Below are 72089 nucleotides of genomic sequence, written 5' to 3'. Positions count from 1 at the left end.
TCTCTCCACTGAATATGTTTCAAAGCAACATCAAATGAATGAATTCCCATTGAAGAGATAAATATGATAGACAATGACAAAATGAGTAAAAATAAATGACACCGCGTGTTTGTTCAGTGGGTTGTCTCTAATGAGACCAATGGGACCATGGACTGATTTAAACGTGGTTCCGACTGGTGTATATTAACTCTTCGAATCAGCACATTGGGACAATTCGTGCAACTGATCGCCGCTTCAGGAAGAAAATGGGATATTCCTCAATTTACAACGTTGTCAGAATATACTGCCCGGTGCTTGCAGCTCTCGGTGTTCCAGGTAATGTTAGATCTTTGTATTACGCTCGGGGATTCGTCGATAAACTGTATCTTGACGGCCAAGGTACATACACTGTCCCGTGCATTTTTTGTGTGTGTAATTGGCAAAGAAAATAAACTTCACCGCTAATCGCGTAATTTTAATGGTGCAATTTTATAAGTGTATATGATTGAGGCATTTGATATATTTATCTACATTACTATGATTTCAACCCAAGCATACATTACCAGATGGGAATATATTTGGCACAACTGTGCGCCAGAAATATTTAAATATCCTTACAAAACTCGCCGAAGTGAAAGTTCCACTTGCCCAACACCGGCGGAAGTCAGTAGGTCAGGAAGCATCTTTAAAAAAGAACTTGTATTCGACGTTTCGCGGTGACACTTCACGAGGACTTCATTAAGCACAGGTTACAAAGATACCACTTCACATAACATCCTGATCATGACAGCAATGGCTCAGCAGGCCCGGTCACCACTCTGTAACGTATTTTCTCTGACTGGCCTCCGCAGACCCACACATAATACAATAAATGTTTACGGTTAGAACGAGGAACCTTGATGCATTGTTTTAATCCCAACCTATTATCCTCTGTTTCAATGCCTCTACACCTTATTTAGCTTTTGCCTCTGCTGTGAGCACAAACGTACGGAGTTAAAAAAAAATTGTCTCTGTACTGTCCACGTGCTTTGTAGAAGTTGCAAATTAATACATAAACCTAACAGTGCTGTTTAGTGAAAGCAATAAATGGTAATACCAAATCACGCCGTTTGATAATTACATTTAAATTGCATAAAATGTGGCCAAACTTCCAATGTATCTGGGCTCTGAATATTTCAGATGAGTAACCTTGGTATCTGCCAGTTGATGTTCAATCAACAAACAGAACACATTCTGATGAGTCCCCCAGAATAACGGTGAAAATGCAGTCATACAAAACAAATATGATTTTAGGAGTAGTCTGTCTCTGAATTATCTAACTGTTTCACCAAACAAGGTGAAACAGCAAATAGGCTTTCCATCCAAACAGCGGCTGCGGCCTTTACTCCTTCCCTTCTGATATTTAACAGCTGGATGGGAAACTGACGAGGTCTGACTTGAACATTGTAAGGTAGAGTCAGTTTGACCGGGTCAACCGCATCCCATCTCGGTTAGTGTAAATGCGCTGTTATCCTGACATCGGAGAATTGTCCGAACGACTATAACTCACACTAGAGAAATTAAGTCACACGAATCATTCTGCGATAAATGACAGTAATTTATTTTCATTACTTATTTCAGTTAATTTAACGTCCATTGTGATCCTGTCCCGCGGCAAATGTGGTCTGTCCAAATGCATTACTCTCTACCTGGTGGCAATGGCGGTAGCCGATCTGATGTACGTCCTCGTTGTTATTATATTACAGAGGATAAATTACATCTATTTATATGCTAATTTCTTTCTCGTAACTCCGGCCTGTTCTGTCCAACTTGTTCTGTGTCTCGCAATCTGGGACTGTTCCGTTTGGTTGACGGTTGCTTTCACGTTCGACCGCTGCGTCGCCATTTGCTGTGAGAAGCTGCGGACACGGTATTGCACCGAGCGAACAGCGTCTGTGGTGATAGCAACCGTGTGTGTTGCGTGTTGTGCCACGGCCATTCCATTTTATTTTGCATTGGATCGATTGCGTTGTGTCGCGCTAGCAGAATACTTCACGTCACCCCTGTGGAGAGCCTATCAGGTATTTCACGGCATCACAACACCATTACTACCAATCTGTTTAATTATCCTATTTAATGTTTCAACAATCAAACGGATTATAGCGACAAGCAGAGTTCGCCAGGTACTTCGGAAAAGCAGCGACAGCCGTAATGACCCAGAATTGGCGAACCGGAAAAAGTCAATGATTCTGTTGTTCACTCTTTCAGCTAATTTTATATTACTTTGGATGCCCTCAGTCGTACATTCGATGAACTGGCAAGTCGAAAACTATTCGTACGCAGACAGATATTTTAGCAAACCGAGCTTCATTCTGCAGGTTTGTGGGTTCATGTTCTCTTCTCTCAGTACCTGCACCAACACGTGTATCTATGGACTGACCCAGAGAAAATTCAGGGAAGAGCTGAAAAATGGAGTGAAATACCTTTTTGTAGCAACGGGGGTGATTTGCAAGTAACTGCCAAATACAGTTATTCCTTCTTCAGACTTAAAAAAAGACAATTATTGGAAGAATTTTTAATGTGAGGAACAAGCGACCGCTATTTCGGAATGGCAATGCACAGCCGATTAGCAGGCATTATGAGATAGGGTTTAGGTTTTTCTTATCTTCACGAATACATTATAGACTGGGATACCATGAAGTTCCATCAACTATGGCAGATTACATGTTTTCTATGCATTTAAACGTGAATTAATCTGATTTGTTCAGCAATTGCAATGTTGATAAAATCTCTGTATCGAATTGAAAACATACACAGTACATTAAAATAAATAAGTGTATAATACGAAAATTATCATTTTTGCTTCCATTTTTAAGGGTGCTATTTCGTTTTGTCATACGAAATGATGGTAACACGAATATAAAAAATATAGAATGATTTAAAGTATCATGTCCCTTACAGTAACATGTCTGTACCAGAATGGTCGAGAGTAGACAAGTAGCAAGCATTCATTTACATTTACTAATCACGAATGTGATCACCTGGGGATTGATCATTACTCTTAGTTAATGTTGACGCTTTTGAAATAAATTAAGGGGTGCTCCCGAATGTTGTTATTTATTTTGCTAATAAACGCTAGAAATATGCTCCTGCGTACTGATTCATAATATCCTAACATCGAGGAACAGAAGTAGATTATTTTGCCCATCAAGCCTACTGCGCCATTACATCATGTCTGATCGAGTTATGTTGTCCAATCTTCAACCTTCTGACCGTGTCACTCATGCCCTTACCAATGAAGAATACAGAAAACCTTGCCTTAAGCATACATGTAGACGTAGCTTTGAGCTGCCTGTTGGCAAAATGTTCACATGTTCACCTCTATCTCACTAAATAAATTCCTCCTCAGTTCCAATCTGAAAGCAAGCCTCTCTGTGCTGAGGCAGTGTTCTCTGGTCATAAAAGTTACCATAATAGAAACATACTTTCCACATTCACTCTATCAGGTCCTTTCACCATCCGATAGGTTATCAGTTAGGTCACCTGTCATTGTTCTGAATTCCAGTCAATAGCGCCCCTGAAACATCAGACTTGTGTTTTAACCAACCACTGAAATCCTACTACCAGGCATATAGTTACCTTTCTTTCTTCTGCCCAACGTTCTTCCAGCAACTGGAATGACATTCGCAGTTTTACAGTTTCCGGGAACCATTGCAGAATCCAGTTATTTTTGAAGGAACATTACTTTTGCCTCAGCTATATCTTCATCCGCTTCTTTCAGAGCACTGTGTTGTACACTGAGTGGCTCAGTTAACTTATTTACCTTCTGTAATCCTCTTTTGCGGTGTGCACCAAGGAAGATAACATAAGGCTAATTAAGCAGCTGCCGAAGAGGCTGGAGTACGGGATCGCACGCAGCATTGTTGATTAACTGAAACCGACGCTTACCAGACAAACACTTCTTCCTCAACACGGTAACGTTCCTTTTCGATTTGTCCATTATTTGCGTAATGCACCAGCCGGTGGAAAGTCCCCCATTCTGCTCTCATAGTCTGTTAATGAGTAGGGTGTTAACCAACAGGATTTATTGTCTAAACAATTATGCAGGGAACGATTTCACAGTAATGGATCTGTGCAGTGTGATGGCGACTACAACCTCCCTCCGGATTCTTTTTCAAAGAACGGGTTTCCCTTCCGCCACCATTGATGTTGCACTCACTCACATCTCTTTAATTTCCCTGCCATGTACACTCACCGCAACTTCTCTCATCGTTAACAGGATACAGAGGCACAGCGCACGGCACAGCGCCCTGGTACGCAGGAGTTGTAATCTGCTGTAAATGGCTATATTTTATTGCAAATCCCCTCCTTCCTTCCAAATCAACATACAACGCAACCATTAGGAATACTGGACTTGGACTTGCACAGCCCCTTCACGACATTTTTTTTAATTTCTGAATTCGCTCGCAAGTAGAAAACAGTTTATGCAGTTACGTACCCATGGGTACCTTGTACCTGTCACGAGACAATGATGTAATTGAGGCTATGCTGGACATGAAGTAATGGTCTTCTCATGCTGGAGTGACGTCATTTTTCCGCCAGTGGGAGGTCATGCGATAGTTTTTTTTCAACAGGGTATAAAAGTAGGGTCCCTCCCTCCGATGGGGCAGTTCGTGATTAAATTCGCCAGTGACTCCCGTTTTGCTGCGTATTTTATGTTATGACGCAGTTTTGTTTTAAAATGGAGTTTTACTTTCTGCCTTAAGTCAAAGGTTATTGCCGGCAGTTTCGTTACAATACTAACAGTTAAAGTCCAGTGGAGAGTGAAGAGTTATCGACGTTCGGAAATCACGAAGGATCGGAAAAGTTAATGTCGATAGTGAAACAGATTTGACCTGTATTTAATCTTCTTACGCGGTATTAGTAACGAGTATCCATGATAACTCCTGTTTTGCCAGAAGAACAGAGAGCTGGATGCAAAGTTTCGCCAAGGAAAGGTCAGTGCCTTTAAGTCGTTTTATTTCCTTCAATCGTAAATCCCTCGGCAAAGCATGCTTCGGCTGGGATCAGCAGGTACGCCATGAAAGATAATTTAAATTGTTTCAAAGAAAGTCTCTCCTAAGCGATTGTGTAAATATTTGAACTGTCGCATTGCTACTTCTAAGAACTGTTTGTACATCATGGCTTTACGAACTGTTTTTGTATTATCGCTATAAGAACTGTTCAACCTGTTGGATAGCAGCCAACTTCCGGTTAAGTTAGTCATTTGTTTACTTCTGCTTTTTTTGGCAATGTTCAGTAAATGTTTTATTTGTTATAAAAAAACAGTGTCTCAATTATATATTCATTGTCGCTGGATTGTACATAATGGGGGCTCGTCCGGGATCTGAAACCATTTTGAGTTTAAATGCTTGTTCAATTTTTGATCGGTGTTTTGGAAAAAGGGAATACACGATTCTTTTCTTTGACAATGAATATTTATGACTTCCTGGCTTCGCCATATGCAGGATTATTAGCAAAGGCGAAAAAGAGTAATGTATTTGAGATTCCTAGCGGGTTGGAATTTAAAGATATTTCGAAAGAAACAACAAAGCCTGTAATTCAGAGAAAAATGGCGGAAAACTTTGTCGCGTCGGGTCTTTTCGATGTATCGATTTTAGTTCGGTTTCCTGGGAGTAAAGAAAAGACTCAGCTCCCTTTGGACAAGCAGCCTTAGAAAAGTTTAGAGTAGAAGCTGAATTAAAACAGAAGGAATAAAAAGCTGACCTGGAGTTAAGTCGCTTAGAAGCTGACAATAAAAAGAAACAGTTGGAAGCTGATTTGGAGCTTCGTAGATTAGAGGCTGAAAATAAACAGAGGGAATTTGAACTTAAGATGGAGGAATCAGTCTTCTGGTTCTAGAAATACGTTTGTCGTTGGTCAGAAAATTAAATTGGTCCCTCCGTTTAGTGAAACATAGGTAGAGAAATATTTTCAACATTTTGAAACGGTTGCTCTGATTTCAGGGTTGCAGAAAGAGAAATGGTGAGAGTTGTAACAAAGTGTAATTAAAGGCAAAGCACAACAAGTACTGGAGATTCACAATCACTAATATTAGACAGTGTGTTGAAGTTTAATGATGAGTCTGACATTGGTGAGGTAAATTATATACAAGGTGTTGGGAGTGTCCTTATGCTTGTAAAGTCAGGGTTAGTTACAGGACCAGATAAATTAGGACAAGCGCTTAGCTTAACTCTCAGGGATATTTCTTTATTGTTAGGTAATGACATAGCAGGTGGACAAGTTTTTCCTGAAGTGCATTTGACAATATAGTCAGAGGAACCACGGAAGGATCCTAACACAGATTCTTTCTGTGTTATAACTCGAACTATGGTTAAAAATCTTGAAGTGCAGAATGAGGTTGTTACCCATGATTGTTTAACTCATGATTCGAGATTTGAGGAAATGTCAGGAACTTTCGTATTGTCATTGTTTGAACAAGGTTCCTGGCGTAAGTCTGACCATGAAGAGTTGTCTCTGTCTCGGAAGGAGATGATAGCAAAGCAAAGCAGAGTAGAGATCCTGAGATTATAATTTTCTTTTGAAAACTATCACAACCAGAGAATGAAATTGAGAAGGTGCCAGGAGGATATTATTTTGAAAATGTCGTGTTGATGAGGAAGTGGCGACTGCCTACAATTGCTGCAAGCGATGAATGGAATATTTTTCCAGGTAGTCCTTCCATTAATTTAACAAAACAGCGCATTCAGTCATTCTATCAAATTTTGTGACTTTTTCTACCCTACCCTGCAGATTTTTTAATCTATACCCCAATCTGTCCCGTTTCCTCTGCAGACTTCCTGCTTCCTTAGCAGTACAAGCGTGCACCTATGATAACATCAACTTGATATAGTGAAATCAGCCTCGATGCAGTGACTGAATATAACCAAGCCTGATAACATTAGACTCTAGTAACACTGGATGTTATTGCTCCAATCCATCTGAAATTGATGCTAAGGAAGTGACCACTTATTAAGTGGGGCAGTAGGAAAGAGGAGTGGTAAGAGTGGGGAGGAGACAGAATGAGAACATTAGAAACAGCTGAAGTAAATGAGAGTGAAGTTTCAAAGGGAAGAAATTTTGTTCTGCATACTTACAAACCTGTAAATCAACAGGTCAGAAAACAAGCAGGTGTTTTGAAACAACATAGATTGGAATTCCAGAGACTCCTTCAATTAGATTTCCATCCTCACATGTGTACTGGTGTGGTGCAGGAGGATTGGAAGACTCCACAATGATGTCTTGCGACATAACAGTCACAATTACGGCGGCGATGGAATTACAATTCTGAAGGACATAGAATCATCACCACAAAGGCCACGTTCTTAGCTTTCAGAGGTGGCTTTGCCATTGAGCACAGAGAATATTGTTTCATTGGATATATTGTCTCTGGAGGTCTGTGCCTTGCATGAAGACAGGGTTGTGTGTAAGTCTGTCCTGACGGACGCTCGTGTACCGAAACGTCGACTGTTATATCTTTTTCAGATATGCTGCCTGTCCTTTTGCGCTCCTCCAGCATTTTGTGTGTGTTACCCTAGCCTACCAGCATCTTGGGATGTTCTCATGACTTGTGTAAGTCCAGGTTTCTACATGATGCAAAGCTTGGTGCATTATCGATTATTTAGAAAGGTTGCAGCTGGATATTTTTGCTTTGAAGATATGCTTAGACATTCACCAGATGTAGTTTATTCTGAACAAGTCCGTGTTATTGCATCTTTGAAGAACAAATCATACGACACATCACGCTGCGAATTATACGACCTTTAATAATTTGATGTACAGAGGAATCTTCGGATCCAAGTCTACAGTTTACAGAGAAAGGTTCCAAGATTGTTGCGGTCGTTGAGAGAGCGTATGCCATGACGGCTGCTGGTGCAGGGAAAGGTGAGGAGGACTCCTGATACCAGTTTGTAAGTCTATTAGAATCACAGACAGGGTACCGAGAATCTGTCATTTAACTAGAGCCAAAAGGTACAATATAAGAGGCGATATGTTTCAGCCCAAAGGGGCAATTTCAAAGAATTTTTTCGGGCCATTAATGGAGACTCAGGGACAGGCTCATAAACACAATACGGAAACGACACTGAAAACTCCTGCTATGTGTGTGTGCGACCAAGCATAGACAGATATATTGTCTCCATTCTTTGCTGCATTAAACGCCAGCACAATAACGGGTTGTAAGCCAGGTCTGTGAAGGGGCTGTACTAGATCACTCCTGAATGCCAATGCGTGACAGCACAATAAGCATGAAGACTGACAATGGAAGGACATAAATGCAAAATTGCAGCAAGACAAAACAGCGACTAAACTGGCCCTCCAAGAAAGTCTCATCGCAACTTCACCGATATTGAACTCACTTCATCTTTGACAAACCTGACATCGACACTGTTATAATTAATCGGTAGATGCACATTCTGCTTGTTTTCCAATAAATAGATGAAGAGTATAATGATAAAGTCTTCTCTGTTTCACAATTCAAGCATTGCAAAACAGAACTGCACAAACTCTCTCCACTGAATATGTATCGAAGCAACAACAAATGAATGAATTACCATTGAAGAGATAAATATGATAGACAATGGCACAATGAGTAAATATAAATAACACTGCGTGTTTGTTCAGTGGATTGTCTCTAATGAAACCAAGGGGACCACAAACTCAATTAATCCTGGTTCCGACTGGTGTATATTAACCCTTCGAATCAGCACATGCAGGCAATTGGGACAATTTGTGCAACTGATCGCAGCTTCTGGTAGAAAATGGGATATTCTGCAATTTACAACATTGTCAGTATTTTCTGCCCGGTGCTTGCGGCACCCGGTGTTCCAGGTAATGTTATGCCTTTGTTTTACGCTAGGAGCATCGAAAATAAAATTTATTTTGACGCCCAAGGTGCAAACTTGGTACAGTGCGTTTTTGTGCGTGTAATTGGACAAAGAAAATAAACTTCTGCTGCTAATATATATTATAATTGCAATTCGCGTAAGTTTAATGATTCAATTTTACATATGTATATGCCTGAGTTGTTTGATATATATATATATATATATATATATATATAACTATGATTTTCACCCAAGTAAACATCACAAGATGATAATATTGTTGACACAACTGTGCGCCAGAAATATTTCAATATCTTTACAAAAGGTGCAGAAATAACAATGCCACATGCACAATGCTTAACGAACCCAGACGGTCAGACAGCATCTTTGAAAAGGAACATATATTCGACGTTTCGCGTGGAGACCTTTCAAGATGACTGCATTAGAGCAGGTTACAAAGATACTGCTTCACGTAAGATCCTGAAAGTGAAAGCACAGCAGACGCATTCTCCACTGAGTCCGCTCTGTGCCGTTCTCTCTCTGTCTGGCCTCCGGCAGACCCAGCGTAACTCCACTCATAATGCAATGAATGTTTACTGTTAGAATGATAGAACTTGATACATCGCAGGAATTATTTAAATCCCAATGTATTATCCTCTGTTTCAATGCCTCTCCAGCTTCTAAAAATATATTGACTATATACCGTCCACGTGCTCTGTTTAAGTTGCAAATTAATACAAAAGCTCTGCATGCTGTTCAGTGAAAGCAAAAAATGGTAATACCAAATCACGCCGTTTGATAATTACATTTAAATTGCATAAAATGTGGCCAAACTTCCAAAGTATCCGGGCTCTGAATATGTCAGGTGAGTTGTCCTGGCATCTGCCATTTGATGTTCAATCAACGAACATGACACTTTCTCATGGGTCCCCAGAATAGCGGTGAAAATGCAATCATACAAAGGAAATGTGATTGTAGGGGGTAGTGTGTCTGTGAACTATCTACCTGTTTTTCCAAACAAGAATAGATTTACCATCCAACCAGCGGCTGCGGCCATTACTCCGTCCCTACTGATGTTTAAATGCTGGATGGGAAACTGACGAGATCTGATTTGTACATTGTCAGGTCGAATCAGTTTGACCGGGTCAACCGCATCCCATCTCGGTTAGTGTAAATGGACTGTTATCCTGACACCGGAGAATGGCCCGATCGACTACAACTCACACTAGAGAAAGAAAGTCACTTTAACCATTCTGCGGTAACTGACAGTAATTTATTTTCAATAACTTATTTCGGTTAATTTAACGACGATTGTGATCCTCTCCCGCGGCAAATGTGGTCTGTCCAAGTGCACCACTCTCTACCTGGTGGCAATGGCGGTAGCCGATTTGATGTACGTCCTCGTTGTTATTATATTACAGAGGATAAATTACATCTATTTGTATGCTAATTTCTTGCTCTTAACTCCGGCGTGTTCTGTCCATCTTGTTCTGTGTCTCGCAGCCTGGGACTGTTCCGTTTGGTTGACGGTTGCTTTCACTTTCGATCGCTGCATCGCCATCTGCTGTGAGAAGCTGCGGACCCGATATTGCACCGAGAGAACAGCGTCTGTGGTGATAGCAACAGTGAGTGCAGCGTGTTATGCCACGGCCATTCCAAGTTATTTTACAGTGGATCGATGGCATTGTGTCACAATAGCAGAAAACTACATGTCACCCCTGTAGAGAGCCTATCAGTTATTTCGCGACATTACAACACCGTTACTACCAATCTTTTTAATTGTGCTATTTAATGTTTCAGCAATCAAACGGATTCTAGCGACAAATAGAGTTCGCCAGGTACTTCGGAAAAGCGGCGAAAATCGTAATGATCCAGAGTTGGCAAACCGGAAAAAGTCAATGATTCTGTTGTTCGCTCTTTCAGCTAATTTTATATTACTTTGGATGCCCACAGTCGTACATACTATGAACTGGCAAGTCGAAAACTATACGTACTCAGACAGATATTTTAGCAAACCGAGCTTCATCCTGCAGGTTTGTGGGTTTATGTTCTCTTCTCTCAGTACCTGCACCAACACGTGTATCTATGGACTGACCCAGAGCAAATTCAGGGAAGAGCTGAAGAATGGAGTGAAATACCTCTTTATAGCAACGGGGGTGATTCGCAAGTAAAATACAAACACGCTATTCCCTGTTCTTGCTTCAAAACAATTACTTGAAGAGCATTTGATTCGAGCTGCAAGCGACCGCTATTTCGGGATGCGTATGTACAACCGAGCAGCGGGGTTTAGGAAGCATGGATTAGTTTGTTATTATCTTTGCAGATAGATTATAGACTGGGATATCATGAATTTCCAACAACTATGGGTGATTACAACATACCAATGCGTTTGAATAAGAATTAATCTGATTCGTTCAGCAATCGCAATGTTGACAAAATCTCTCCATACACAATACGCTAATATAAATCCACGTACAATCCCCAAATCATATTTTTTGCCTTTGTTTTATTTTACGTATTTTATTTCGTTTTTCATATGTGAACATCAGTATCTGACACTAACGCCGATATGATAAATGTAGAATGATTTAAAGTATCATGTCCTTACAGAAGCATGTCTGTATCAGAATGGTCGAGATTAGCCAAGTAGCAAGCGTTCCTTTATACTTACCAATCACGAATGTGAGTTGATCACCTGGGGATTGGTCATTGCTCTTAGGTAATGTTGACGCTTTTGAAATAAATTCATGCGAGCTCCCGAATGTTGATATGGTTAGTTAATAAACGTTAGAAATATACTCCATTGAACTGATTCATAAGACCATAAGATAGAAGAACAAAAGTAAGTTACTTTGCCCATTGAGTCTGCTGCGCCATTATGTCATGTCTGATCGAGTTATCCCGTCTGCCAAATCTTCACCCTTCTCACCGTGTCATTCATGCCCTTACCAATGAAGAATCCAGAAACCTCTTCCTTAAACACACGTGTAGACGTGGCCTCGAGCTCCCTGTTGGCAAAATGTTCACGTATTCGCCACTCTCACTAAGGAAATTCCTTCTCAGTTCCAAACGGCATTACCAGAAAGCAAGCAATGCCGTTTGGCCTTACGTTTGAAAACAAGCCTCTCTATTCTGAGTAAAAACACAAAATGCTGGCAGAACTCAGCAGGCCGGACAGCATCTATGGGAGGAGGTAGCGATGACGTTTCGGGCAGAAACCCTTCATCAGTGACTCCTGATGAGTGCCCACCAGTCGCCTGTATAATTTATCGCGACCAGAAAGGGAGGCCATGGAGAAATACCTGGGCGAGTCCCTCCCAGCTGGTCTCATCAGGCCCTCTTCCTTCCCTGTGGGGGCCGGGTTCTTCTTTGGGGAGAAGAAAGGTGGATCGTTTTGCCCCTGCATCGATTATCGAGGCTTAAACAATATCACCATTAGGAACAAGTACCCCTTATCTCTTCAGCCTTCGACCCGCTACACGGAATGACCATCTTTTCCAAGCTGGACCTACGGAATGCCTACCACCTAGTGAGGATACGAGAAGGGGATGAGTGGAAGACAGCCTTTAACACCCCTCTGGGCCATTTTGAATATCTGGTAATGCCGTTTGGCCTTACGAATGCCCCCGCCGTTTTCCAGGCCTTCGTCAACGTGTTCGTCTATCTAGACGACATTCTTATTTTGTTCCTGCATCCTGCAAGAACAGGTTCGTCATGTCCGTTGAGTCCTTCAGAGTCTGTGGGAAAACCGATTGTTTGTGAAGGCAGAGAAATGTGAGTTTCATGACCCTTCGGTCAGCTTCCTAGGATACATCATCGAAGGAGAGCAGGTGAGAGCGGACCCCGAGGAGATCCGTGCGGTGGAGGAATGGCCTAGGCCAACAACCCAAAAACAACTGCAATGGCTCTACAACTACAACGCAAACCTCTACTGCCGTTTTATCTGGGACTACAGTCAGGTGGCCGCCCCCCTCACCCGGCTTACCTCGCCGTCCAAACCCTTTTCGTGGGACGCCGAAGCGGAAGCGGTATTCAGTAACTTAAAGAGACGCTTCACCACCGCCCCCATCCTGATCCATCCGGACCCGTCCCGACAATTCATTGTGGAGCTGGACGCTTCATTTTCCGGGGTAGGAGCAGTCCTGTCCCTACGGTCGGGTACGGACGAAAAGGTTCACCCCTGTGCCTTTTTTCCCGCCGATTGTCCCCCGCGCAACGGAATTATGACGTGCGAAATCGAGAATTATTGGCGGTCAAACTGGCGTTGGAAGAATGGAGGCATTGGCTAGAGGGGGCAGAGCACCCATTCGTTGTCTGGATAGATCACAAAACCTGGCGTACATTCAAACCGCCAAACGCCTGAACTCCCACCAGGCACGTTGGGCATTATTCTTTGGGCGATGCAAGTTTACCATCACTTACCGCCCAGGGTCCAAGAACGGAAAGCCGGACGCGCTCTCCCGCCAAAGGTCTGCAGGAAGGACACCATCTGTCCAGAAACGATCATCCCCCCCATCCTGCGTGGTGGCCTCCCTCACATGGGAGATCGAGTCCATGGTCAAGGAAGCCCAATGGGATGACCAGGACACAGGTAAGGAACACAACGACCGCCTCTATGTGCCCGAACGCGTCCGATCTCAGGTCCTCCAGTGGGGGCATCCGTCTCGATTTGCCTGCCACCCCGGAAGTAATCGAATCCTCGCACTCCTAACAAGAAATTTTTGTTTGCCCTCCATTGAGGCAGACAGCCGCTACTACGTCGCAGCAAGCCCTACGTGCCCGGGGAAAGGCCTCGCATCGGCCGCCTGCGGATCTGTTTCGCCCCCTGCCTGTTTCTGGCCGGCATATCGCCCTGGACTTCGTTACGAGTCTGCCCAAATCACGCGGGAATACGACCATCCTCACCGTGATAGACAGATTTTCTGTGGCTGCATTTTGTAGGCCTACCTAAACTCCCCTCGGCCAAATAGACCGCTGACCTCCTTCTCCGCCACGTCTTCGGCCTCTACGGAATCCCCGCCGACATCGTCTCGACCCGAGGTCCCCAGTTCGTCTCTAAGGTATGGAGAGTATTCTGCCGAGCTTGGGTGCAGCAGTCAGCCTATCATCCTGTTTCCACCCACAGACTAATGGACAGACGGAGCGGGCTAACCAAGACCTGGAAGCAACGTTGCGTTGTGTGACCGAAAACAACCCAGCCACCTTGAGTGACCAACTCCCGTGGGTCGGGTATGTCCACAACTCCCTCGTGAGTTCAGCCATAGGAAAATCCCCGTTCGTGTGCTCACTGGGGTACCAGCCCCCAGTTGCTTCCCGCGCAGGAAGCAGAGATTGCTGTCCCATCCGTCAGCGATCATATTTACCGGTGCCGCAGGATTTGGGAGGAGACACGCCCGGCCCTAGCCCGTTCAGCAGATCGCTGCAAGGAGACAGCCGACCGACACCGGACCCCGGCACCGGAGTACCAACCTGGGCAGTTGGGATGGCTGTCATTCCGTTTAAGAATGAGCATAGAAAACTCGCTCTGCGCTTCCGACGTCCGTTTAGGATCGAACGGGTTAGGGTCCAGCGATCCGACTGAAGAAACCAAGTTCCCTACGCATCCACCCTACCTTCCATGTTTCCCAAGTTAAACCAGTCTGGGTCAGCCCCTTGTGTCCATTGCCAGATACTCCCACAACAGCCCGAATCATTGACAACCATCCAGTCTTCACCGTCCGACGACTATTGGATGTGCGCCGAAGAGACAGAGGGTTCCAGTACTTGGTGGATTGGGAAGGGTATGGGCCAGGGGAGCGTCCCTGAGTTCCCCACTCCTTTATCCTGGACCGGTCCCTCATCCAGGACTTTTATCGAGACCATCCCGGCAAGCCAGGGAAGTCGCCGAGTGGCTCCCTTTGAGGAGGGGGTAATATCATGGTTCTGGCTGGCATTTCCCACCTTTTCCCTTTCCTCCCTAATTGGTCCTTAATCCCCACACTTGATTCCCTGTCTTTCCTAATTCCACTCAATCACCAGCAACTGGTTTCCATTAGCTACCGGAGGATAACACCCCGACAGCTCCGGGCAGCCCTTGCCAGATTGTTGGTCGACTCTCAGAAAGAGTGAAACATTGTTCCAAGTCGTCAACCCGATATCTCTTCGTGAATCAAGCCTCCCTAGTCCTGACTCAGCCTGTTTTCGATTCTGCGCTCGCTACGGAGATTCTGCCTCCTGATCCTGCCTCCGTGTCAGAGTCCTGCACTTGGGTTCGTTCTTCCCGCCACATCCGTGTAACACACGGATACGTTCGGGGATCCCTTTCCAATTCGTCCATTCCTTGCTTAACACACTAGCCGAAGGAAAGTTGCCAATTCTGCTCTGATTGTCCAGTAATGAGTAGAAGATTGACCAACAGGAATTATTGTTTAAGCAATTATGCAGAGAACGATTTCACGGAAATGGATCCAGACAGTGTGTTGTTGATTTCAACCTCCAGCCGGATTCTGCTTCAAAGAAAGGGTTTCCTTTCCTCTAACATTGATGGTGCCCTCACTCACATCTGTTTAATTTCACGGCCATATGCATTCACCGTACCTTCCCTCATCGATAACAGGGACACAGTCCCTCTTGTTCTTACCACCTTACCAACAGTCCATAAGCATCCACATCCAGGATGTCAATCTCCATTATTTCCGTCCAACTTGCAACTGAAACTTTACCCCCTCTACCACGGACCGCTCTTAACTTTCTGCAGAGAGCACTGCTCCCGTGATTCCTTTGCCAAGTCGTCCTTGTACACCGAATTCCCTCTTGGAACTTATCCATGCAAGCGGAAGACTTACTACACCTTCTCCTTCACGTCCTCCCTCAGGCCACCAAGCAGTCATTTCAAGTTTGAGAACACTTCTTCCGAGAATCTGCCGGGATCATTGATTAATTGTTTTAGATAGCCCCTGCGCTGCCATATCTACATCGGTGTGATGCGACACAGTTTTGGGGACCGCTTTTTGGAGCTCCTTCGCTCTGTCCTTAATAAGCCGGATTTCGCACTGGTCACCACTGGAAGCCAAGTAAATAATGTTACTGTTATTCCTACTCTCTACCTCCTACCGATTAGCCAATACTCGAGCCATGCCACTAACTTTCCCGAAATACCATGTGCTCTGAACTTGGTAGTCAGCCTCCAGTGTGGCACTTTGTCATGGGAAATGACATTTGTCATAGAGATTTGCAATTTTCCGGAATCATTTCAGATTCCACTGATTCTTGATGGCGACACAATCTCTAGGGTGTAGTTTCATCTGGATGTGGTGACTTAGGTACCTTTAGGTCTTTGAACTCGTTTAAATCCTCTCGATTAGCACTAGCACCTCACAAGGGTTTTGGTCGCCCTGTAGTTTTTGTCGTAACCCGTCTCTCTTGTACAGTTCCCACCAGCCCCAGAAGATGTCCCAAATGATCCTGAAACCCTGCAGTAGTTACTCAGCCACGTGTTCATCCTTCATAGCATCCTGTTCTTACCCTCACTGGCACGTGGCATAGGTATCAATTCTGAGATTACCACCAGCGAAGTCCTGCTTTTCAACTTTTTACCAAGCTCTCTACACTCAGTCTGCAGGAGCTCTTCATTCTTTCTTCCTACGTCATTGGTCCCGTTGTGTACCATGACATGTAGCTGATCGCCATTCCACTTCACAATGCTGTGCGTGCGAACAGAAACATCCCGATCCTGGCACACGGGAGGCAACAAACCATCCGGGAGTCTCTGTCACGACCACCAAACCTCTTGTCTGTGCCTCTCTCTATCGAGTCACCTATCACTGCCGCTCTCCTCTTTTTCCACACTGCCTTCTGCACTGCTGAACCAGACTCACTGCCAGCGATCCGTCTGCGCAGCTTGTCCTGGGTCCCTCCCAAAGAGTATCCAAATCGGTATACTTGTTGCTGAGGGGAATGGCCACAGAGGAACCCTGCTCTGCCTGTCCTTTCCCCTTCCTTCGCCTGACGGTAACCCAATTACCAGTGTGCTGCTTCTTTAGCATAACTACCTCCCTGAAAACGCTAACTATAAACTCCTTATCCTTCCGATTGATCTGGAGGTCATCCAGCCCCTGCTCCTGTTCCCTAACGCTGTTTGTTAGGAGCTGCAGCTGGATGCACTTATTGTAGGTGTCGTTGTCAGGGAGACCGGAGGTCTGCAAGAGGGGCATTCTAACATCCTGCAAGAGGGGCATTCCTACATCCTGCCTGGCATTCTCTCTACTCTAAAGAAACAAAACAAAATGTACCGGAACCTACCCTCGCCTCTGACTGTTCACGTGGAAGCCTGTTGAGCCAAAGAAGTCCCACCCTGCTCCCTCACACTCCGGCGCCCGCTCTCAACGCTGCCTGCTGTATATGGTTATCTTTATCTCAACCTTTGGCGCTTACGTCACGCGCCTACGCAGTCTAGCCTCTTTTCCCCAAGCAGGTAAAAAAACCTTCTCTCCGAGATTCCTTTACTCCTTCACTCTCAGCCTCTTGCTTCGATTTAAAAGAAAAATTCTCTCCTTTTTAAACCTTTGGGACTCTATGTCACGTACCTACGCAGACTTGCCTCTTTTTCCCGAGTAGGTTAAAAAAAAGATTTCACTCGGAGATTTCTTTACTCCTTCACTCTCAGCCTCTTACTTCAATGTACTTACCGCTCATTGGCTAGCATCCCCCGTTGTCTCTAGTCATAACCCAAGCAATGCTGCTACAGAGAAGCCATTACCTCAGCAGTGGAACATTACAGAGAAGCCATTACATTAGCAGTGAAACCGTAGAGTGTGTTACACATGTGAAATTTGTTAGCAAAGGCACGTGTAGTCCCATCCATCTGGGAGAAAAGTCTGCCTTTTCTGGTAACACCCTCCCCATGAATGCCTCACCAGGCTATGAGAGACTGGCTCCTCTCCCTCTGGTCCCAACTAACTTGCAAGGTGCTGCTGTAGTTTTGCCCTGTCCTCAATAAGTTGTCCTATTTACAACGTATCTTCACATGGCCATGACGTCTTAACAAATTGTCAGTCATAGTTTCTTCCAGTGAAAGTAATTGCAGTTGCTTCATGTTCATCCCGCTGTCCTTCTCGCACTGATATCTGCCAATTCTCTCCCGTTCTGCTCCTTACTGCCCACTTTCTCTTGAGCCTATGCTTTAATAACTGCTACCTTGTCTACACTACTGCTAACAGCCCATGACTGCAGTTGCCCCAAACGCTTGGGAACTGCGAACATTGTGTCCGCTTTCAGAAATCTATAGGAAGCCGCACCGTCTCAATCTCAAGCAGGTGGGGATGATTTCTCGCTGCCTCGTTGCTTCACATATTGTACTGGCAATACAAATCGTCAGCACAATCTGGGACAGGGGCAGATTACTGACGACATCATTTCCACTAACATTTCACATTGCAGGTTCCTTAATAAACTACTTACGTACATCAGTCGATGACCACCACTGTCAATAAAGGCAGCCATCAGCGGTTTATCTGACCATATTGGTCCCATTCGGACAGTCGCTTTCTATGTCTTGTCTATTGAAGTGTCCGTTTCAGAGGATTTTATACACGCTGTGATATCTGATTCAGTCACCTCCTCTGGTAATACATCTTACTGTAAGATTACACCTCAATTGGAAGATCTAATTGAATTTTTAAAATCGGGTTATTAAAATAAACACCTCGGGCAGTCTGCAGGGTAGATATTTACATTTTTATGCTTCTCTGTCTAGATACTTGCACTTGGAAGACTAAAGGGTCGCAACAGCATCGTGTGCAGAAGTCACTGAACTGGACCCTTTGCATCTTCGATTTCTGAATTTGCTTCGTCTGTACAAACTAGATCACGATTTCATTCCTTCTATTAACTTGCATGACGTTACCTGCACTGCACTGCACTGCACTGTATTCTAACTGCAATTTTTTGTCTATTCTCCCTAAATGCCCCTGTACCTCTGCTTACTCAGCAGTACCAGGCTGCACCTATTTTTACATCGTCCACACGCTTTGGTTCAAAGCCATGAATTCCGTCAACTAAATGGCTGAAGTAAAACATAAAATGTAACTCTGTCTGCTGCCTGACCTGACTAATGCCGGTAAGGATTTATCTGCAATAGGGTGAGTTGCCCAAACAGACAGTTTATAAGTATAGAAGGTTAGCTGTGAGACCCAATAGAGGCATACAGAATTGGAAGAGTCATAAAAGAACGGCTGGGTGCTAGATGTTTTCCCCTGTTTAAGGATTCAGACACCAAGAGTCAAATTCTGTGGAAAGTTTGGTATTTAGGAGCCAGAGGAGAGGGACATTTTGTGATATTTAATCAGAATGTGGTTAATCTTGATGTTCTTCATTATGTTAGCGGCATTGGTTAGGTACCGTGGCTGAAATCAGTAGACCTCGGGATCACCGGATACTACTAGCATCAAGGTATCTGAGAGTAAACACAAAAACATAGAAACATAGAAATCCTATTGCACAATACAGGCCCTTCGGCCCACAAAGTTGTGCCAAACAAGCCTCTACCTTAGAAATTACTAAGCTTACCTATAGCCCCTTATTTTACTAAGCTCCATGTACCAATCTGAAAGTCTCTTAAAAGACCCTATCGTATCCGCCTCCGAGTAAAAAACTTACCCCTGACATTTCTCTGTACCTACACCCCAACACCTTAAACCTGCGTCCTCTTGCCGCAACAATTTCAGCCTTGGGAAAAAGCCTCTGACTATCCACACGATCAATCTCTCATCATCGTGTACAACTCTATCAGGTCACCCCTCATCCTCCGTCGCTCCAAGGAGAAAAAGCCGAGTTCACTCAACCTATTATCATAAGGCATGCTCCCCAATCCAGGCAACGTCCTTGTAAATCTCCTCTGCACCCTTTCTATGGCTTCCACATCCTTCCTGTAGTGAGGCGAACAGAACTGAGCACAGTACTCCAAGCGGGGTCTGACAAGGGTCCTATATAGCTGCAATATTACATCCCGGCTCCTAGATTCAATTCCGCGATCGATGAGGGCCAATACACCGTCCGCCTTCTCAACCACAGAGTCAACCTGCGCAGCTGCTTTGAGTGTCCAATAGACTCGGAACCCAAGATCCCTCTGATCCTCCACACTGCCAAGAGTATTGCCATTAATACTAAATTCTGCCATCATATTTGACCAACTAAAATGAGGCACTTCCCATTTATCTGCGTTGAATTCCAGCTGCTACTTCTCAGCCCTGTTTTGTATCGTATCAGTGCCCTGCTGTAACCTCTGACAGCCCTCCACAATATCCATAACACCCCCAACATCAGCAAACTTAGTAACACATCCCTCCACATTCTCATTCAGGTCATCTATAAAAATCATGACCAGTAAGAGTCCTGGAACAGATCCCCGAGGCACACCGCTTGTCACCGACCTCCATGCAGAATATGACTCGTCTTTAACTACACTTTGCCTTCTGTGGGCAAGCCAGTTCTGGAACCACATAGCAATGTCCACTTGCTTCTGTCCTCTGCCTTCTTACTTTCTTAATCAGTCTTACATGGGGTACCTTATCAAAGCCCTGCTGAAATCCATGTAAACTGCATCTACTGCTGTTCCTTTAGTCCCACCCTCAAAAACTTCAGACAGGCTCGTAAGGCACGACCTGCCCTTGATAAAGGCCTGCTGATAACTTCCTGGGCTATATCTACTCCCTTTCATAAATAAAGGAACAACATCCGCAAACCTGCAATCCTTCGGAACCTCTCCTGTCCCCATTGATGATGCAAAGATCATCGCCAGAGGCTCAGCAATCTCCTCCTCCCACCCTCCCACTGGAGCCTCGGATGCATTTCATTTGGCCCTGGCGACATATCCAACTCGATGCTTTCCAAAAGCTGCAGTACATCTTCTTTCTTAATATCTACATGCTGAAGCATTCATTTGGCTGCAAGTCATCACTATTATCACCAATATCTTTCCCATATTGAATACTGAAGTAAAGTATTTATTAAGTACCTCCGCTATTTCCTCCGGTTCCTTCCACACTTCCCCACTGTCACACTTGGTAGGTCCTATTCTTTCACTCCTTATCCTCTTGCTGGTCACATATTTGCAGAATGCTTTGGGGTTTTCTTTAATCCTGCTCACCAAAGCCTTCTCATGGTCCCTTCTGGCTCTCCGAATTTCCTTCTTAAGCTTCTTCCTATTAGCCTTATAATCTTCTCGATTTCTAACATTACCTAGCTCTCTGAATTCTGTAAGCCTTCCTTTTTTTCTTGACTAGATTTATTATAACCTTTGTACACCACGATTCCAGTGTCTTTGGAACGTACCTCTCTCCAATGAACCATAGATAGAACCTCAGAACACTACAGCACATTACAGCCCTCCATGTTGTGCCGACCCATATAATCCTTAAATAAAGTACTAAACCCACACTACCCCGTAACCCTTCATTTTTCTTTCATCCATGTGCCTGTTCAAGCGGTTCAAGTGCCCCTAATGTTACCACCATCCCAGGCAAGTCTTTCCAGGCCCTGACAACCTTCTGTGTTAAAAACGCACCCCTGAAGTCTCCCCTAAACTTCCCTCACTAAAATTTGTACATATGCCCTCTGGTGTTTGCTGTTGATGCCCTGGAAAACAGGTACTGAGTAACCACCCTATCTATGCCTCTCATAAACTCGTAGACCTCTATCAAGTCCCTTCTCACTCTTCTACGCTCCAAAGAGAAACGTCCCAGCTCTGCTAAAATTGCTTTATAAGACTTGTTCTTTACAATGTTTAGTTGTTGTTGTTTACAATGCTATTGTAAAGGGGACAGAATTATGTTCACTATCTCCAAAATGCTCTCCTACTGAGACATCTGACACCTGACCAGATTCATTTTCCAATACCAAATCAAGTACAGCCTCTCCTGTTGTTGGCCTATCTATATATTGTGTCAATAAACATTCCCGAATACACCTAACATACTCCAGCACATCTAAACCCCTTTCTCTGGGGCAGGGATCCCTTATTAGCTTTCCACAAGGGCCAAAATATGTCAAGCATTCCAAGCGAAGGGCCAAAACGACCAGGGTTTTTTTATTGTGCCAGTAAGTTGTATTATGGGCAGATGTTGTTGTTGCTGCTATTGCCATTATTATTATTTTTTTTTATTATTAGTAGTAGTAGCAGGAGTAGTAGTATTAGTAGTAATGGTAAAATAATAATTTAGGCCTGTGGATTCTTAAAGCCTGTGATGTGAGTCACAGAAGAAAAGAAATGCACCGTTGAAACAAAATAAGTCAAAAAAACCATTTAATTATGACTCTAGCTATCACAACTGTCAGCAATCACACTGACATCTCATCTGGGACAAACTCCATACACACACACACACACACACACACACACACACACACACACACACACACACACACACACACTGTAAATGTGGTAGTCTTCACGAGTTCTCTTCCACACAGAATGTTAGTAGTACTGCCTTTTCCACTGTTTCTGTTCTCTCATTAAATCTATTTGTTCTTATTAATTAAGCTATGCAGCATTTGAAGTACGAACTGTAGCTATAAATTAAATTATCCGTATTATTGTTGTTGTAATATTATTATACCACCATAAAATTGACAAATGGACAAAAATAAATTGATTCACTGTGAGAAGTGTTAGCCGACAATGCACCGTCTTTAATACCTTCACAAACGTTTTTATTTGTTTTCTCACCATGACTTAAAACTTCGAAAACCGTATCAATTGCACACGTTTTAATCAACTCGGCATCAGCGAATGGTTTTGGTAAGATTCCATGAATCATGCAGTGATGCAGCTGTTGCCCTCTCTTGTGCAGATGTTGACTTACAGATGGTAGAAACGGAGTGTTTGTATGATGTTATTATATTTGCAATTTTTTGTTTCCGTTGATCTGATTTTGCTGGGTAGTTGGCATTAAAACTGGCAGCATGCATAGTGTTGAAGTGCAGCTTTAGATTTTCTGATTTCCAGACAGCTACAGACTACATGCATATTAAGCATGTCGGTTTAGTATTAGCATTGCCCGGTAAAATGAAACAAAGACAAAAATGATCAGTCCAGTCAGATTTGAAGTGAAGGTTTTCCAAGTCGGCTTTGCGCTTTTGCGCGCAGGCCTGGGCAGTTCTTGGGTTAGAGTCTGTCACTTAAGGTTCGCTTAGATGACAGATTCGGTTCTAAGATGACAGCTAGTGTGTGCCGCTGTCTAGTCGAGGACCGTAGAGAGCGCGAAGTCGGTCCCGCGCTCTACGTGGGCGTAGCTCAAGTGTATGGTGCGGGATGAGGTTAAAATAAATTAGAGCAGCGCGCGCTTTACTTACATGTTACGACCGGTGCGGTCACGTAAGTGCCAATGGATCGGCGCGGTCCAGACATTTGGTTCTCCCGGTCCGCACCTGGCCCGCGGTCCGCCTTTTGGGGTTGGCTGGAATAGACTGACAGACTGAGGTACGACAGGCTTCCAAACTAAGAGCGTTGATGAAATTACTGATTTAATTCTGAAGGCTACTGGAATCGTCAGCACAAAGACTTCCGGTTCGAATTTTGGTTTCAGAAATTGCTGTTCCATTGAATACTGAGAATATTTTTTTTTTGGATTTTGACTTCCATGAAGACACAATGTGTCTGATTCTGTCCCGGCGAATGTTTTCTCCCGAAACTTCGCCTGTTTTCATGTTTCATGCTGTCTGGTCTGCTGATTTCCTCCCAGATTGTATGCGTGTGTTGGCTTGGAATTACAGCATTCATATATTTTCTCGTGTAGTGTGTGTCGGTGTCTTTCTGGGTTCGTGACCTTGCGGATAGTTTAGAAAGTATGGTGAGGATGTATATCATTTCGAGATGTGGACAGATATGACAGAGAATCGCCAGATGGCGGTTAATCTGTTGCACTTTATCAACTTTGGAGTACAGCCGACGGGGTTACAACCCTAATGATACGACAATTAACAGTTTGAACTACAGAAGAATCTTAAGGTCGAAGTATCTAGCTTCCTGAAAGTGGCTTCCCAGGATGTCATGACGGGTTTCTTAGTCAAGACACTGAGCTGAACAACAAGAAATTCACGCTGCAGGTTTACACATCTCTGGTTAGGTTGCATCTGCAAGATTCTAATAGATTCTGGTCGCCCCAATATGTCACAGATATGGAGGCTCTGGAGAGGGTGCTGTTATGGTTTTCCAGGATTCTGCGGATGAAATGGCATGCGCTCCTTTATTAAACTGGTTTATTATCGACACATATGCTGATGTATACTGAGGAAACATGACTTGTTTATCCTGGAGCATGGAAGACTGCGGGGCGGGGGGAACCTGATACCACTTTATAAACTATATGTTTCATGGATAGTGTAATTCTCCTGGAGCAGAATGTCATAATACCAGAGGCAATGTGCTTAAGGTCAGAGGGGAAAGTTCACAGGACGTGTGGGGCACTAATGGAGTCCAAGGGAAAATGAAAGTCGGCACTTCAGCTACTCTGTTGCCTTCAAGTCGTTCCCGACACTTCCAACATGCTTGTTCCACTATCTCTCGTTGGCATTGGGGAGGGCTCCAGTACAGCCCCATCACAGTCCTGACGTACTGCCCGTTCCGCCGCTGGAATTTAGTACTGCGAAGAAGGACGTTCCCTCTCCCTAAACTCAAGAGACTCAGTAGAGACCGGCACTAGGTTTGGACCATCCTGATGCAAAATATCGACTATTTATTCATCCTAAACTTGCAGTTACTCCAACATTTTCTGTGTGATCCGTTCCGTATTCCAGTCCTTGTCCTTAGAGTGCCACGTTGTTTGAACTTTCCAGCCTGCGCTCAGTGCCATGAATGAGCCCCGTTGCGCTCCGGAAATGCATCACTCTCCCTGAAAATTGTTTCCAACTCATTCTTTTCACTCGCTAGTAGGATTGCTTTCACACCACCCAAAGCTTCTCCAGGATTTATCTGTCTTTTTGTTTGTACCCCTACATCTACTACTCACGTTGAGCCTTGAGATATCGTGTCAGCATTTTACTCTTTCATGTCCCGGAAGTGCTGGGTTGTACTCGGTTGTAACAGTGGAGAGGAGTACTGGGTGCGTGCAGGTCAGATTGCTGACTGCACAGTACGTGTGCCATTGGTGCATGACTTCGTTTGTACAGTTAGTTAGCCTTACATATAACACCTGATTATTTATCTACAGTGTAGTGTGTCGGGGTATCTGTAGCGGCGCCGGGTTGCTGGTGTGGGGTTGGACCTAATACCAGATATTTATCTTCAACTTCCTACTTAAATGACGTTGCAGAAGATTCGGTCAGCGCAGGAACAAGTTTGGGTTTTACATGTCCACCTCCGTACACCATTGTGCTGAAACTGTACCGGACCGAATCCGTACAGTCCAGAAACTGATTTGCGAAGATCTATGTCCTCCTCCTGTTGAAAGAAGTTAGAGTAGAACTTCCATTTCACAATAGGATGAATGTGGTCTTTGTTGATTTGAGAGTTCACAGTGCAGAGTGAGTTCTCAATGTCTAATCTGCATAGCGGTGTGGTTGTTGTTGTAAATTCACTCTGTGCAGTATCGCTGCATAAATAAAAAAATAATTCTGTTCCCGTGTATTCAATTACGCCTCTACCATCCGCTGAATGGTATCTACAGGTCTATATCATTCCTTTCCAGCCACCTTGCCACACAATTTTAAACTCTCTCAATTTCTCTCAGCGAACGCACTTCACCTTCGCTGTACCCCGTTGTCATTGTACGATTCTCACCTGCCGGAGAAAGAGCCCAATGATTCTTATATCTGAAACTACCCCACTGGATCAACTCCGTAGCCACGGATTTAACTGAACTGCCTTCCTAGCTCTCAGCTCACTTGCACGTGGAACATGAAGCAGAGCTGGAATGAAAGCAATAAAAGACCTTCTTCTGAACTTTCACGTTAATCCCCGCTATTCTTTGCGTAGAGCCTCACCACCACCTGCCCCCATCCCCGCAATCCCTTTTCCTCTCTACATCTCCCTCCCTTTCTCGCTTCCTCTTTCTCTCTCGTTGCCTCTCTCTTTTCTCTCCCACGACATCTAGCTGCTCCTCCTACCTGTGTCTGCACGACGTCATGCTTACGACTGCACGAGTAAGGTAAGGCAACATCCCACAGTCTCACTGCTGGCCTCAGATAAAGCTATGCGCGCCCTTGTGTAACATCATTGCTCTCACCGAGGACACAGAGCGTTACAGCACATGAATACTACCTCGGCTCACGATGTCTGTGCTGAAGACAATGCAAGTAAAATAAAATGCTTCTGCTTGAGAGTGTTCCATGCTCTACGTTTCCTACGTGTGCCGAACTGAAAGATCTTAAGTTTCACTATAGTAAATCTTCAGTGCTCCCCATGACAAAGTATGTCAGGCTCCGAACACGCTCAACGTAGAGAAATAATCTCGCTCCACACATCAATAAAGTAACCCGTCCTGTCACCTGAAAGCCTTGAGCCTTTGTCTTGTGCTTGCGTAACCCGGGAAGAAAGATGCTGACTGTCTGCCCCATCTACACCTCCCATGCTCCAAAGAATTCTATCAGGCCTACCCTCAGCTCGCTGATCGCCGAGTAAAACAGTTCCCGCTCAACGAATCTTTCCTTCTAACTCAACCCTTTCAGTCCAGCAAAATCCATGCGGAAATAATGCACCATTCCGAGGTTAATTGCATCCCTCCTTCGGTTTGGTGATCTGAATTGCACACTGTGATCCAGAAGCAACTTACTTAATAATTTCTGGAACTACAACGCGATATGCAAACTGTTCCGATGGATCAATGATGAAAGCAAACATGTTCCGCATCATTTCACCATCTGGTTAACATTGCACCGAACAGAGCGACAGACAACACCAGAGAACAATGATGAGGAGGAATCTCTTCAGCCTGCGGATGGTGAAGGGCCCGCATTAGGGTTAGGGTTATGGGTTGGTTAATGCGGGGTTTCTTTTGTGGAGTTATTCTGCAGGAGCTCAGATCTGTAAGTCTTATTGAATCCATGAGATATTCATGAATGCAGCGAAATTTAAATTGCTGATATTTTCTATTGCTTGAAGCACAAAGGGTATTCCAGGAATTAAACTGTTCCCTTCTTGCAGGTCTCAGCCACATTGCACCCACTTTGAACGAGCTTCATCTTATTGCCCAAACTATTACTAACAATGTTAAAATTTATAACTAATTGAAGGGGTTTCCGTATGTTTTCAAAAATAAAAATGAAGAGTGTGTTTAACAATTCAAGCAACGCGAAAGAGAATTGTTCTCACCCACTCTGCTGAAAATGCTTCGAAGCAACATGAAATGAATGTGCCTCTGATTCTGCTTGAGCAGCTAAATATTAAAGACAATGACACAATAAGTAAAAATAGTTGACACTGAGCGTCTGTGCAGTAGATAGTGTCTAATGTGACCAATAGGGGCATTACCAGGTTTAACCGTCGTTCGGATTGGCATATAAGAACCCCCGATTATTGCATGTTGACAGTGGAGAGAAAATGGGATATTCCGCAATTTACAACGTCGTCAGAATTTACTGCCCTCTGCTCGCAGCAGTCGGTATTCCAGGCAATGTTATGTTATGTATTTGCATTATGTTCGGGGCATTGCAGATTAACTATATCTTGAAATTGAAGTTGCATATGCTATGCAGTGTAAATATAATGTGTGTATGTATGTATATATTCATGTAATATTAACATAATATATTACCACGCTGTACATTGTTAACTTAACCGCAACTGTATGGCATAAACATTTAACTACTTTACAGAACCACATACACAATGATGGTGAATCTCTGTAGCTCGGGCAGCATCTACGGAGAGGAATAAATTTGACAAGAAACCTTTCCGACGCAGCAGTCTGCTGTATGGAGGAGCATAATGCTTGTCCTAATCCGCTCGATGAGCCCGGGCTAATACGAGAGAATGAAGATCTTGTTAATCACTCCGAGATATAGAAGACACGTAACTGAGTGAAAGTTAAGAGAAGGAGGGAAATGCACAACCAGAGCAGAATACACCTGTGGCTAGTCTCCTCAATAATAATTATATAGCTTTGGATCCTACAGTCAGCCACAGAGACTGAATTTTTGTCACCGACTCCGATACCGCAGCGCAGAACAGCAGTGTGTTAAAGCGGACTGCCCTGTTGTTAGGATGATCCTTAGTTAGATGAACAGAGAGGAGATTCTGTGGATGTGATAGATACACGCCGGTGGTATTTTCCCTCCCTGATGCAAAGATCAGGGATGTCTCGGATCCCTTTCATGGCATTCTCAAGGGTGAGGCTGAGGAGCCATGAGTCCTGGTACATATTGGCTCCAATGACATAGGTAGATAAGGTGAGAAGGAAATCAAGAGAAATTTTAGCGAGCATTGTAGAAGGATGAGAAATTGAGTTCCATGGTAGCAATGTCCGAATTGCTACCTTTGCCATGTACCAGTTATGGTGTGATTAAGATTATTTGTAGGTGAATGCGTGGCTGAGGAATAGGTACGGGGTCAGAGGTTCGGATTCATGGAATTACGAGAACTCTTCTGGGTAGGGCATGATTTGTACTGAAAGGAACAGTTACACCTGAACCCGAAGAGGTCTACTATCATTGCTGGCACATTGGCTAGTGTTGTTCGGGAGGAATTAATTTAATCTTTTAGGTTGTTAGGAAACAGAGTGACAGTGCCCGAAGTAATTTGTAGTGAGACTGTTAGGAGGGAGAGGTTGATGCGTGCAAATTTGCACTCAAAATGATGGGTAGCAACATAAAAGTTGGGCACAATAGAAAAAAAATGAAAGTGTTATATTTGAATGCGCACAGCATACGGAATAAGGCTGGTGAACGTACAACACGTTTACAGATTGGCATGTATGATGTAGTCATCAGTGAATCATAGGGGAAAGAAGATTATATTTGGGAGCTTAATATCCAAGAATGCACTTTCCCTCGAAAGGACATGCAGGAAAGCAGGGCGAGTCGTCATTGCTCTGCAGGTAAAACTGAAATCAAGTCAGTAGAAGGAGGTGACATAGGATGTTGAATCATAGTGGATGGAGTAAAAAAAACAGTAAGAGCAAAATGATCCCGATGAGATTTGTCTCGGTACACCCAAACAAAAACATATAGTTGGTCTACAAATTACAAAGAGACTTATAAAATGCTTGGCCAAATGCTTACAGTAGTCAGGCAAGATTTCATTATGGATCTAATTAGGAACTCAGATTTCTGCTGCATTCCAAGAGGGGGGATTTCTAGAATGCCTTCAAGATAGCTTTTGAGAGGGAATCGCGGATGAGCCCACCAGAAGATCAACTAATCTCGATTGGATTTTGTGCAATGAATTTGAGTTGATCAGTGAGCATAAGGTAAAAGAAAAAATTGAGGAAAGTGACCACCAAATCTTGGAAGGAGAAATCAAAATCATATGTATCAGCATTGCAGTGGAATAAAGGGATTACAGAGGCTTGAGAGAGGAGTTCATCAGATTTGGCAGAACCGGCGGCAGAGCAGCGATGGCTGGAATTCCTCAAAGCAATTCGCAAGGCAGAGGATATGAAACATTCTGAAGGCAATATGACAGAGCCGTGGCTAACAGGAGATTTCAAAGTTAACATAAATACAAAGAGTAAGCATATAATACAGCAAACAATATTGAGAAGTTAGAGGTTTGGGAAGCTTTTCCAAACCAACAGACGGCAACTACAAAAGTCATTGCGAATGTAAAGGTGGAGTACAAAATTAAGCTAGCCATAATATTAGTGCATGCGAAGTTTCTTCAGACACACCAAGTGTAAAGGAGACAAGCATGGGACAATGCGATAATGGTGAGCTCCTAATGGGGAAAAGGAAATGGTGGTTGAACCGGAAGAGTGTATTGCATCCGTCTTAGTATGCCAAAGGTTCCAGGGTCCAGGGGTCATTACATTTGTAAAACCAATGTTAATAGGAATACGATTCTTGGGAAACTCAAAGGTCTGAAATTAGATCAGTCACCCGGACCAGACGGTGGACAAACCAGTGTGCTGAAACTAATGGAGGAAGAACAGAGTCATGTTCATTCAAGAAACAGTAGATTTTCTGATGGTTCCAGAAGACCGTAAAATTACAAGTGTCAATCCAATAAGAACGAATGGAAAAGAAAGAAAATCTTCGGTCAGTTAGTCTGACTTCAGTGGCTGGAAGATATTGGACTCGATGTTAAGGAAGCGTCCTCAGGGTAGATGGAGACACGTAATAATATCGGTCGTAGTTAGCATGGAATCCTTAAGGGAATCAATTACCTAACAAATAGAATTATTTGAAGAAATGACAAGCAGGACTTATGAGAGCAGGTTGATTTGTACTTGCATTTTCAGAAAGCCTTCGAAAGGCTGCTCAACAAGCTACCAGACCATAATATTGCACGAAAGACTCCAGCATGGATAAAACAGTGGCTGTTTGGCAAGAGGGAACGAGTAGTAGTAATTGGAGCCATTTAAGGTTGTCTGCCGGTTACAAGTGATATTCCCCAAGGATCTATGCTGTTTCACTTTAACGTATTTATGAATGAGCTATTTGATGTAATTGCTGGCCTTGTCGCAACATTACTGAAGATACAATGATAGGTGGAGGGGCAGGTGGTTCGAGAAATGTAGAGTCCACAGAAGAACATATACAAAAGAAGAACTAGATACAAGGGGGGAGGGGAACCAAAATGTAGGAACAGATGAATCGGAGAAGAAAGAAAAAGAAGATAGTAAAGTTGTTTGCACCCTTAGAGATAATCAGAGAGGAAGAGTTGGAGAAATTCTTAAATGCATTTATTTTAATGCTAGGAGCATAGTAAGAAAGGTGGATGAGCTTAGAGCATGGATTGATACCTGGAAATATGGTGTTTTAGCTATTAGTGAAACATGGTTACAGGAGGGGTGTGATTGGCAGCTAAATATTCCTGGATTTCGTTGCTTCAGGTGTGATAGAATCGGAGGTACAAGAGGGGGAGATGTTGGAGAAAATATTACAGCTGTGCTCTGGCAGGATAGATTAGAGGGCTTATCAACAGAGGCTATTTGAGTGGAATGAGGAATGCGAAAGGTGTAGCAACACTTATAGGGGTGTATTATAGACCACCTAATGTGGAGCGACAATGGGAGGAACAAATTTGTAAGGAGATAGTAGATATTTTGAGTAAGCACAGGGTTGTAATTGTGGGAGATTTTAATTTTCCACACATTGACTGGGAAGCCCATACTGTAAAATGGCTGGATGATTTGGAGTTTGGAAAATGTGTGCAGGATGTTTTTTTTTTTTTTGCAGCAATACATGGAGTTACCGACTAGAGAAGGGGGAGTGTTGTATCTCCTTTTAAGTAATGAGATAGGTCAGGTGGCGCAGGTATGTGTTGCAAAGCACTTCGGGTCCAGTGATCACAAAACCATTAGTTTAAATATAATTATGGAGAAGGATAGGAATGGACGTACGGTTGAGATTTTTGATTGGAGCAAGTCTAACTTTGAGAAGATGCGAAAAGATTTAGAAGGAGTGGATTGGGACAATTTGTTTTATGGGAAAGATGTAATAGAGAAATAGAGGTTATTTAGAGGTGAAATTTTGAGGGTACGGAATCTTTATGCTCCTGTAAGGTTGAAAGAAAATGTTAAACGTTTGAGAGAGCCATGGTTTTCAAGGAATATTGGAAACTTGGTTCGGAAAAAGAGTGGTATCTACAATAAATATAGACAGCATGAAGGAAATGAGGTGCTCCAGGAATATAAACAAAGTAAAACGAATATTAAGAAATAAATTAGAAAAGCTAAAAGAAGATAGGAGGTTGCATTGGCAAGTACATTGAAAATATATCCAAAGGGTTTCTAAGGTTATACTAACAACAAAAGGATAGTGAGTGATAAAATTGGTCCTTTAGAGAATCAGAGTAGACAGCTATGCGTGCAGTCAAAAGAGATGGGGGAGATTTTGAACAATTTCTGTTCTTTGGTATTCACTAAGGAGAAGGATAGTGAATTGTGTAAGGTAAGGGAAACAAGTAGGGAAGTTATCAAAACTATGACTATTAAAGAGGAGGAAGTAGTTGCGCTTTTAAAGAATATAAAAGTGGATAAATCTCCGGTTCCCGATAGGATATTAGACCTTGAGGGAAGTTAGCGTGGAAATAGCAGGTGCTCTGACAGAAATATTTGAAATGTCATTAGAAATGGGGATGGTGTCGGAGGATTGGCGTATTGCTCATGAGGTTCCATTGTTGAAAAAGTGTTCTAAGAGTAGACCTAGCAATTATAGGCCTGTCGGTTTGACGTCAGTGGTGGGTAAATTAATGGAAAATATTCTTAGTTCTGGTTTATATAATTATCTGGATAAACAGATTCTGATTAGGAATAGTCAACATGGATTTGTGCGTGGAAGCTCATGTTTGACAAATCTTACTGAATTTTTGGAATCCATAACATTCAGGAAGCATCCTTGATGTCTCCATTCTTCTGGACAGAGCGCACACCGTGTGAGATCTGACTTTAACTTGATGAACACTCTTCCAGTCACCAGTTAACTTTGAGAGCTGTTTCAAAATATATGAGGTCAGAAGGGTTTCCGCGCCATCGCACAAAATAAAAATTCAAAGAAAAATGCATTCGTGATATTTACTAAATAATTCCATTTCAAATCGAAGCGTATTATATTAATACTTTTCAACAAGTGTAATTAAATCATATCCGCAGTGATTAAAAACTATCTCTGCACTACCTGTATCGTCCTGCATAATAAACCATCCTGTTTGGGATAGATCTTGATAGATCTAATTCATGTATAATAGCGTAGAATCAGTCTGCAGGAAAATGTCACACAAATCATTCTGTGGTAACTCATTATTTATTTCAGTTAATTTAACTGCGATTGTGATCCTGTCCCGTGGGAAATGCGCACTGTCCAAATGCATCACTCTCTACCTGATGGCCATGGAGGTAGCCGATCTGATGGCGGTCATCGTAGTAATTATACTTGAGAAGATGAATTACATCTATACGTTTGCTAATTTCTTGCTCGTAGCTCCGGCTTGTGCGGTACTGCTTGCACTGAGTCTGGCAACCAGGGACTGTTCGGTATGGTTGACGGCTGCGTTCACATTCGATCGCCGCGTCGCAATCTGCTGTCAACAGCTGCGGAACCGATATTGCACCGAGAGAACAGCGACAGTGGTGGTCGCAACAGTCACTGTAGCGTGTTGTGCCAGGTTAATTCCATTTTACTTTGCAGTGGATCGACGGCGTTGTGTCCCAGTAGCTGAATACTTCACGTCACCCCTGTGGAAAGCCTACGAGATATTTGAAAGCATCACAACTCCTATATTACCAATCTGTTTAATTCTGTTCTTTAATGTTTCAACCGTCAACGTGATTATAGCGGCAAGTAAAATTCGCCAGCACCTTGGTAAAATTAACGAAAATCGTAATGACCCAGAGTTAGCAAACCGGAGAAAGTCAATAATTCTGTTGTTCGCTCTTTCAGCCAATTTTATATTACTTTGGATCCCTATCTCATACATTCTATGAACTGGCAAGTCGAAAACTATGTCTACAGAGACAGTATTTCAGCAAACCGACCTATATCCTCCAGCAATGTGGGTTTATGTTGTCTTTTCTCAGTACCTGCACCAACACGTGTATCTATGGACTGACACAGAGAAAATTCAGGGAGGAGCTGAAGAATGGCGTGGCATGCTTGTTCGTAGCAATGAACATTTGCAAATAAAATGTAAATGCAGTCATTCCATCCTGCATCATCAAGACAATTACTTGGAAAATTATTTCACTTGAGCTTCAAGCGACTGCTGTTTCACATCCTTCCTGTACAAGTAATCGGCGATAATCGGGAACATTATTGATTAGATTACGGAACAGGAATTAAATTATTATCTACACACAAGGATTAATGCCAAGTATATCATGAAATTTTATTCTACCGATGTTGATTACCAATATCGAAGCGTACGAATAGGAATTAGTGTGATTCGTTCAGTTCAAAAAAAGTGTTGCGAAACTTCCAATGTTGTAAAATATATATAATAATATATTATAAGAAAATAAAACATTGTACAATTCGAAACTTGTCATGTTTGCCTCTGAGTTCAGGATTCCTTCTTCATTTTATTATTTCTGCATGTTATAATTGGTCTGTAACGTTACCATAATATTTGTAGAATTATTTCGTCTTTATACCCTTCACAGTAGCAGCTCGGTGTCAGAATGGTCGGGATTGCGAAGCAGCAACGATTCCTTTATACTTACGCCCTTACGAATGTGATGTGCTCATCTAGGTCTTGGTCATTGTAAACTGGTAATGTGAACTGCACATCTGTTGTTATGCTTTCGTAAAAATAAACTAGAAATTTGCTCCACTAAATTTATCCACAAAACCACAGCATAGAGGAGTAGAATTTTGGCATTTGACCCATCGCTTCTGCTCCACCATTTCATAATGTCTGATCCAATTTTCCTCTCTGCCTCGATCTCTTGCCTTCCCCCAGTATCATGCCTGCCTTGCCAAATCAGGAATCTATCAACCTCCGCCTGAAATATACATAAGTTCCAGGCTTCCATACCTGTCCGTTCCAGAGAACTCCACAGAACTCCAGGCCATGATACCCATCACCATTTTAAATGGACACTCCTATATTCTGCTTCTTTGTTCTCTAGTCTTAGGTTTTAAAACCAGTGAAAACATTCTCTCTACATCCACTCTGTCAAGGCCTTTCACCATTCAATGAGTCAGCCCGCATTGTTCTGAATTCCTCTCAATACAGCCCCAGAATCTTTTATTTTCTGTATTTTCTCTCTATTTTGGAAAATAGTTAAAGCTTTCATTCCTTTTACTAACATTCATGACTATACACACCCGAGAGGGTAAAGCATCTGCCATTTATTTGCCCAGTCTCTTAATCCGTCTAATTCCTTCGGCAGCCTCTCTACGTCTTGAAAACTACCTGTCCCACCAGATAGCTTCAGCTCGTCTGCAGACTTTACAATAAACCCAGCAATTCCCTTATTCATTCAAATAATTGAGCCATAACGTGAAAACATCGGACTCAACTCAAAGACCGCTAGAGGCACACCACGCGTCACAGCCAGCATACCAGAGAAGGTTCCGTTTACTCCCACTCATCTTCCTGCAAACCAGCCACTGCTTTATCCATGTTGGAATCTTTTTCTTTAAGACATAGACTCATAGTGTGTTAAGTGGTCTCACGTATGGAGTCCCAGTCAAAGGATTTCTAAAAATCCAATTTCACAACATAAACCCATTCTCCTTTGTATTTACGGCTTGCTATTTCTTCAAAGAGCTTCAAAAGTTTTGTCAGGCATGATTTTCCCTTCAGGAACATTCTGACTACGGCCTAGGTTATTATGTGCCTCAAAGTACCCTGAGACCCTATCCGTCATAATCGCCTCCAACATCTTCCCCGTGGTTACACTAGGTCGCCTATACATTCCTTGCTTCTGCCTCTACCCCTTATTGGATTATGTTTACAGTTCTCTAGTATTCCGGAACAATTTAAGAATCTAGTGAATATTGAAAAACCATTACTTCTCCCTCTGCGATCTCTTCAGCCTCCACTTTCAGAAGGTTGGCTTGCCCTCCATCTGATCCATATGATAACTACTATCGCAGCTCTCTTTTGTTTCAGGCACCATCGAAGATAACACAAGACTCACGTGTCATGGTGGAATACAAATTACACTACGTAGCAGAAACCAAGGGGAGAGGGTGATCTATTAGTCAGATGTTTTTTTTTTTGTCAATTGGAACCAATCTCAAAAGGCATACACGTCTTACTTCATGAGCAGAGATATTCCACGATTCATTTTGATTCTCTTTCAATTCTTGCATGAAGCGCGAGGCGGAAGGAACCCTCGAATTCTGCCCTGATTGCCTAATAGTGAGAGAAACATTAATCTCCAAGACCTACTCTGAAAGATTGATCATCAGAGCGTTTTGTCGGACATGGACTTGGGCAGCATGTTGCTGACGTCAACCTCCTTCCGGATTGTTCTTCGAAGAATTAAGTGACCCTTCCTCTACCACTAATGCTGCTTTCACTCGTGTAGTGAACCTGTCTGGACAGGCCCCCCCACCCCCCGCTGACTGCTCCTGTGGCTCCTCCCACAGGCCCTGGTATAAAGGCGATTGAGGCCTGAGCCCTGCCCATAGTCTCCAAGATGTAACATGGTGGTCAATTGCTTTTTGTATTTCTTCCAGTCAATAAAAGCCGATATCTCGCCTCACGTCTCAGAGAATTATGGGTGGTGCATCAACTTGCAGCTACTCAATTGCACAGTTATCCGTACTCAGAACATCTGCAGACCTCTCTAACAACGATGCATTTCCTCTTGTCCTCACCTAGCTGTACATGAACCTCCGCACCAAGTACGTCATTCTGACGCATTCAACGGGATCCTACCACCAATCTCATCTTTACCTCTCCTGGCCACCGCCACCTTCCACTTTCTCCAGGGTCCAATCTCCTTGATTCCTTTGACAATTCCTTCCGACTCTCGGGTTTCCCTCCGAGCACTTATCCCTAATAACGGAGGAGGTAATACATCTGCCCAGTCACGTCTTCTCTCACGCAACTCAGGCTCCCAAACCGACCTTACCCGTAAGGAAACGCTTCATCCGCGAATCTGACTGGATCATCTATTGTATCGGTAGTCCCGGTGAGACGCTGTCTTCAACAGTAAGACCCTGCATGGATTAGTGAACAACTTTATCCATCTTAAACCATATAACTATATAACATTCACAGCACGGAAACAGGCCATCTCTGCCCTCCTGGTCCGTGCTGAACTCTTAATCTCACATAGTCCCACCTAAACGCACTCAGCCCATAACCCTCCACTCATTTCCTGTCCATATAATGACACAACTGAACTGGCCTCTACTACATCTACAGGAAGCTCATTCCACACAGAAATCTGTGTTCTGTGTTCTTCTCTCCATCTATCATGTGCATGATTCCCCATTGGTCATCTACTGTAGTTTAATTCCATTACCCATTCTCCTTCTTTCTTTCTCAATCTTGTTATTATTGTTATTAATATCAACAAAATAAAATTAATACAAATATAATGGGATTACAAACATACACATTTCGACTAAACATGAAAGAATACATAAGCAATGATTACAGTATTAATGAGTGCTCCCAAATCAAAAACGATACAATATACAAATAAACAGGTCAAACCAAGGTATATCATAGTATATATTAAAAAAAAACAGAAAAAAGAAAAAGAAAAAATATTCAAAAGAAAACTAATCTAATAATCTAATAACTAATAAAGAAAAAAAAAACAAAAAGAGGAAAAAGAGAAAAAGAAAAAAAATGGAAAAAAGGGCTGTTTATAATATCTCACAAAAACTACAAAATCATCAGTGTCGTCAACTCCGATTCTCTCAACATATATAAAATCGAAACTGGAAAATCTAATTGGCTTGGAACAGGGCCATATTACATCATATGAAAATATTGAATAAATGGTCTCCATATCTTTTCAAGTTTAATAGAAGTATAAAAAACACACTTGCAATTTTTTTCTAAATTTAGACTTAGCATCGTTTGAGAAAACGAATTAAATACGGTAGGAGGATTAATTTCTTTCCAATTCAACAAAATAGATCTTCTAGCCATTAATGTAAGAAATGCAATCATTCGATAAGCGGAAGAGGATAAATGGAGTGAGTCCATCATTGGTAAACCAAACATTGCAGTAATAGGATGTGCTTGTAAATCAATGCTCAATACCGCAGAAATAATATCAAAAATATCTTTCCAATATTTTTTCAAAAGCGGACACGACCAGAACATAATGGTTAAAGACGCTATCTCAGAATGACATCTGTCACAAATAGGATTTATATAGGAGAAAAATGAGCCAATTTATCCTTGGACATATAAGCCCTGTGCACAACTTTAAAATGTATTAATGAATGATTAGCACATATAGATGATATATTAACTAATTGAAGAATTTTATCCCAATTCTCAATAGGGATAGTAAGGTTAAGTTCTCTTTCCCAATCATTTTTAGTCTTATAAAAGGGCTCTGAACGTATCTTCATTATTATATTGTAAAGTTTTGATATTAGCCCTTTCTGAAAAGGATTTAGTTCTAACAAATTCTCCAAAATATCTGAAGACACAAAATTTGGAAAAGTAGGAAATACAGTATTTAAGAAATTCCTAATCTGTAAGTATTTTAAAAAGAATGAAATCTAGGCAAATAATACTTATTAGATATTTGCTCAAAAGACATAAAACAATTATTCAAAAATAAATCGGAAAATCGTATTAATCCTTTAGTCTTCCAAGCTGAATAAGCTTGGTCTATAATAGAAGGATGAAAAAAAGCAATTGGATACAATAGAATATGTAAATCAAACTGAGTCAAACCAAAAAAAAATCCGAAATTGAAACCATATACGTAAAGTATGTTTAACTATCGGGTTATCAATTCGTTTCGGCAATTTAGAGAGAGCAAAGGGAGGAGAAGTCCCTAAAATAGAACCCAATGCAAATCCTTGTACAGATGTAAGTTCCAGTTTAACCCAATGAGGGCTAAAAGATATATCCCAATCCTTCAACCAACATATCAAATATCGGATATTAGCTGCCCAATAATAATATTTAAAGTTAGGCAATGCCAATCCACCTTCCTTCCTTGCCTTCTGTAAATAAATTTTATCCAACCTGGGATTTTTATTCTGCTATTTATATGAGGAAATTTTTGAATCAACATTAGCAAAGAAAGATTTCGGAATAAAAATAGGTCCCCCTTGAACTATATATAAAAACTTGGGTAAAATAATCATCTTAATAGCATTAATCCGACCTATCAAAGATAAAGATAGTGGTGACCACTTAGTTAACAAACATTTAATCTGATCGATTAAGGGCAAAAAATTTACCTTAAATATGTCTTTATATTTCTATGTGATTTTAATCCCTAAATAAATTAAAGAGTCATTGACTAATTTAAAAGGTAAATTTCCATAAATTGGAACCTGTCTATTTAAAGGAAACAATTCACTCTTATTAAGATTTAATTTATACCCGGAAAAATCACTAAATTGAACCAACAATGATAAAACTGCAGGAATGGATTTCTCAGGATCAGAAATAAATAATAGTAAATCATCTGCATATAATGATAACTTATGTATATCAGTCCCACGATTAATGCCAAAAATGTTCTGTGATTCTCTGATAGCATTTGCCAGGGGTTCTAAAGCAAGATCAAATAATAATGGACTAAGAGGACAACCTTGTTCAGTACCCCGAAATAAACGAAAAAAGGGAGATTTTTTATTGTTAGTAAGCACCGAGGCTACTGGAGTATGGTGTATCAGTTTAATCCAGGAAATCAATCACGGACTAAAATTAAACTTCTCAAGCACATTAAATAAGTATGGCTATTCAACTCTATCAAATGCCTTCTCCGCATCTAATGAAATGACACATACTGTAGTGCTATGTGAAAGAGTAATAAACAATATTCAATAATTTCCTAACGTTGAAAAAAGAATAGCGATTTTTAATAAAACCGGTTTGATCTTCTGAAATAATTTGGGCTTAATCCTTGTCCAGCCTGGATGCCATTAACTTAGAAAAGATCTTGGAATCTACATTCAATAAAGATATTGGTCTATAGGATGCACAGTCAGTAGGGTCTTTATCTTTCTTCAATATTAAAGAAATGGAAGCTCTATAAAAAGGTTGTGGCAAATTGCCCAATCTAATCGCTTCTTCAAAAAACCCTGCATAACCACGGGAGAAAGAGTAGCAGAAAAACTTTAAAAAAGTTCTATTGTATACCCATCTGGACCTGGTGCTTTCCCAGAATTCATAGAGGAAATAACCCTTTAATTTCTGCATCCGTAATAGGAGTATCTAATATTGAAAGATCATCTGATGTTAATTTAGAAAAATCAATTTCCCAAGAAAATCACAAATGGTATTACAATCATGAGAGAGTTCGGAATGATACAGGGAGGTATACAAATCTTGAAATGATTTTTTTTATCTCATCATGGTTAACTGTCAGATCCCCATTCTGCTGACTGATCTTAGTAATTTGACGTTTAACCAAAGCATTCTTCAATTGACTAGCTAACAGTTCACCCGATTTATCACTATGTATATAAAAATCAGATCTGGTTTTCATTAATTGATTTTCAATCGAAGATGTATGTAATAAATTATGTCCCGTTTGATGTTCAACCCTTTGTTTGTAAAGCTCCTTACGAGGAGTAATCGAATATTTCCTGTCAATCTCTTTAATTTTATCAACCAACAAAAGAGTTTCCTGCTTGATGCATTTTCTCAGACCAACAGAGTAGGAGATAATCTGTCCACGTATACATACTTTAAAAGTGTCCCAAAGTGTTCCACAAGAAATATCATCCGTGGAATTAGTTGAAAAGAAGAAATTGATCTGTTACTTCATAAATTTAATAAAATCCGGATCTTGCAGTAAGGTAGAATCAAATCGCTATTGTCTAGCACTAGAAGCTGTATCCGTAAATTTAATAGAAAGTTTTAATGAAGCATGGTCAGAGATGGCTATAATATCATAATTACAAGGAATTACCGATGGAATAAAACAAGTCAATAAAGCATAATACAATTCTCGAGTAGGAATGATAAACGTGTGAAATATGAAAACGTTTGTCCTTAGAATGCCGAAATCTCCAAATATCAAAAAATCCATAATCAGTGAAAAACGAGTTAATACAACTGGCCGACCTATTGGGTAAAGTCTGAGTAAAACCCATTCTCAATACGCTATGTCAGTGCACTCCGTCCTCTAGTTCTAGGATGAAGCAAATCTCAGGTTGGAGTTTTCACACGGCATATTCCGTCTGAGAAGTCTTTAACCTGACGGAATAAACAAGCTTTTCCTTAACACGGTGATTTTCCCCTCCGTCTCGATATCTTTTCTCATTCCCTATTTTTGAAGCGCTCTTGTCTCCTCTCTTCTCATCGCAATCCTACCGCCTCTCTCGTCTCTTCCTCCTTCCCTTTCTCCATGGTGCGCTCTGCTCTCTAATCTTGATTCCTTCTCCTTGTACACTTTCTTCTCCACCTATCACCCAACAGCTTCATATTGCATTCCACTCTCCACTACACCATATTTAATCGCCCATCTTTTTCAGCATTCGCATTTTAGCGTGTACTCCTTCCACTCCATCCATCTTAATCCAACTTCCTTTCCTTTCCTGATAAAGGGTCTCCGCCTGAAACTTCAACACTTCATTGCTCTTGTCACGTACTCCGTGGCCAGGTACGGAACCAGCAGAAATGGAATGCACTTTGGAGTCTGCTATCACTGTAACTAATAGTGTTTATTGCTAAACTAAGTAATACAGTACTATAAAATGCAAATATATGAAACAGTTTAGCAATGATATATACAGAAGTAAGGAAATAGGAATCAAAACCAAGCTCTTTCAAAGTCTCGGGTAAATGGATAGTTTCACGATGGTGAAGAGTTCAGTTTGGTTTAGTTTAGGTCAAGGTAGGTGTTGGTGTACCGTTGGAGAGAGAGAGAGAGCGAGCGAAGGATGATGCCATTGCCGTCAATCTTCCCGTTGCCTTCCTGTTGCAGACACCGACTGTGACCATGCCAGGCACGACCGTTCTTCAGTGGTTGGCCTGTCACCCAGACAAGGGTGGACACGCAAAGAAGCCCCCGCCGGATGCACCTTCAGAGACTGTGTGCCTCTGACCGATTCCCAGAATCGATTCTCCAAACCTCCACCTTCACGTGGGTTCACAAAGCTCTTTCAGTGTCCCGTGGTGTGTCTCCGTGGTGTGACTGCTTGTGTCTTCGCAGAACATCACCTGGTCCCGCCTTGCTGTCTCAGCAAGAGTCCACACAAGCAGGCAAGGAAAGTGCCCTTGGAGCAAAGGTCAACAATCAGTCAAAGCCATAATATTGAATCATCTCTCTCTCTCTCTGTCTCTCTCTTCGTCTCTCTCTCTCTCTCTCTCTCTCCTCTGTCTCTCTCTCTCTCTGTCTCTCTCTCTCACTCTCTCTCTCTCTCTCTCTCTCTCTCTCTCTCTCTCTCTCTCTCTCTCTCTCTCTCTCTCTCTCTCTCTCTCTCTCTCTCTCTCTCTCTCTCTCTCTCTCTCTCTCTCTCTCTCTCTCTCTCTCTCTCTCTCTCTCTCTCTCTCTCTCTCTCTCTCTCTCGCATCGCATTCCAGGCATAAACCTTCCTCAGACTAAAAAACTCTCTCTCACATCCCGCTTGAACCTACTCACTCTCCCCTTTGATAACCATATAACCACATAACAACTACAGCACGGAAACAGGTAATCTTGGCCGTTCTAGTCCGTGCCAAACGCCTAGTCTCACCTAGTCCAACCGACCTGCATACAGCCCATAACCCTTCATTCCTTTTCTGCCCATATACCGATCCATTTTTTAACTGACCATATCGAACGTGCCTCTACAACTTCTACTGGAAGCTCGTTCCGCACAGCTACCACTGTCTGAGTAAAGAAGTTCCCCCTCGTGTTACCCTTAAACTTTTGACCCCCAACTCTCACCTCATGTCCTCTTGTTTGAATCTCCCCTAGTCTCAATGGAAAAAGCCTATCCACGTCAACTCTATCTATCACCCTCATTATTTAAATACCTTTATCAAGTCCCCCCTCAACCTTCTATGCTCCACAGAATAAAGGACTAACTTGTTCAACCTTTCTCTGTAATGTAGGTACTGAACCAGGTAACATTATTGTAAATCTCTTCTGTACCCTCTCCGTTTTGTTGACATTTTCCCTGTAATTCGGTGACCAAAACTGTACACAATTCTCCTAATTCGGCCTTACCAATGTCTTGTACAATTTTAAAATTACAACCCAACTCCTATACTCAATGCTCTGATTTATAAAGGCCAGCATACCAAAAGCTTTCTTCACCACCCTATCCACATGAGATTCCACCTTTAGGGAACTATGCACCATTATTCCTAGATCACTCTGTTCTACTGCAATCCTCAATGCCCTACCAATTACCATATATGTCCTATTTTGATCAGTTCTACCAAAATGTAGCACCTCACACTTATCAGCATTAAACTCCATATGCCATCTTTCAGCCCACTCTGCTAAATGGCCTAAGTATCTCTGCAAACTTTGTCAATCTAATTCATTATCCACAACGCCACCTGTCTTAGTATCATCTGTGTACTTACTAATCCAATTTACCACCCCATCATCTCGATCATTAATGTATATGACAAACAACATAGTACAACAAACGACCCAGTATAGATCCCTGAGGCACACCACTAGTCACCTGCCTCCGACCTGACAAACAGTTATCCCCCACTACTCTGTGAAATTTCCCTTCCAGCCACTTTTGAATTCATTTTACTACTTCAATATTGATACCTAACGATTGAACCTTCCTATCTAACCTTCTGTGTAAAACGCTGTCAAAGGCAGAACTGAAGTCCATATAGACAACATCCACTGCTTTACCCTCGTCAACTTTCCTCGTAACCTCTTCACAAAATTCGATAAGATTTGTCAAACATGACCTTCCACGCAGAAATCCATGTTGACTGTTCCGAATTAGACCCTGACAATCCAGATAATTTTATATACCGTCTCTAAGAATACATTCCATTAATTTACCCTCCATTGACGTCAAACCTACAGGCCGAAAATTGCTAGGTTTACTTTTAGAACTCTTTTTAAATAATGGAACCACATGAGCAATACGCCAGTCCTCCGGCACCATCTCCGGTTCTAATGACATTTGAAATATTTCTCTCAGAGCACCTGCTATTTATACAGTAACTTCCCTAAAGGTCCCAGGGAAAATTCTTTTAGGTGCCGGAGACTTATCCACTTGTATATTCTTTAAAAGAGCCAGTACTTCCGCTTATTTAATCATCATAGTTTCCATAACTGCCCTATTTGTTTCCCTTACCTTACACAATTCAATATCCTTCTCCTGATTGAATGCCGAAGAAAAGAAATTGTTCAAAATCTCCCCCATCTCTTTTGGTTCCACGCTTAGCTGTCCACTCTGATTCTTTAAGGAACCAATTTTATCCCTCACTATCATTTTGCTATTAATGTAATTGTAGAAACGCTTCGTATTTATTTTCACCTTGCTTGCCAAAGCAACTTCGTATCTTCCTTTAGCTTTTCTAATTTATTTCTTAAGATTCTTTTTACATTCTTTATATTCACCGAACACCTTATTTACTCCATGCTACCTATATTTATTGTAGATCTCTCTCTTTTTCCTAACCGTTTCCAATATCCCTTGAAAACCATGGCTCTCTCAAACTTTTAACCTTTCTTTTCAACATAACACGAACATAAAGATTCTGTACCCTCAAAATGTCGCCTTTAAATTACCTTCATTTATCTATTACATCCTTCAAATAAAACACATTGTCCCAGTCCAGTCCTTCTAAATCCTTTCGCATCTCCTCAAAGTTAGCATTTCTCCAATCAAAAATCCCAATCCTGGGTCCAGAACTATCCTTCTCCATAATTATATTGAAACTAACAGCATTGCGATCACTGGACCCGAAATGTTCCCCAACACATACCTCCGTCACCTGACCTATCTCATTCCCTAAAAGGAGATCGAACACTACCCCTTCTCTAGTTGGAACCTCTATGTATTGCTGTAAAAAATCTGTCCTGCATACATTTTACAAACTCCAAACCATCCAGCCCTTCCCAGTTAATGTGTAAAAAATTAAAATCTCCCACAATCACAACCTTGTGCTAACTACAAATATCGGCTATTTCCTTATAAATTTACTCCTCCAATTCTCGCTTGCATTAGGTGGTCTACAGTAAAACCCTATAATGTCACTACACCTTTCCCATTCCTCAGTTCCACACAAATAGCGTCCCTAGACAAGCCCTCTAATCTAACCTGCTGCAGCACCGCTGTAATATTTTCTCTGACAAGCAATGCAATACCTCCCCCTCTTGCCCCTCCGTTTCTATCACACCTGAAGCAACGAAATCCTGGAATAATTATTTGCCAATCACACCACTCCTGTAACCAAGTTTCACTAATTGCTACAACGGCATATTTCCAGGTATCAATCCTGAGATTACTACCTTTGCGGACCTTTGTCTCAACTCCCTTCCTAACTCCTTATATTCTCCTTTCAGGACTCCTTCCCTTTTCCTGCCATGTACCCAAACGTACCACGACCTCTGGCTCTTCACCCTCCCACTTCAGGATATAGAACACTACAGCACAGTACCGGGCCTTCACAGCCCTCCATGTTGTGCCGACTCATATAATCCTTAAAAAAAGTATTAATCCCACACTACCCCATAACCCTCTATTTTTCTTTCATCCATGTGCCTGTCCAAGAGGATCTTAAATGCCCCTAATGTTTTAGCCTCCACCACCATCTCTGGTAAGTCATTCCAGGCACTCACAACCCTCTGTGTAAAAAACGTAGCTCTGATGTCTCCCCTAAACTTCCCTCTCTTAATTTTGTACATATGCCCTCTTGTGCTATTGGTGCACTAGGAAGCAGGTACTGACGATCGATCCTATCTATGCATCTCGTAGACCTCTATCAAGTCCCCTCTCATTCTTTTATGCTCCAAAGAGAAAATTCCCTTCTCTGCTAACCTTGCTTCCTATGACTTGTTTTCCAAGCCAGGCAACATCCTGGTAAATCTCCTCTGCACCCTCTCTATAGACAATAGACAATAGACAATAGGTGCAGAAGTAGACCATTCGGCCCCTCGAGTCTGCACCGCCATTCTGAGATCATGGCTGATCATTCACTATCAATACCCAGTCCCTGCCTTGTCCCCATATCCCTTGATTCCCCTATCCATCAGATATCTATCCAGCTCCTTCTTGAAAGCATCCAGAGGATTGGCCTCCACCGTCTTCCGAGGCAGTGCATTCCACAAATAGCTTCCACATCCTTCCTAGAATGAGGTGACCAGAACTGAACACAATACTCTAAGTGCAGTTTCACCAGAGATTTGTAGAGTTGCAACATGACCTCTCTACTCTTGAGCTCAATCCCCTTGTTAATGACACCTAGCATCCCATAGGCCTTCTTAACTACCCTATGAATCTGTGCAGCGACCTAGAGGGAGGTATGGATTTGAACCCCAAGGGCTCTTTATTCATCCACACTCTTAAGTAACTGACCATTAATCATGTACGCAGTCTTCTGATCTTGGACACGATCGGATACATCCCGGACCCTCGCACCAGGGAGGCAAACTACCATCCGGGTTTCCTGACCACGTCCACAGAGTCGCCGATCTGACCCACTATCTATCGAGTCCGCTATTACTACTGCTTTATTCTTCCTTTCCCTACCCTTCTGAGATACAGAAGGTATGGCCGAAATTGTCAGTAATTTCAATTCTGGTAGATGGATATTCTCTTTCCACTACATCTTTTCCTCTTCTATAACATTAAACTATTGCAGATCTTCCCTAGACTTCGACACTCCAGAGATAACAACGTAATTTACCAAGCCTATCGTGGTAATACTTGGACTCTATACCAGGCAGAATCCTGGCGAACTATTTTTGGACCCTCTCCAAACCACAACAGCCTTGCTCATAGCGGGACGACCGGAAATGCACGCATTGCCCTAAATGTGGCCTAACCAGAGTTTTCAAATGCTGCTACATATCCTCCAGATTTTTGAACTCCACATCTCGGCTAATAATAGAAAGCATTCCGTAATCGTTCTTAAAGAGTTTGACCAATGCAGCAACTTTCGTGGGCCACGAACCTAGATACAAAGACCTCTCCGCTAAGCAATGCTGCTAATGTCTTTGCGCTTAAGTGTGAGCTGTTCAATTGCATTTTCCCTACAGAATTACAACATTTCGCAATTATTTGCGTTAAAGTCCATCTGCCATTTCTTAACCCATATCCGCAATTGATCCAAATCATGCTGTCATGCTGTATTCATTGCCAGTCTTCTACTTAAAACATAACTCCATCAAACTTGGCACCATCAGCAAATATAACATCCGACTCATTTACGTGGTCATCCACGTGATTTATATACATCACAAATAGCGGAGATCCCATCATGAAAGCTCACGGAAACAACGAAATGCAGTCCTCCAGTTTGAATAGAACTCTCTATCTTCTATATGCAAGCCATTTTTAATATAAACAAACGGTTTGTCGCAGAACCAATTGTCTTATTCTTCTGGATTAACCCCGGGACTTTGTCTAATACCTTTCCAAAATCCATGTATACAACATCCACTGCCCTGCTTTCATTAATCCATCTCATGACCTTGTGAAAAAAAAAAGTTGTTAAGTCATGCTGGCTCTCGCTAATTAGGCCAATTAGGCCAAATGCTCACATATTCGAATGGTAAACATTTTCTCCAGCGATTTGCCAACAACTGATATGAGACTCACTGGTCTATATCGTTCACGATTTTCCCTGCTTCCCTTCTTTAATAGACGTACAACATTAGCCATTTGCCACCCCCTAGGGACATTGTCTGTATCTAGAGTAGACATGGATATACTGGTCAATGGCCCCTTGAAGTCTTCTTCGCTAAAATCATCATCACTCTGGACATCCACGGTTCTCTTATCTTTCCAGCCTGTCTTTCTTGCAAACAGGATCATAGTTCTCCTGTACTCTGTGTAATTGATATTTAAACACCATCCACATGTGTGATGTAGACTTACCACAGAAAAGATGTTCTCAATTAACGCTTCTTGTGTTGTGCCAAATACATTCATAATTTCCCCTACTACAAATTAAAACTCCCACGATGAACATACCCATTATTATCTCGAGCTACCCTGAAAGCTACGCTCATTGTTCCCTAACTAGTCACCCACGCATGTGAAAGGTCAGTTATCTGGCTAGGCTCACTACCCAAAATCAGGTCTACTACGGTCCCTCCACACGATGGACCGTCACATACTTATTTAAGAAACGTTGCTAGTGTTACGATATGTCTCCGGCAACAATGAGTATAGAATTGAGTCAGGTTCATCATAAACAAATTAACATTTATAAAACTCTGCTCAATAAAATGAGAAGTAAACAAACGACTAACTTAACCGGAAGATAACTGCTATACGGCAACTCTGTAACAATTCTTAAAGTGGTAAATGTGAACACAGTCTTAAATTGGTAAACACGAAAGTCCAAGTGATTGATGCAGTCAATTAGAAGAGGATTTCCTGAAGTAACGAATTCCTCGACGACGTGACATTACTGCTGATCCCAGCCGAAATATACCGTGCCGGAATGATTCACGACGAAGGGAAAGGAAATAAGAATGGCTTAAAGAAACTGACATTTTTCTTGCCGACTGAACACTGCACAACCCTTTCTACTCTTACAGGTAGGGGTTATCTCAGATGCAGGTCACTATTTTCTAAACGAAGATCCAATAAGGTCAATCCTGTAGTAAACTGCCGACGACACCAAGTTTACTCGATCCTTCGGGTTCTCGTACCTCGGTAAACTCTTCACTCTCCAATACCTAGACATTAAAATTAAATGAATCAAAGATACATCAAACGTCAGACTTGCAGCGATTAGCAAAACTGCCAGCACAGCTATTTCTAATTAGAGTATCAAGTGTAACAGCTGAACTCCAGAGGAAGACATAAAACTTCTCCTTCCCGAAGAAAGTTTATATCAATTATCAGTTAAAGGGAGTTCGCTTTCGTCATTTAATAGTGTGAATATGCTGTGTCTACTGTTAAAAAGTTATACTTGCTTCAAGGACCACGTGGATAAAAAAAAACATTGAGTCAAAGAATTATTCTATTTCACCAACTCAAACGTTGTGTTATTCAGAATAAAATGTACAAAATTCGTATTTGAAAGGGTGAATAAACAAACTTATTTTTAATATTTATTTTGTGATCTCCTCACGGAGTGATGTTTATTGCGCGAGGATGTAATTATTTAAATGATTTACCGAAGTAATTGTTCAATGGACTGTCACTGATGTGACTAACTAGATGGAGTGATTAATTGTCAGAGTGCTCAACCCTGTTCTGTATAAGAGGCTCCAACACAATGCACAGTAGAAATTGGCAGCGGAACCATTTTGTACTGATCGCTGCTCCACGTCGAAAATGGGGTATCCAGCAATTTACTATATAGCGAGTGTTTACTATCCTGTCCTTGCCGCGATTGGTATCCCTGGTAAGTAAGTGGAGTTGTTTTTATATGTGCGCATTTTTCGTCGTGCTGCACCTGCTACAGTGCATCATATATGGCGTACAAGCCACTGTAGCTTGTTCCTCGTGTGACGGCTCCTTTTAGATTGTTCAGTTTTCAAGCAAATGGGTTTTGAGTTTGCTAATCGCTTGTAATGTTCTGTCATTTTTGTGATTTCAGCAAGTGAGTTAGCGTGAACATAGATATTGATCGCTCATTTTACCTTGGTCGATCTTCCAAAGCATTACCATGTCTGCGTGTGTATCAACACTGAAATGTTAGCATTTGTAGCAAAGAAGTGAAAACCTTCAGCATCACCATGGTTCTTCAGTAAAGTTACAATCTTATTAGCATAATGCGCGATATTTATGTAACATAATTGAACAAAAGCGAGTCGCTTAAGAATATATATGTTTGTCTAAGCGTCCTTTGTCACTAAAAATTATCCTGCCTATGTATCAGGCGCCGTCCTGGTCTTCTGTCGACATCTATCCACTGAATACTGATCACAGTACCACTCCCCACGCCATGCCCCTCTCATCCATGTACCAATCAAAACTTCCTTTTAATTTTGCGATTCAATATGTACCCAACACTTCGACTAGCCGTTCCATCGATACTCATATCACGCTCTGACTAAAGAGCTATCCCTCAGATTCCCTGTAAAGGTCCCACATTTCTCCTAACCCTATCACCTCCAGTTTCGAATCTGATGGAACTTGAGATAGTGTAGTATGCAAGCATTCAGTGGCTGTATATCCCCCTTATTCTTTGATAATTAATAGTATAAAGTATATTCTCATTCTTCCGTTATCCAGCGAATAAAGTTTTTTTTCCGTCTTTCCCCCACACGTTGGTATGCCTGATCGTGCAAAATCCTTTTAAATTTTCTTTGCCTTCCTTAACCGCATGTCGGAGATTATTTGGCCCGAGAAAATGGTCCGATTTTCCCCTTTAGCATCCATTTATCAGTTTAAGTTTAATTATGCGATTCTGCTAATCCAATATTTTAGGTCCGTAGACACAATGTATCTGAACTCATTTTATTCCCACTTGATGAGATCAGATTAGCATTTCTGATGAAAGATATATTCAAAGATTTGTTCCCAGTTCTTTTCTCTTTCAGCATGGAGGAGCAAATAAGTATTTTAATAAACCACCTTTGTATACATTGAAAATCATCTTCTTCTTCCATCTAAGCGTTTCCTTTCATCAGGTTCAAACTTTGTGTGAAGGAAGAGTCTTGTGGCTGAGAGGTCTGGACGCAGCAGTCTCTTATCACTGAAAAGAAAAACATCTTTTTTCAAAGTTACAAATTCATTCCCATTTTACACATTTCGTCCTGTTTAAACACGCCGGAGGTCCTTTACTTTTGCTGATACCCAGAGTTTGCTATCATCTCCGTTTACTATATCCTGCCCCCCCTACTGCAAAAAGGGGAATTTGGAATGTGAACCTGCTCCCCCTCCTCAATCGCAGGGAAGCTCTTCCTTCACCACCCGCTTCTTCCTCACGTTGCGAAGCCTAATCACAGGTGAAGCTTAGGACAAACGATAGCGGGTCCTGGTTTAGTACAACAATCCACTCCTGGTGGGAGTATCTCTCCAGTAATATCATAAACAGCATCGCACATATTTCAAAGGCAGCTATGTTGAGCTGAATCAGACGGGGTGACGGAGCAGAGACCGAGGGAAGCATTCACTGCATTTTGTATTTGTCATAATCTCCAACCGGAGAGGTTCTGCTGTCTAGATTTCTGTACCATAACGGCAGTCCCGTATTGAGACACCATGGTCTGGGCCTGGGCCACTGCTTCCTCTTCAGTAACGAATGCTCGCTGTTGTTCTTGGCTTCCGTGTAATAGTTGATAGTTTTTAAACGATTTTATTAGGGATTGTAGCAGGATATTTAGGTGTGATATATCCGTTTTTGATAGCCCAATACCGTTAAAAAAATATGCCTGATACGTATTGTGGAGGTAACAATTACAGCCATTTTATTTTGTGCCTTATCCGGTGTTACTGGATGTTCGACTGCTACATTATTTGAGGATTAACACCCAGCCGCTGTCCCTTGTGTGTCTGGGGTTTCAGCTGTGCCCCATTCCGTGGTCGTTTCAGAATGATGTCATCGATATTTTGGTCCTCGATAATTTCAGACGACAAAAAGTCCGTAAGGACGCTGAGAATATCATAATAATCGGTGGGGATTTAAAAATGAATGTGGATTGGGGAAACCAAGCTATTGATGGACCTCAGGATAGAGAATTTGTAGAATCTCAACCGTTGGCTTTTTAGAACAGCTTGTTGTTGAGCCCACTCAGGGATCGACTGTGCTGGGCGGGAGGTTGTGCAATGACCCGGAGGTGATAATAGAACTTAACGCTAAGGAAGCACTTTGGGAGCAGTGATCACAATATGATTGAGTTCACTTTGAAATTAGAGAAGGAGAAAATAAATTGCAATGTCTCTGTATTTCAGTGGAATAAAGGAAATTACAATAGCATGAGAGGAGAATTAGCTAAGGTTGAATGGAAACTGACACTAGAAGGATGGACAGCACAGCAGCAATGGATGGAGTTTTAGCGAAAAATGAGGGAAGTGCAGGACAGACATATTCCAAATAAGAAGAAATTGTCAAATGGAAGAAGACACTACAGTGGCTGACAAGTAAAGTCATAGCCCAAGAGAAAGCAAAAGAGGGGGCATAGAAGGAGGCTAAGGCGAGTGGGAAGATAGTGGATTGGGAAGCTTTTAAAGACGTACAAAAGGAAAGTAAGGTATATAGGAATTACGAAAGGAAGCTGGCGAATAACTTCAAAGAAGATACTATATTTTTAAAAATATATGAAAGGTAAAATCGATTCGAGGGTAAATATAGGACCAATACAAAATGAGTCTGGAGATATTGTAAAGAGAGTGGAAGCAATAGCAGTGGAATAGAACGAATATTTTGCATCGGTCTTCACGGTGGAAGACATGTGCAGCATTCCTGACATTCAAACGTGCCAGGTAACTGAAATTTATACAGTGAAAATTACGACTGCAAAGGTGCTCAGGAAGGTTAATAGTCTGATGGTGGATAACTCTACTGGACTTAATGGAATGAACCCTGGGGTTATGAAGGAAGTAGCTGAAAAAATTGCGGAAGCATTAACAATGATCTTTCAAGAATCGAAAAATTCTGACATTGTACCGGGTACCTGGAAAATTGCTATTATTCCTCTGGTATTTAAGAAAGGTCCGAGGCAGAAGAAAGGAAACTATAGACCTGTTAGTTACAAATCTGTGATTAGGAAGTTGTTGGAATCATTTGTAACCGATGAGAATACGGAACATAACTAAAAAGACCAAAGCACGGTTTCCTGAAAGGGAGATCCTGGCAGATTTACCAACAGTAATTTTTTAGAAACATAGAAACATGAAATACAGCACAATACAGGTCCTTCGGCCCACAAGTTTGTGCCGAACATGCCCCTACCCGAGAAATAACTAGGCTTACCTATAGCCCTCTATTTTACTAAGCTCCATGTACCTATCGAAAACTCTCTTAAAAAACCCTAGCGTATCCATCTCCACCATCATTGCTGGCAGCGCGTTCCACGCACTCGCCACTCTCTGAGTGAAAAAACTTAAACCTGATTCTCCCCAGCGCCTTAAACCTATGTCCTCTTGTGGCAACCATTTCAGACCTGGGAAAAAGCCTCTGACTTTCCACACGAATAACTCAACTCAACATCTTATACAGCTCTATCAGGTCACCGCTCGTCCTGCGTCGCTCTAAAGAGAAAAGACCGAGTTCACTCAACCTATCCTCATAGAGCATCTCCCCAATCCAGGCAACATCCTTTCTATGGCTTTCGCATACTTCCTGAGGTGTGGCGAACAAAACTGAGCACAGTTCTCAATCTGGGGTCTGACGAGAGTTCTATATAGCTGCAACATTACCTCTCGGCTCCTAAATTCAAATCCATAGTTGATGAAGGCCCAACACAATGTGAGCCTGCTTAACCACAAGGACAACCTCAGATTTACTCCAGGCGGATGGCAGAGACGAGCACATGCAGAACGCAAATCCCCTGTATGGATCGAAAGGAGCTTGCCCCGTCATAATATCAGAAGAAAAACGTACAAACACGAAGAAACAACACAACCTGGAGGAACTCAGCAGGTCGGGCAGCATTCGTGGAAACGAGCAGTCAACGTTTCGGGTCGAGACCCTTCATCAGGACTGAAGAGGTAGGGGGCAGGAGCCCTGTAAAAAGGTAGGGGTAAGGTGAGAAGGAGAAGGCTGGTAGATGCCAGGTGAAAAACCAGTAAGAGAAAAGATCAAGGGGTGGGGGCGGGGAAGCAGGGACGGGCTAGGCAAGAAAGGTGAAGAAGGAAATTAAGGGGAAAATACCATGGCAGTAGAAGAAGGCAGAATCATGAGAGAGGTGATAGGCAGCTGGAGGAGGAGGCAGAGAGAAAGTGGGATGGGGGGAAGGGAGAGGGAGGGAATTACCGGAAGTTGGAGAATTCAATGTTCATGCCAATGGGCTGGAGACTACTCAGATGGTATATGAGTTGTTGTTCCTCCAACCTGAGTTTGGCATCATCATGGCAGTAGAAGAGGTCATGTATGAACATATCCGAATCGGAATGTGAAGCAAAGTTGAAGTGGGTGGCAACCGGGAGATCCTGTCCATTGTGGCGGACTGAGCGGAGATGCTCGACTAAACGGTTGCCCAATCTGCATCGGGTCTCGGCGATGTAGAGGAGACTGCACCGGGAGCAACGGATGGCCTCGGCACCTCCCTCTTCAGTCCTGACGAAGGGTCTGTGCCCGAAACGCTGACTGTCGTTTCCACGGATGCTGCCCGACCTGCTGAGTTCCTCCAGCTTGTTGTACGTGTTGCTTGGACCCCAGCATCTGCACTGTACTTTGTGTTTATAATATCAAAAGAATTGGTTGTATTGAATCCAGCGCCGCGCATTTCTTTGCACACAAAGCAAGTAAAATGGATCAGTACCTCTGCGAATGAAACTAATCTTTTTTTTCTTTTTCCCCTTCCTTACAGTTAATTTAATGGCGATTGTAATCCTGTCTCGGAGTAAATGCGAACTCTCAGACTGCATAGTTCGTTACCTTTTGGCAATGGCAGCAACTGATTTAATGTGCACTATCATAACTGTTGTACTCGATCAGATTAATAATATTTATGTTTATTCCCCTTCATTACTCATTACTCCAATTTGCGCTGTGATATTTGTCCTGAGGCTCCTGACCATGGACTGTTCTGTTTGGCTCACTGTAGCGTTCACCTTGGATCGGTGCATTGCAATCTGTAGTCAAAGGGTCCGTGGACGATACTGCACTAAAAGGACAGCGACTGTAGTGATAGTAATTGTGGGTCTAGGGAGTTGTGCGAGGCGTGTTCCATTTTACTTTACGGTAGATCCTTACCTTATCATTGACAACGTTCCCTGGCGCTGCATTGCCAAAGCTGAGTACCTTAACTTACCAGTGTGGAAAGCGTACCAGTTGTTTAACAGTAACACCACAACTTTATTGCCAATCGGATTGATTCTATTATTCAACACTTTAACAATCAGACATATAATAGCGGCAAATAAAGTCCGCCGGGGTCTCAGGAACAACAGACTCAACAGGAAGGATCTGGAGATGGAAAACCGGCGAAAGTCAATGATTTTGTTGTTCGCTCTGTCAGCCAATTTCATATTGCTATGGATCCCTTTTATTGCGTATACTATCAACAGGCAAGTTCAAAATTACTTTTACATTGACCGATATCTGAATTCCCCGACATATATACTGCAGCAGATTGGGTTCATGTTGCAATTACTCTGTACCTGCACCAACACGTTTATCTACACCCTGTCACAAAGGAAATTCAGAGAAGAGCTGAAGAATGGAATGAAGAATATGGTCAGATTTACTGGGAAACTTGGTAAATAGTACCCAACGGATTTGCAAATATTCTGGTTTATCAGTTTGATTTCTGATTCATTCCTCATTCTGGTAAATACATTTTTCTGTGTTCGGTGTTCGAACCTTTGTAGCCTGACATAAGATGTCACAGTGGTGAAGAATCAAACTCCACTGATGTGATCTACGAATCGTAAAAATAAAATTTGAATTCAGTGGATTCTTAACAGTGTTTCAGACAACGAAAGGTGTGACGCTGGTATGATTTTCATGTAATTAGCATTCTTTTCCAATTCACTATGTTAACGATTCCTGGAACGCGAATCCTCTGTGTCAACCGGAGAAATGAAGCTGCATATGAAATGTGCGGAACACACCAGAAGCTATATACTTACACACTGAAACGGACTTCCGGGATGGCTCATAGGCAGATACATTGGGAAAATGTGTGGGACACTTAGACCTGGAGAAGAATAATAGGAAATGGAGAATAATCGTCCATCTGTGAAGGAAATGTTAAGTTGATCATGGAGAAAAAAAAACGTTAGCAGACGGGCACATCATGGTAGGCCGCAGGTTCCATGCTCCAAGTTTAATTTCAATGCATGCATATTTACCGCATTACACTGACTTTGCTCTTTGGCTATATTTTCTCTTCCGCACACTTTTCAGGTTTAGTATTGTGACCTGGAATCTTCTTCATTCGAAAGTATATGGAAAATTTAAATACATTGGAGACAACTTCCTGAATGTGAATTATTTGCTTGCCATCCGGGTTTGTTTACTTGTCCTGCACGTCCCAGAAATGAATGACTATCTCCAAACTCTCAAACACGTACATCGACACTTTGATAATTTGAATAAAGGACTGGACAAGTGGTTTATTCGCAAATCGTCTGGAGCGCTGTCGTTAGGGAGATGATTCAAGGGTTATTGAAGGGCACATATGATCCACGTTCTTATTTTTTGTGTACTTAAAATACAAAATGCAAAAACTGCAGTCAGACGCAGGGAGATGAACAGACCATAACAAAACTGGCGCAGAATTCGATCATTTGGCGAATAGATCCGAGAAACATAGAAAACCTACAGCTCAATACAAGCCCTACGGCCCACAAAGTTGTGCCAAACAAGTCCCAACCTTCGAAATCACTAGGCTTACCTATAGCCCACTGTTTTTCTAAGCTCCAAGTCTCTGAAAAGACCATATTGTATCCGCCTCTGCCACCGCTGCCGGCAACACTTTCCAAGCAATCATTTCTCTCTGATTAAAAAACTTGCCCCTCATATCTCCTCCGCATCTGTTTTCCGCACCTTAAACCTGTGTCCTTTTCTGTCAACCTTTTCAGCGCTGGAAAAAATGCCTTTTGACTATCCACACGATCAATGCCAATCATCGTTTTAGCACCTCGATCAGGTCACTTCTCATCCTCCGTCGCTCCAAGGAGAAAAGGCCCGAGTTCACTCAACTTATTCTCATATTGCATGCTCCCCAATTCAGGCAACATCCATGTAGATATCCTCTGCACCATTTCTATGGCTTCCACATCCTTCCTGTAGTGTGGCGACCAGAACTGAGCAGAGTACTCCAAGTGGGGTCTGAGCAGGTTTCTATACAGCTGCAACATTACACCCCGACTCTTAAATTCAGTTCCACGATTGATGAAGGCCGATACACCGTGGCCCTTCTGAACCATAGAGTTAACCTATGCAGCTGCTTTGTGCGTCCTAAGATCTCGGACCCCAAGATCCCTCGAATCCTCCACACTGCCAGGAGGTTTATCATTAATACTATATTCTGCCAGCATATTTGTCCTACCAAAATGAACCACTTCCCACTTGTCTGATTGAACTCCATCTGCCAATTTTCAGCCCAGTTTTGTATCAGTGTCCCGCTGAACCCTCTGACAGTCCTCCACACTATCCACACCTCCAACCTTTGTGTCATCAGCAGAATTATTAACCCATTCCTCCATTTCCTCATCCAGGACATTTATAAAAATCACGAGGAGCAAGTGTCCCAGAACAGATCCCAACTTATAACCATTTTATGCAGAACAGTCTGCCACTATGACTGCTGTCGTCAATAACAATGTGTCTGATCTCGCTGGGAATTTGGTTGCTATTCAATCTGAAGCTTATTTTAAACCGAACATTAATTCCGCCAGACTACCAAATTCGACAATTTGGGAAAATATTGATGCGAAGTTCGCTCATCGGCAGCCACAGCAGCGGCAGCAAACGATGCAGGTAATAGTGAAATTTAGGGATTTATTTCCATACGTTCCTAAAACAACTACAGTAGCCTCACATGATGTAGATGTTGGAAACGTCAAACCCATAAAACAACACCCATATGGAATGAACATGGAAAAATGTAGAATCTCTGTACAATATATATAACCTCTGTTAGAAAATGATATTATTAGAATCTTTACTTCGGATTTGAGTTCACCTTGTGTCATGGTGCTTAAATCAGGTAATCAGGTGGCAGTATTCAGTTTTGTACTGATTACGGGAAGGTGAATGCTGTAACAAACAGAGATGCGTATCCAATCCCTCGGATATTTGATTGTATGGACAACGTTGGAAAAGCTAAGTTTCTTACAAAAATCGATTTGTTAAAAGTACATTGGTGGGTTCCACTGACGGATAGAGGTAGAAAGGTTCTGCGTTTGTAAATCTGGATTAGATGAATACAGTGTTTTGCCATTCGGAATGAAGAATACTCCAGCAACTTTCCAGAGAATGATTATTTCTGTAATTCAAGGGATAAAACATACAGATGTCTCTATTGATGATTTACTCACAGGGTATGACACTTGGGAAGCACATGTCTCTGCAGTGGAAAGGCTATTTGAAGGGCTTTCAGAAACTAACAACTTTTAATTTAGCTAACAGTGAATTTGGCCATGCCACTCTGACCTATCTTGATCACGTTGTAGGTCTGGACTTGGTTAAGGAAAATGGATAAAAAGACTAATTAAACTCCAATTCAATAACAACGTTTAAATTTACAGGAATATGTTCTCTTAGTAGTTCGCATTAAAGGCAAAGAAAATGTCCTTGCCAACTGTCTGTCCAGAAGTTGAATTTGCAATGTAAATTTCTGTGGAGTGGAATTTTGATATTTGTGTATTCTGTCATATGTTATATTGGTTTGCAGGGTGCTGTATGATAGCTGTATGTATATTGTGAATTTTGTAAATTTTATACATTTGTATATTGTAAATTGTAGTTAAAAGCTTGCTCTTAATAGATCAAAATGTTCTTTTCTTGGGGGGGGGGGTGATACCTGTCCCGAGAGTTTCTCGTGAGCATGATGTAATTGCCTCGTGATTTTGGTGTGACGTAATTGTCTCGTGATATTGGCATGATGTAATTGTCTCCTAATAGTGGGGGGGGGGGTGTGATGTGATGTCACGTGATGGCATGTTCCAGCCGGTATAAAAGGGGAGGCCGAATTTAAAAACATAGAAACACAGAAAACCTACAGCACGATGCAGACCCATCGGCCCACAAAGTTGTGCCGTACATGTTTGTTGCTTTGTTGGGAGTCACAGTCAGAGGTTACGCAATCGAAGAAGAGCGTGAGTGAAGAATACCAGCTTCGTACGAACCCAAATATGTGGCTAGAAATTAACGTTGTTCTGTGTCTCTCGAAGTGATTGACGTGAATTGTGGCAAACACTTTTGGTTAACCCCTGCATGGTCTCGGCTATTGTGTGCTGACCACCTCTGGCGAAATGTTATTTACTTTGAGAAATCTTATTCTTCTGGATACCTTCAGAAAAGACATTTTTAGGCTGGGATCTGCGTCAACAGTTCCGTCTTTTCTTCAAAAACAGCTCATCGCTGGTTCGGGAAGTCTCTCCTCTCACTTACTTTATGAATCATATGGGCTTATCCAACTACCAGTTTAAGAATGTGCTTGGATAAGACTCGTGAAGAAATATCTTTAATTTCGACTGTTTGCTAACTATAAACGCAAAACACTGTTAACTTCCATTTAAGTTCATCGTTTGTTTACTTTTCGATGTTTTTGTGTAGAGGTTAATAAATTTCGCTGTTTATTTATATTAAAAATACTGGCCCAATTTCATCTCTATTTCTGCCGGTCCGTAACACACTGTAAATGGTTTAGATGATGGAATAGATGGCTTTGTTGTCAAGTTCGTAGATGATGCGGAGATTGGTGGAGGGGCAAGTAGTCTTGACGAATCAGGTAGGAAAGATAGACAATACAAAAGGGCAAGGAACTGCCAATAAAATATAATGTTGCAAAATGCTTGTTCATACAGTTTGGCAGCAGAAATAAATGTGCGGACAATTTTCTAAACGGGGAGAAAATCCAAAAGTCTGAGATACAGAGGATCTTGGGAGCCCCTGTGCAGAGTACCCTCAAGGTTAACTTGCAGTTTGAGTTGGTGGTGAGGAAAGCAAATACAATGTTAGCATTCATTTCAAGAGGGCTAGAATACAAGGGAAGGGTTGTGATGCTGAGGCTTTATAAGGCACTGGCGAGGCATCACCTTGAGTATTGTAAACAGTTTAGGCCTTCTAATCTTTGAGGAGATGTGGTGGAATTGGAGACGGTTCAATAGAGGTTTATTAGAATGATTCCAGGAATGACATTGTTATCATACAAAGAACGTTTGATGGCTCTGTGTATGTACTCACTGGAATTTAGAAGGATAACTCGGGATCTCATTGGAAACTTACGAATGTTGAATGGGCTTTACAGTGTAGATGTGCAAAGAATGTTTGTCATGGTGGGAGAGTCCAGGACAAGCCTCAATATAGAGGGTTGTCCATGCAAAACGGAGATGGGGACACATTTCGTTAGCCATCCATCTGCCCATTTTAAGTAATGCTTTTATTATTTAACCAGTCTGCCCATTACGTTGAAGATTGAAATATTTCTTCTCAATTTATTTTGACGTTTGACGGATTTGAGATGCCCACTAAAGACCGTCACATCAGCAACATCAACGGAAAGGAGCAGCAGAGTTTCTAATGTAGTCTCGGATTTCCAGCATCTGCAGATTTCCTCGTGTTGGTACACTAGCAACATGCTCATTTCATTGTCTCCATCTAGATCTCGGTCTTACTATTGAATCTAACTTCGAATCTGTGTTTGTGTGTTTTGAATTGTATTTACTTCATTACTGACATCCTTCATATACGTGAGGAGTTAAGCTCTTTATGTTACGTCTCTGTCAAAATGTGTAGTGTGCAATTCATAGTAGTTTATAATAAACAGCATGTACAACAGGACATTCAGAGTAACATAGAAATACAATTGTACCATTGTTCCTGTATGTTTGTTAGTTCGTGCGCGCGCATGTGTGTGTGTGTGTGTGTGTGTGTGTGTGTGTGTGTGTGTGTGTGTGTGTGTGTGTGTGTGTGTGTGTGTGTGTGTGTGTGTGTTTGTGTGTGTGTGTGTGTGTGTGTGTGTGTGTGAGTGTCACTAGGAAGAAGCTGAAGGGCAGAAGGACAGTTCAAACTGGGAAACTGCAAGGACAGAGGGAGGGATCAGTCAGTGTCTCCGGTTTTCGTTCGGAGATGAATAATTAGCCGACAAAAAAAAATCTGCAAATGCAGCTGCTCCGTTACAAAGCTCCTAATTCCACTTGAGATACTGCTGAGGTAATGCCAAATAGTTTTGATGTATTTGTCTCCAATTGCCACAATATTTGCATTAGCGAGAATGGTGTTTTTTGAATTAAAATGTTTGTTCAAGCAATGGAGATAAGGAAGTTAATAAGACGTACCTGTAGAAAAAGATCCTATGTATAAATCAGGGCCGCTTTGAATGCATCAGCTGACAATCGGAGCTGTGAATATAGAAGCAACAGAAATCACGGATTATATGAAATTGTATAGCTAGGCATCTGGCGGATATGTGACGTTTACTTTCCTTTTTTCTGACTTTAGAATTCTCGGGAAGTCGCTGTGTCAGCTGCCGTGAGTAGATGTTGAAGTCTAATACCAATGCTGTGCCGCATTCTGCCGGTGGTTCAAACTGTTATGTTCCAGTCCCGGCATTCCTCATTTGATAAATGGAGTGAAAATACCGGGACTACAGATGCAGGGATATGGATCTGAAGGCAAATCACTGCAGGAATTCAACGAACCGGAGGATCGATGTAGGGCTGAGCGGGTCAGGCAGCGTTCTTCAAGTGGGTTGTGATCAATAATAGGATGCTTGGTTCTCTTTAGGGTGCTTTTGGTCTTGTTGACACTGCATGAATTTGTAAATATTGTGCTTATTGCCTGGAGGTTATACCAATGGATTGTCTGCATTTGCATGTGAGCGGTTTCTGAGTTAGATGCAACAATCAAAGCATGGACTGGAAGTGACACATTATCAAATGTGAGGAGTTTCGTGTTGTAACACAAGTGTGTTATGGATTTTTAACAAATGTCTGCGCTATGACTGAATGTCGAACAGAAAGACTTCCTTGCCGGCCCAATTAATACAAATGACATATTTGTACGTCATAGTTGTCAATTCAGTGAAATGTATTGCATTATATCGACATCTGCCACCGTTGCAGACAGCTGACTACGGCAACGAGTTTGCTGCCAGACGTTGAATTCCTCTCCCCTGTTTCCCTGTGATAGATTCAGTCGGAGGCGTCATGTCTGCCTGTGAGGTTGTGTCAGACTCTACTGTATCTGTTGGAATCAGTCAACGTTCTATTGTAAAGTCAGTGAGGTGGCAAATGCTGGAATAAGAAACAATCTCGGGGAAAGCTAGAATCACAAAGCCCCAAGTAGATTGCATGGAAAGAGAAACTAGTTAACACTCGTCTGAGGAGAGATACTTTAACTGTTTTTCCACATATTCTGTTTTGACAGGATGAGTGTTTCCAACATTTCCTGATTCTGTTCCGTCCTTCGACTGTTATGTCGCTGACACGGATCGCCATGGAAGTTGATCATTGTCCAATGGATGAATCCCGCCATCAGCGTCCGGATTTATTCAATTCATCCAGCCGAGACGCGAAAGGCGTCAGGAGAAAATGTTTCATTCAGTATTGACTTTGAGAATGTAGCTACGCTATTTTAGCTTTCCGCTGCCACTGCACATTTCGGTCATAAGTAACGAATCCGTATTCTGATCATATTGACATTTTGTTGCCGTGTAAACCCCTTCTCTGTCTCCGCCAGCTCTGCGCCCTCTTTCGACCCTCCCACCACTCAGTGCATCAATAAAGTGGAAACATTACAGGATAACTTCAAACTGCTGCATTGGCCTCTGCTCAGTAGTTTCTCAACTTGCTGTTCCCGGTCTCTCTTCCAGCGAACTCGATGGCGATAGTGATCCTGTTCCGGGGAAAGTGCGGTCTCTACAAATGAGTCACTCGCTAACTGGTGGAAATGGCAGCGGCCGATCTCCTCGTCGTTATCTCGGATCCGCTGTTGTGGTGGTAGATCTGATATATTTTCCCCGATCGTTCCTGTTCATTACTCCCTGTGCAGACTCGGTGAATGGTTGATTTCTGCTAGCACTTCGGCCTCAGACTGGCTGACAGTCGCATTTACCGTCGATCGATTTATGGCTATTTGCTACAAGAAGCTGAAAACAAAATATTGCACCGAGAGAACGGTGGCTGTGGTCAATCGGACAGTGAGTGTGCTAGCATGGGGCCTTGTACACGAGCCTATGAAAATATTTGATGCTGTTCCCTGGTATTGTATTCCTACACAGAGCTTCAGAAACTCTCCCTCGTGGTCGGCATTTGAGATGTATGACTAGGACCGGGAGATGGAGAACCGACGCAAATCTATCGTGTTGCTCTTCAGGATAACCGGCAGTTACATATTATTATGGGGAAAATACGTCGTATTTTTCTTCTACGTAGACTGGATTCATTGAGTTTTATTGATCCTGATAACATCACAGACCACACATCGGAAATGCTGCAGATTCTGAGTTCCTGCACCAACACGGATATTTACGCCCTGACTCAGAGCAAATTCCGAGAGGAACTAAAGAATGCGGTGAAATACCGACTGAATCTGACTTTGAAACTCATTCAACTTTAGAAATAAATGCTGTAAAGGATTTCCATTCAGTTGCCTTCATGCTCCCTATTCAAACAACCACTTGTGGGTAAATGGAAACAATATGATGAACAGATTTTCAAAGCAAATGTAGGAAAATCTGCAAATGCCCGAAATGCAAAACAACACACACAAAATCAGATTCCGATGTGGGGTCTTAGACCGATATGTCGACTCTTCACTCTTTTCCACGAACATAATGCTGGAGGAACTCAGCAGGCCAGGCAGCCTCTATGCAAAAGTGTAAACTATCGACGTTTCGGGACGGGACCCTTCGTCAGAGACCTGCCTACTGTTTATTCTTTTCCATTTTGTGTGAATTGCCTTGGAATTACAGAACCAAAGTTTACAGCTGATCCCGACGGCGTCACTTGTCTCACCGTCCCAGAGTAATTCCCTCTGCATCTCACATCCGGCCCTGTTAAATAGAAGTTTGAGTCGTACCTATTACCGCTTCTTCCCGGTTCTGACAAAACTGCCTAATCTAGTAGTATATTTTCGTCTGTTTCAGCAACTCCTGCTCCCGTCATAACCCATCCGTTCCTTCGCTTCTTTTTTTCCCTCTTTCTCTACCTGTAAGTTCATCTTCTCATTGCCACCTTAAACTAAATTCCTCTAAGGGAATTTAACTTTTTTACAATTGAAGGAAAAGTACCGTTACTTTCACTTGTACCTCTGTGTGAGATATAGAGATAGAGAAAGTGGGCGCGAGCAGCAGACTGTCCAAGGAGCTTAATTAATGGGGCTTAATCGTCGGCACCTGATTCTCGTCTTAGGGTCGGGAATATAAGTGGCCTTGGGTTCGAGGATGGTTGCTGGTTCGTTTTGTCTGTATCCTGTCCTTGTCTCTGTGGGGTTTGTCTCGTCAGTACCCTGTCCTTGCGTCTGTTTGGGTTCGTCCCGTTGGTATCCTGTCCTCGCCTCCGTGGGTAAGTCAAGCCGTTCTTGCCGATGCCCTAATGTGGGATCTGTCCCTCCCGGTCCTTACCTCCGATGGGTAAGTCAGGCGGTCATTGCCGTTACCCTGAGGTAGATCGTTCCCTTCCGTCCCTCTGAAACCCTGCCGACTAGCCACGCACGAAGCCCTGTCATGTGACCTGTGTCTGGAGCCTTCTCCTGCATCCTGTGTCTGCGACCTCACCTTGCCTCTGCCTGGATTCTTGCCTCGCTTCTTCTTGCCTCTCCCTAGAGCGTTGCCTCTCCTTGCCTCTGCCTGGATCCTTGCCTCGCCTTGACTCACCTTGCCTCTGCCCGGAGCTTTGCCTCGCCTCGCCTTGCCTCTGCTTAGAAGCTCGCCCTGTTTGGAACTGTTTGACTGTGTCCACGCCTTCGTTAGGTAGGTTCGGCCATTTTGCCGCTACCTAACGTTGGGAACTGTCTCGTCTTGTTCAGCGTTCTGTGTAATGAGTCCCGGCCCTACGTCCTGTACCCAAGGAGGGTTCCCGGCTCGCTGTTCCATGTCCCTGTCTCTCTCTCTCGACTCTAGGCTCTGTGTTCCGCGTTCCTGTTCTCCCCCGACCAAGGCACTGTGTTCTCGTCTTGTCCTTGTACCTCGCCCAGCCCAGGAGTTCCTTACCCAGCCCGGTGCTGGGGTTCCCTAGTCCTGTGCTGGGGTTCCCTTGTCCTGTCCATGAGTCTCACGTCCATTCCTGTTGCCTCTCCTCGTCCTGTAGCCATGTCTTGTCCTTGCCTGATTCTGGAGTCCCAGCCCGAGTCAAGACCCAGGTTCAAGACCTTTGTCCAGTTTCTAGCTCGGAGTCCAAGCCCAGGTTACTAGTTCCCAGTACCATGTCCTGATTCCACTATCCTCGTCAAGTCCTTGCCCGGGCCCGGAGTCCTTGTCTCGTCCGGAGCCTATATCGTGTCCAGTGTCCTTTCTTCCTTTCATCCGATGCTTCCTTCTCACGTCTAGTCCTGTTCCTGGTAGATCTGTGTCTGTGTCTTGCTTTTGGGTCCACTGCCAACGCCCCCATTATGACATCGTGGACATTACGGAAAATTGGATGTCCCAGGGGCCGGAATGCTTACATCAATTAGTAGGCTTTAGGTGTTTCAGAAAGGTCCGGGAGGGAGGCAAAAGTGCAGGGGGCGTGGCATTGTTAATCAGATGTAGTGGCATGGATGATGAAAAAGAGGAAGTCATGGACCGATTCTCTACGGAGACTCGGTGGGTTGAAGTAGGGACTGGAAGGGGTCAATAACAGTACTGGGAGTTTTTATAGACCACCCATAGCAACAGGGACATCGAGGAGCAGATACGGAAAATTGGCATCTTCCTGGAGCAAAGGTTTCAGAGCGAAATATTTTGGTCGAGTTTGTTAGGCGTCTTCCGGAATGTTTCTTGACAGAGTCTGTAGATTAGCCTACAAGAGAAGTGGCTGTACTTGATCTGGTATCGGGGAATAAAACTGGTCCCGTGTCAGATCTCTCAGTGGGAGAGCATTCTGGAGAGAGTAATCACAATTCTATGTCCTTTACGATAGCATTGGAGAGGGATAGGAACTGCCAAATTTTATTGGAGCAAGGGGAAATATGAGGCAATCAGGCAGGAACTTGGAAGTATAAATTGAAAACGAGATGTTTTCGGGGAAATATTCGTAAGAAATGTTCAGGGTACGATCCAATGAAACAGGGAAAGGGTAGTAGAGTACAGGAACCATGCTGTAAAAAGGCTGCGGACAAAGCACATCAAAGGTTTAGTCAAAAGGCTGCCATATACAGAGGCCGCCGTCGGAGTGGACTGAGTCAGAGTGAGATGGCTTTGGATCAACAGGCTTCGGCGTGAACAGGCAGAGCCTAGGGTAGCTTCCAGTAAGTTTTGTTTCGTTTATTTGGAGCAGAGATATTGCCAGGCAAGATGTTGGAATGCTCCCCTTGCAGGATGTAGGAAGGCAGGGAGACCTCCAATGTCTCTGATAACGACAGCTCCAAGAAGTGCATCCAGCTGCAGCTCCTATCAAACCGCGTTAGGGAACTGGAGCTGGATCCGGATGACCTGTTGTTCATTCGGGAGAATGAGGAGTTTTTAGATAGTAACTTCAAGGAGGAAGTTACGCCAAAGGAGCAGCGCACAGGTAATTGGGTTACCACCAGGCGAGGGAAAGAAAAAAGGGAACAAAGAGCAGGGCTCCTCTGTGGCCATTCCCCTCAACAACAAGTATACCTATCTGGATACTGTTGGGGGGATGATTGACTTGGGACAAGCTGCGGCAGCCGGATCTCTGGCACTGAATCTGGTTCTGCAGTGCAGAAAGGAGGGAGGATTAAGAGGAGAGCGGTGTTAATAGGGAGCTCGACAGTTAGAGGTACAGTGAGGAGGTTCTGTGGTCGTGACAGAGACTCCAGGATGGTTTGTTGCCTCCCGGGTACCAGGGTCAGGGATGTCTCTGATCGGGTGCACAGCATTCTGAAGTGGGAGGGTGATCAGCCAGGTGACATGGTACACATCGGTACCAATGATGTAGGAAGAAAGAGTGAGGAGGTCCTGAAGGCGAGTATAGATAGCTTGATAGGAAGTCAAAAAGCAGGACTTCGAGGGTGGTAATATCAGGATTGCTACCTGTGCCACGTGCCAGTGAGGGTAAGAATAGAATGCTCTGGAGGATGAACACGTGGCTGAGTAACTGGCGTAGGGGGCAGGGTTTCAGATTTATAGATCATTATGACCTCTTCTGGGGCAGGTGGGACCAGCACAAGAGAGACGGGTTACAATTGAACTAGAAAGGGTCCAATATCCTTGAGGGAAGTTTGTTGGTGCTATTGGGAGGTGGGGGGATGTTTTAACTAGATTTGCAGGGAGATGGGTACCAGAGTGCCAGAGCAGATCGTAGAGCGGTGGTGAAAATAAATGATGTTAAAGGTTCATTCGAAGTCTGAAATAGAAGGATTATGTGTGGTGGTAATAATCTTCTGAGGTGTGTCCATTTCAATGCGAGGAGTATTGTGGGGAAGGCTGACGACCTCAGGGCGTGGATTGACACATGGAATTATGACATTGTATACATTAGTGAAACTTGGCTTCAGGAGAGGCAGGATTGGCAGCTTAATGTTTCAGGGTTCCGATGTTTCCGACGTGATAGAGGCAGAGGGATGAAGGGTGGGGGGGGGGGTGGCTTTGCTAGTCAGGGAAAATGTTATAGTAGTGCTTAGGCAGGACAGATTAGAGGGCTTGCCTACCGAGGCCTTATGGGTGGAGCTGAGAAACAGGAAAGGTATGACCACATTAATGGGGTTGTATTTTTGACCACCCAATCGTCAGAGAGAATTGGAGGAGCAAATATGCAGAGAGATAGCAGACAACTGCAGGAAACAGAATTATGTAATAGTAGGAGATTTTAATCTTCCACATATTGATTGGGACTCCCATACTGTTAAAGGTCTAGGGTTAGAGTTTGTAAAATGTGTCCAGGAAAGCTTTCGAAATCAATATATAGAGGCACCGACTAGAGAGGATGCAATATTAGATGTCCTATTAGGAAACGAGTTAGGACAGGTGACAGAAGTGTGTGTAGGAGAACACTTTGGTTCCAGTGATCATAGCACCATCAGTTTCAACTTGGTCATGGATAAAGATTGATCTGGTTCTGGTTGAAGTTCTAAACCGGAAAAAGGCCAACTTTGAAGAAACGAGATAGGATCTAAAAGGAGTGGATTGGGACAGGATTTTCTCTGGGAAGGATGTTATTGGTAAGTGGGAGACATTCAAAGGAGAAAATCTGAGACTGCAAAGTTTGTATGTTTCTGTCGGGATTGAAGGCAAAGTGATTAAGAATAAAGAACTTTCGTTCTTTAGGGATATTGGAGCTCTGATAAAGAAGAAGAGGGAGATGTATGATATGTGTAGGAAACAGGGAGCAAATAAGGTGCTTGAGGAGTATAAAAAGTTCAAAAATACTTGACAGAAATCAGGAGGGCTAAGAAAAGACACGAGGTAGCTTTGGCAGTCAAGATGAAGAATAATCCAAAGAGCTTCTGCAGGTATATTAAGAACAAAAGGATAGTAAGGGATAGAATTGGTACTTTTTAAGATCAGAGTCGTCGGCTATGTATGGAACCAAAGGAAATGGGGGAGATCTTAATTTTTTTTTGTCTGTATTTACTAAGGAAACTGGCATGGAGTCATAAGAATTAAGACAAACAAATAGTGAGGCCATGGAACCTATACTGATTGATGAGGAGGAGGAGGTACTTGCTACCTTGAGACAAATCTGAGTAGTGCTGAAATTGCAGGGCCCCTGCCAGATATATTTAAAGTGTCGGTATCTACGAGTGAGGTGCTGGAGGATTGCAGGGTTGCTCATATTCTTCCATTGTTTAAAAAACGGTTCTAAAAGTAATCCGGGAATTCATATTCCGGTAAATCTGACGTCGGTAGTAGGTAAATTATTGGAAGCAGTACGAAAAGATAGAATCTACAAGTATTTAGAAAAACAGGGAATTATTTGGGAGAATTAACACGGCTTTGTGCGTGGCAGGTCATGTTTAACAAATCTGTTAGATGTTTACGAGGAGGTTGCCAGGAAAGTGGATGAAGTGAAGTCAATGGATGTTGTCCAGATGGACTTCAGTAAGGCATTTAACAAAGACCCGCATGGAAGGTTACTTAAGAAGGTTCAGTCGCTAGGTACACATGGTGAGGTAGTAAATTGGATTAGACATTGGCTCAATGGGAGGAGCAGAGAGTGGTAGTGGAGTACTGCTTCTCTGAGTGGAGGCCTGTGACTAGTGGTGTGCCACAGGAATCAGAGCTGGATCCATTGTTATTTGTCATCTATATCAATGATCTGAATGATAATTTGGCAAATTGGATCAGGAAATTTGCTGATGATACAAAGATTGGAGGTGTAGTGGACAGTGGAGAAGGTTTTCAAAGCATGCAGAGGGATCTGGACCAGCTGGAAAAATGGGCAGAAAAATGGCAGATGGAGTTTGATACAGACAATTGTGAGGTATTGCACTTTGGAAGAACAAACCAAGGTAGAAAACACAAGGTAAATGGTAGGGCACTGAGGAGTGTATTAGAACAGAGGGATCTGGGAATACAGATAAAAAATTCCCTAAAAGTGGCGTCACGGGTAGATACGGTAGTAAAGAAAGCTTTTGGTACATTGGCCTTTATAAATCAAAGTATTGAGTATAAGTGTTGGAATGTTATGGTGAGGTTATATAAGGCATTGGTGAGGCCGAATTTATAGTATTCTGCTCAGTTTTGGTCACCAAATTACAGGGAAAATATTAATAAGTTTGAAAGAGTGCAGAGAAGGTTTACAAGGGTGTTGCCGGTTTTGAGAAATTGAGATACAGAGAAATGTTCAATAGGTTAGGACTTAATTCTCTCGAGCGTAGAAGAATGAGGGGAGATTTGATAGGAATATATAAAATCATGATGGATATAGATAGAGTGAATGCAAGCAGGCTTTTTCCACTGAGGCGAGGCGAGAAAATCAAAGCAGAAAACATGGGTTAAGGGTGAAGGAGTAGAAGTTTAAAGGGAACATTGGGTGGGGGTGCTTCTTCACACTGAGGGTGGTGGTAATGTGAAATGAAGTTATAATTGCGGGCTCACTTTTAACATTTAAGAAAAATTTGGACAAATACGTGGATGAGAGGTTTATGGAGGGATATGGTCGAGGTGCTGGTCAGTGGGACTAGGCAGAAAAATGTTTCGGCACAGCCAAGATGGGCCAAAAGGCCTGTTTCTGTGCTGTAATGTTCTATGCTTCCTTGATAACCTGAAGTTTCAGGTGGTGGAATGGGAAAGGAAACGCAATGCTACTATTCCTTTACAGAGAGCTGAAATTGAACTGGAGGAATAATGCTCAGGGTGGTCTTGAGAACTCTTTGGTATTGCTTACCTAGAGAAGTTGCAGTGAAGTTGGAGAGGATCCAGGGGTGTTTCACAATAATCATTCTGAGAGGGAAGACTTCACTTGTGAGGAAAAGTTGATAACCCTGGGGGGGGGGGGAGGCGGGATCTAATTGTAAACTATCGGCTACTGCAAGTCTAGATAGAGTGGATAGAGTGTATCTGGAACAAAAATGTTTCTTATTGTGAGAGAATCCAGGACCACAGTCCACAATATCAGATTAGAGAGCTGTCCTCATAAAAAAAAGAGATGAGAAGGAAATTGGATAGTCGGAGGGCCGAGAATTTGTGGAATCCATTCACACTGCGGGAAATCAGTGGGTACAGTTGAAGCCGAGTTGTATGTTTCTTGAATATTAAGAGCATCACATGTTACAGAAAGATGGTACGATATTTGGATTAAAATGATGAAGGAATTTGCCAACTTGAAATGGCGGACCAGACTGGCCTGGCCGAAAGTTGTAATGTTGGTGGTATATCATTTGCACATATGGTCTTTTGGCTAATAGATCAGTACGGGTTGATCATCAGATTTAGAGTTTTGTGCCATGGGACTCTGGATCTCGTGCGATTGCAAACTTATAGTTTTAAAGCTGTGTTCTTTTCCAATCCGACTACAACGTCACGAAAAAAAAAAATCGGAGGAAAGTTACGGATAAAGTGTGCCATATTGTCACCGCAAACAGTGAAGGAGGAGTAAAGCAGAATCGATGCAGATGGAGTGAGGTACTGGAGAGATGTCAGGAGAGCGAAGATCCGACGCTAATACAACCGGTCCGGGAGCGAGTCCGGAATGCTCTGGTCGCCAAGCACATCGAAACTCTTGAGAGCGACTTCAGGTTGGGCGGCGACATCTGATCCCGCAGCTTGTCGCTGGACGGCGTGGACTCGATTCCGATCTCTTCAGAGTGACAATTTAATCGCCACAGGTTACAACAGCAAATTTAAGAGACGAGTCAAAAGCGCAATCCTATGGTGGTAATGAGAGATTTTAACATGGGAAAATTAGGTTGGTAATGGATCTCAAGTTAGCGAGATTGCTGAATTTTTAAAATATAATTTGCTTTTTAGAGCAGTTTGTCGTGGAGCCAACTAGGGGATCACCTATATTGGATTGGGTGTTATGTAATGAACCGGAGGCTGTTAGGGACATTAAGGTAAAAGAACCTTAAGGAACCAGTGATCACAATATGATTTTGTTGAACTTGAAATTTGGTAGGGTGAAACAACAGTGGTAAGAGGGAGGAATTGGCCAAGTAAATTGGAAGGAGCTGCTGGCAGGGTTATCAGCAGAGCAGCAATGGATTGCGTTCCAGGTACAAATCAGGAAGGTGAAGGACATGTTTATTCCAAAAAATGATGACGTACTGAAACGGTAAAATAGTACAACCATGACTGATAAGGAGAGTCAAAGCTATTGTAAAAGCAAATAAAAAAGGGGAAACAAATATTAGGATCCGGCAACAATGAATATAGAATTGAAACAGTTTTTTAATAAACAAAGAATCATTTATTTAAACTCAGCTCAACAACAAATAAAAGGTAAACAAACGACTAACATAAACGGAACTTAACTGCAATATGGCAACTCGAACAGTTCTTAAAGCGATAAATGCGAGCACAGTTCTTAAAGTGGTAAATACAAAAGTTCAAAAGATTTATACAGTCAAGTAGGAGAGACTTTCCTGAAGTAAGGAATTGCTCGACGACGTGACGTTACTTTTGATCCTATCCGAAGTATGCATTGCCCGAAAAACTTACGACAAAGGAAATAAAAATGGCTTAAAGGAACTGACTTTTTCCTTGGCAAATAACGCTACGCCCAACCCTTTCTGCTTTCACAAATTCAGGGGCTATCTGGGGTGCAGGTTACGACTTCCTTGAACTAAGATCCAACAAGATCGATCCTGTATGCACCGCCGACGACACCGACCTTACTCGATCTTTCGTGTTCTGGCACTTCGGTAAATCTTCACTCTCCAATAATTAGTCTCCGTCACAGCAAGGCATTGCCCGTTTATACCTGTTGGAACAAGCCATCACATGTTCTCTCACTGGCGGGAAAATTACATCATGTGACCTCACACTGGCGGGAAATTACATCACCCCACAATCAAAAGACAATTACCTCATGCTTACAAGATACTCAATT

This window comes from Hypanus sabinus, chromosome 31, assembly GCF_030144855.1.
Source record: "Hypanus sabinus isolate sHypSab1 chromosome 31, sHypSab1.hap1, whole genome shotgun sequence".
NCBI lineage: Eukaryota > Metazoa > Chordata > Chondrichthyes > Myliobatiformes > Dasyatidae > Hypanus > Hypanus sabinus.
This window is presented reverse-complemented; position numbering follows the sequence as displayed.